This window comes from Podarcis muralis, chromosome 15, assembly GCF_964188315.1.
Source record: "Podarcis muralis chromosome 15, rPodMur119.hap1.1, whole genome shotgun sequence".
Taxonomy (NCBI): domain Eukaryota; kingdom Metazoa; phylum Chordata; class Lepidosauria; order Squamata; family Lacertidae; genus Podarcis; species Podarcis muralis.
This window is the reverse complement of record NC_135669.1, coordinates 40,245,147-40,306,094: the sequence shown is the minus strand read 5'-3', so window position 1 is coordinate 40,306,094 and position 60,948 is coordinate 40,245,147. Positions and strand designations below refer to the sequence as shown.

The window sequence follows — 60,948 nt, the reverse complement described above, 5'->3', positions numbered from 1 at the left end:
TTTTTGCTCTATAAGACTCACTTTTCCCCTCCTAAATAGTAAGGGGAAATGTGTGTGCGTCTTATGGGGTGAATGCAGGCTGTGCAGCTATCCCAGAAGCCAGAAGAACAGCAAGAGGGATTTCTGCTTTCACTGCACAGCAATCCCTCTTGCTGTTCTGGCTTCTGAGATTCAGAATATTTTTTTTCTGGTTTTCCTCCTCCAAAAACTAGGTGCGTCTTCTGGTCTGGTGCGTCTTATAGAGCGAAAAATACGGTATATCACTGAGTGTCAGTTGCCAGGCAGACAATGATGGGAAAGTGCTGAAACCTTTTGCCTCCTATACCTGAAGGCGCCTGGTTGGCCACCAAGAGAAATGGGACATTCTCTCAGTGGACCATTTGTCTGACCCAGATTCTGTCTAGATTCTCTGCGTGAAGAAGAGAGAGAGAGAGAGAGAGAGAGAGGAGAGAAAATCAGGGGAGGGGTTTGTTCTTTGAATATTTTTTATTGAAAGATGTGAGAGAACTCATCAAAAAAAATGAACAGATAGATACCCGAATAACCAGCACTTTTCTAATCATGTCATTTAAAAAAAAATTAAAACAATATATAGCACACTGTCCATGTGATATTTTAAATTTTAGTATAGTTTTAAAGGTTATTTTTTTTCCTTTTTTTGTTGTTCTGGAGTGAAAAATAAAAACCTGAGGTTTATTCCTGCATTTTTTTTTCAATACCCCACGCTTCAAAAGAGATTCCCGCTGCCCCATTCATTCAACATTAAAATTTCATTTTCAATGGTTATATACTGGGAGGGGACACTGTTCCCTGTAGAGTCCCTGTAAAAAGGATTTAACTCCCTCCCCCCATGTCTTCAGAGCAGTACTGATGGCACGATTGTCTTTGAATAGGCAGGGTAAGCCTTTTTTTTTTTAGACACAAAAGTCAAAAAGAAAACCCAATATTTTCTTCCATTCACAAAGAGCTAAATAGGTCTTCATTTACAATATGTATGCTCACGTAAAATGAAAAAAAACAAAACAATGAAATGTGACGAGTTAAACTCTAATTATGTACACTCCAATGTACAACTCTGAATAAATTAATACCAATTTTTGCATATTTTGGGATTCGTATAGCTTATTTACACAAATTACCATTTATTCCATAAATATTATGTTTCTTTTAATATTTTTTTCTGGTACACAGGTTGAGTTCAAGAAAAAAGAAAGAAAGAAAGTCAATCACACTGACTGCACCAGTTTCTAAAGATCACTGTGGATGATTTTTGATGGCCTCCCAGGAAAGTGGGGAGCTGGATGTCAACTTTTAGAAGTCTGCTGTCCTCTTATGTACTGCGCCCCAAATGAATGTCCAGTGTTCAGTCGGCCAGAGTTTGTAGATTTAAGAGGAAAGAAAATTCTCCCCCCATTGTTCCTGCTTGAAAACAATGTCCGCATTTCAGAAATTCCATCCTTATAGGTAGAAAGTAGCAAAATGCCTTTTCCAACAGTGCTGATTTTTTTATTTTATTTTTTAAAAAGCTATAGGAATAGGTGGCCTGAATCATAGCCTTCCATGACCATAGCTCTCTCTCTATATCCTGCTACAACAACCAGAACCAGGAGACAAGTGTGCATTTGGGGGCAGATGTGGTTGTGGGGCTGACCTCCAGAACCCAGGTCAGCACCAAAATTCTCCCATGCTTCTTACCAACGGGTGATGCTCAAATGTTGTAGTGTGCCTCCTTCCTCCCCTGTTCCATCTGGGTGCCTCTGTAGTGCATCACACCTGGGCTCCCTCATCCTTACTCTCCCTTATCTTAAATCCCCCCCTCCTCCTTTTCTTAAAATAAATATTTATACTGTGCTGTACACACCTTTTCCCCCAGCATCTCCTGATCCCTTTTGGAGGGGCTGCCTCTCCCAAGGGTTAAGTCACTTGGGGGATTCCCTTCCGGGAGAGACTTCCCTCTGGGTATCTAGACCACTGACCAGTCTCTGGATGTTCTGGAGCTCATTGATGGAATCCTTTAAGGACCCTTTAGGGGACAACGAGGCCCGTTGGCTGCTGGGTTTGTGAACGGGTAGATCCGAGAGTGGACTGGATTCCCTGCTGCTTCCGGGTTTTGAACCTTCTGAGCTGGCATTCAAGCTGGTAGGCAGGCCAGTGGTTAGGAGGTTGGTGCTTGGTGGGATGGTGACCGGGATCTGGTAGGGGCTGAAACGCAGGCGAGGACGGGCGCTGCTCAGAAAGGGGTTCCGGGATAGCGAGCTGGCAGTGGCGGCACTGGTCACCGGCATGGCGGATGCTGCGGCAGCTGCCGCCGCCATGTAAGTGTACGGGTAAGGGAAAAGTCCACCAAAAGTAGGCACCGGGATTCCCTGGGGACAAGGAAAGACAAAAAGGAGGTTACGGAATTTCACAGCTCAGAAAAACCACCGGTTGCAGAGTTGAAAGGAACAAGCAAAGGAATCGCGTTAAATTACAGCAAACAGATTTTTCATGTGTTTGTCTTGTTCTCTCCTTTCTTTTCTATTTTCATTGAGATCAATTTGGCTTTTATTGTATAGTATGTTGAAAACTTTCAATATTTATTTATTTTTAAAGAATTCATTGCCTCTGCCTGTGATTACCTCTGACCTTACCTATCATTGGCTCTGGGCTCTGCCGCCTGTTGAGCTCAATATGTCTGGGAAAGAAAGCGTGCATTAAGCTGAACAGATAAAGACTAGAAACATGATGGGTCCAGCTTGGGTTCCCCCACCTTTTGTCTAAATGACATAGTACAACTTCCCTTCCGCCCCGATCCAGGAAAATCTCCTGCCTAGATACTAAAGGCTGCCTAAATGCACTTTGAGTTGCAGTGACTCAGTATGATTAAAAGCACAACTAGATCCGCCAGCAGATAAAGCAGGCTTAAAAATTTATGGAGAAAGGATGAATGAATGAATGAATAAATAAATAAATAAATGCCTTGATTAACCAACTAATATCGAAAAAGAGGTTTAAAAAACAACAAGGAACTTGCTTTGGATAGATAAAGTCAGGCCAACAGTATTGTCTACACTGGCTGGCAGCATCTCTCCAGGGTTTCAGAGAGGGAACCTTTTAACCCCAGACCTACCCAGAAATGCTAGGGGATTGTACCTGGGACCTTCTGCATGCAGAACGGATGCTCTACCACTGAGCTAAAGTTCTTTCTGTAAGTCCAGCTGAGGATGACTGAATCTGTAAAATTCAGTTCCTCTCAGTCTTCTCATTTTTTTCAGATTACCCCATTCAGAGTGCACTGAAAATCAACAAGACGCCTGCATGAAGTTGTCAAGAGTGTTCTGCCTAATAGATGCATTTCTGTTGTTATTAATATATGTAGTTTTGAGAGTAATTCCCCTATTTCCATGCACCACTTTTGCACCCACTTTCCCTTATATACCCCACATGCATGCACATGCATATTTGTTTGGCTGGTAAACCGTGTTGCCAAATCTGGAGAATAATGGCAACCATCCTTAACTTGTGCTTCCTAACTGAGCTGCAGCTAATCTTAAAAATCTGCCAAATTCTCTAAAGGCTTGCAATGTAGTTCAACAGCCGCAACAAAATTTCATGCACCTTTTTTGTGTAAATTTTACCTAATTTGTGTGCCCAAGGTACACATTCGTGCAAGCTATTTCCTCCAATATGAATGCATTTTTGTACATTATTTTCACTAATAGAAGCATTTTGTCAGTTTTCAGTTTACAAAAAAAGTAGAACAATAAAACCATCAATAATAGGAATTAACAATAATTTAAAACTTTCCCCCCAAAATATATCGACAATAAACTAAAAACATATGAAAACTCTCATCAGCTTTGCTTTCTAAATATCTGCATCAGTCCTGTTTTTAGTAGGTGCTGAAAAGAGTGCAGTGAAGATGCCTGCCTGATATCAACAGGCAAGGAGTTCAACGTAAGCAGTTTATATTTTCCCCCCTATATAAATAAATACAATTTTCAGATGGGTTCTGCAAGGTTCGGTCTATTCATGAGTTAGGAGGGAATACATCTGAGTTATCTCAGGTTGGTTCCAATCTGATACAGCAATATAATGGCCCTTGTTTATAACATTTAGTGGACTCTTTTGTTGATTAAATTGTTAAATGAGCTTTCAGCCAGTTGGTTTTATCTAAATAAATTTGCACACTAACCACGATAGGTCCCTTTTATCTTAGATGTTAATCCTGGTTAGTGTGCAAATTTATTTTAATAAAATCAACTAGCTGAAAGCTCATTTAACAATTCTTCAAATCAGTTGACAGCTCTGTTGTTGTTGGGTTTTTTAAGGGATATGCATAGGGGGAATTCACACATGCAATTCTGAAATCACGTTCTCGAAATGGGGCACCCTCCAGCATATAAACAGCAGGCATGTCAGAACAGATTGCATGTTTTCAAGTGGGACTTGCAGCAAAAATGATAGTGTGGAGTGCACTTTTTCAGTGTTCTAGTCAGCCAGCCATTCCCTCCTGTACCACACTCCATTCCGCCTTCTCCCCGCCCCCAGCTTTCTAGTGCCCCACCAACACTCATTCTGCATTCTGTGGCTGCTGACCATGCTCAGTCCTCATTGGGTTCATCCATCATTATTCCCCGCCCCCCAATATTTTTGTAATTCTGCAGGCCTTGAGGCTTCCCTGTGCCTTCTGGTGTGTGTGTGGTGGGGGGGTTCCACTTTGACTCTATATGCAGCGGCACTCACAACCCGAACATTGGAAATAGAAGGAATAGTATCCCGGTAGCCATTCTGGATACTAAACTAGCACAAGCAAACAAGACAAAACTAAATGAGAGGAACCAATGGTCTGCCTTGTTATACTTCCGCTTCCTGTCCTCCTAAAGATGAGTGCAATTGCTACCTTTTTCGGAACTGCGGTCAAAATCCCCAGTAATCTGAGCATGCCAGTGCTGTTAGACTGGGGCAACTGTTCCAGCCCAGGGCCCATGTTCCTTTGGGGCAGTCTTCTGACGGCCACATGAGTCAACAGTTTGAATTTTACCTTTGTACAGTAGGAAACTATCTGCACACGCACACACATTCACACACCCGATCTCTCTATCCTTTGGCCCCACTAGCAAGAGGCATGGGTCTGAGTTCAAGGACACGTTTCAGTCAGGCAAAAACACCTCAGGATGCAAAGCAGGGTCGGTGAGAGGGTGTGGCTTGGGGAAGAAGGTGTGGCTTAGAGAGAAAGAGGGTGTGGCCTAGGGAGAGTCCTGAGGGCCAGGCAGAGTGGCCTGGAGGGCTGCATTTGCTCCCCAGGCCTGAATTTGTGCACCTTTGAGTCAGACCACCAGGTTCTGAAAAACGGGGTGTGGAGGAAGCCAAGATGGGTCTGCTATTTCCTTTTCTGTTTAATTATTATGTAGAGAGAGAGAGAGAGTGGGGCAGATAAGAGTACGAATGGTGGTGAGAATATAAGAGGAGGGTGAGAGAGAAGCGGAAATAAATACTCACATTGCAAAAATAAACTAAAAATGAAGTGTGCCACGTGCAGAGGCTAAATATGGGTTCTAGATCTGAGTCGGCTGGAGGCTAGGCCAGATGGTAGATCAAGGACCAATAGGACCAAGCTTGACCGCAGCTGAGAATGGCAAAGGCCCCAGATATGCACACCAGCCTTCAGCCTTTGCAAGCCAACAAAAGTAACATGACTAACGCAGCGCCTAGTTAGAACTCTGGCATGTGCCCCCACACGATCCAGTGGTGACTACCAGCTTTGAGGAATTCCTGGAGGAGAAGCCTGTTGATGGCTACCAGCCATGATGACTATGGGCTGCCTCCAATCTCAGATGCCTCTGAAGGCCGGCTGCTGGGAAATCAAAGTAGGGGGAGCCACAGTGGTGCTCAGTGAGGTTCCCGGAAGAGGCACCTGGTTGGCCACTGAGAAAGAGATGCTTGACGGGTCCTCCTTTGGCCTGACCCAACTGCAGGGCTTATGTTCTTGGCCCTACCTGTCTGCACGTTGCTGCGATAAGTAGTCTTTTGCGGCACATAAAAAAACCCACAACAACTCGTCATCTTCTAGTTTACAAAAGGTCCCCTGACTACAGCTAGCAGAAAAATTTGTATGCCACAGGTTACCAGGTGCAGAGCAGGCGACAAGCCAGAATTACTGAAGCGCATCCCAGCACTGGCAGGTTCACCTTCTGGCAAAAGTCTTATCCCCCTACATGTTTTAACACTGCAGTGTAATATACCCAGTAGGGCAAATGGGCCACTGCTCCACCAATCGCAGCCTGACCTCAGCCCACCCTTTCCTGCCTGCTACCAATCAGGGAGCGCGTCTTGCCTGTAATTGGCTCTGGCTTCATCTGCTGACCATCTTCCTGCCTTCTTCTCCAGCAGTCTTGACAGGGAAGCACCCTGCACCACCCAGTCCGGATGCAATTAAATGCATTCTGGACAAAAAAAAACCCCTTCCGATTTTCAAATCAAACCCAAACGGATAGATAAAACACCTCTTAGTTAGAGCCACAAGGCACTTATTTCCTGAAACGTCTTTTCTTCTTCCCGTAAGCAAAGAGCATTACAAAAGCAAGCACACCCTCCCTGCCCAACACACAGCCTTGTTTCAGCTCCTGCCGGGGAAAAGCCATAGCTTCTATGTTCCTATGATGTCCCAGTCTTGTGCTTCTAGGAAAGTCCCCCAAACAAGGGGGGCACCCTAATGGCAACAGTTGTGTACTGAAGTCCCAATAACTCCCTCAGAGGCTTATCCAAGGCTCCTTAATGAGACCAGTAATGGCGGCGATCAAGCCAGATGAGGAACAGTCGAAGGCACTGGGTGTCTTTAGCCCAGAGATTATTAAGAGGTGACTATGATAGCTGTCTCCAGGTATTTAAAGGGGTGTCATGTGGGTGATGGAACAAGCATGTTTCCTGTTGTTCCAGAGGGTAGGAAAAAAGCCAGTGGAACCAAATGAAAATTAAATGGATTGGGGATGAACGTTAGGAAGAATTTCCTGACCCGCTGCAGTGGCTGGTACCCACTGGAATAGGTGGGGCAGAACATAAGGCGTCAACACAGTAGGTGGAACCAGAGCAAATGAAGAGTGTGGCCAACTTAATTATAGTTTTGTCTCCATCCACCACCCGGCTGAGTTCCACAGAAGGCAAAAAGGAGGGAGATGTCAGGCAGGGTCACCTCCTGGTCTGGTTGTAAATAAGAAAGCAGGCAAGTGGGAGCTGGCAAAAGGCAGGTTGAGGTTGGTGTGGCAGTTCCCCCTTTGCCCTAAAGGATCAGCTTCCACAGCTGACTCCAGTAAAAGCTCATGGAACAGACCGCCTTGGAATTCCTGCGTCAGCATGCGGGTTGCCTGGACCAAACACTCAAAAGCTCTCATATCCTGCACAGAAACGATGTACACGTAGGTGGCAGCAAGGATGACACAGAGAAAGCTCATTTGCCCTCATGTGCTCATTCATTCCTATGCACCTTAAGAAGAGCCCTGCTGGATCAGGCCAAAGGCCCATCTGGCCCAGCATCCTGCCAAAGGCCTTTACAACCACTGCATATGGTCATTCATTATACCCATTTTGCAGATGCAGGAGTGAATACCAAGGCAGGAGGGCTGGCAAAGGGCCGGATTTGAACTGCAGAGACTTCCCCGGTTCACAAACTGAGCCTCGGTGCAGCCTGTCCTCGTGCATGTTTACTCAGGAGTAAACCCGTTGCTTGAGTTCAAAGGGGCTTGCCTAGGATTGTGGCCTTCACGCTTAGCCATGCTGCCCTAGAAAAAGACTGTAGAAACATAGGAACCTGCCTTATAGCAGGTGTGGCTGTTTGGCCATCCAGTCCAACACTGCCTTCTCTGGCTGGCAGTGACTCTCCAGTCTTCCCCATCACCTGCTACCTGGTTGCCACAGCAGCTGACAGTGCGGAGTGAACCTGGGGCCTCCTATAGGCAAAGCACATTCATCTACTTGGGTACCAGGCTGCCCAGGTTATTATACCGCAGCACCATTCCCCCCTCCCAAAACAGCTCCCCGCACCTTGCCGCCTTACCTGAGAAGCCAACATGTGCTGGGAGAGGTGGAAAGGGAAGGGGGAGGCTGTGCCAGCTGCCCCTTGCGAGGCAGAAAGACCTCCGTTCTCCAGGCTCCCTCCGCCTGCCACTGACGCCAGCAAGTGCCCCATGCCCATGGCAGAGAAGGCCCCGGGAGCCATGGCAAATTGTCCCGGGTGGATGAAGAAGGGCTGGCCGGTGCTCAGGGGGTTGAAGAACTGCTGGCCGTGGAGCCCCGAGAGCGCCAGGCTTTGCAGGTGCCCGGCACTCAGGTGCGGAGGGCTGTCTGTCTGCACCATCAGCGGGGCAAAGGACTCCTTGCTGCCTCCCAGGGTGGCGCAATCCGGAGCCTCTTTCTTGGATCCTTCCTGCTGCTGCTGCTGCTGAGACGGCTGGGGTGGCTCTTTCCTGCGCCCCTCCACCTTGTCTTTCTCCAAGCCCAGGGGGCTGAAAATGCCCCCTTCGGAGGCGCTCTCTTTGGAGAGATCGTTGGCTTTGCCGGCTCTCTCTTTACTCCGCTCTTCGCTGCCTTGCAAACGGGGGCTGCTATGGGGGCTGCAGTTCCCAGGGTCAGGGCTTGTTCTCTTCCCTTCGGGGAGCTTCTCCAGCTCTTGGTCGCTGCCCTTGTCTTCTGCAAAAGGAGAGGGGAAATAAAATTAAAATAGGGCTCTTGCACTGTTGGTTGTGTTTTTTTACACCTTTGGTTGCTTCCAAGATTCAATCACATACTAACATAAGAGGAGCCTGCAGGATCAGGCCAATGGCCCACCTAGACCAGAATCCTGTTCTCACAGTGGCCACCTCCAGTAATAATAATAATAATAATAATAATAATAATAATAATAATAATAATAATAATAATAATAATTTATTATTTATACCCTGCCCACCAGGCTGGGCTTCCCCAGCCACTCTGTGCGGCTTCCAACAAAACACTAAAATACAGTAATGCATCAAACATTAAAAGCTTCCCTAAACAGGACTGCCTTCAGATGTCTTCTAAAAGTCTGGTAGTAGTTGTTCTCTTTGACATCTGGTGGTAGGGCGTTCCACAGGGCGGGTGCCACTACCGAGAAGGCCCTCTGCCTGGTTCCCTGTAACTTAGCTTCTCGCAGTAAGGGAACCACCAGAAGGCCCTCGGCGCTGGACCTCAGTGTTCGGGCAGAACGATGGGGGTGGAGACGCTCCTTCAGGTATACTGGGCTGGGGCCGTTTAGGGCTTTAAAGGTCAGCACCAACACTTTGAATTGTGCTCGGAAATGTACTGGGAAACGTCTTTCAAGACCCGTGTTATGTGGTCATGGCGACCGCTCCCAGTAACCAGTCTAGCTGCCGCATTCTGGATTAATTGTAGTTTCCGGGTCACCTTCAAAGGTAGCCCCACCTTCAAGCATGACCTGTGTACATCCATGCTCTCCCCCGCTGCAGTTTCCAGCAACTGATATTATTCAGAAGCATTGCTGCTTCTGACAGTGGAGGCAGAACATAGTCATCAGGGCTAGTAGCCAAAGAGAGCCTCAACCTCTAGGAACCCGTATAATCCTCTTTTAAAGCCATCCTAGTTGGTGGCCATGACTGCCTCCTGTTCTGTAGTTTAACTCTGCGCTGCATGAAGAGGGACTTTCTTTATCTGTCCGGAATCTTCCAACATCCAGCTAAATTGGATTTCCATGATTTCAAGTGATGAGAGAGAGGGAAAGAAAACCTTTCTCTATCCACTTTCCCCATGACATATATAATTTTATAAACTGCTATCAAGCCACCTCTTGCTCGACTTTTCTCCAAACTAAAAAAGTCCCTAACTTTCTAATGTCAAATTCAGATTGCGCACTTGGAGGGTCTTACACAGTAAACCTCCTCCCCCAACAGATCAGCCTTTTTCTTTTGCAAGAAGGAAAGTGATGGGGAGGGGAATGCAGTGGAAAGTGTGTGACGAATGCAATGTTCTGTCTAACCTCCCTGTGAGCAAATCAGAATGAACCCTCATTAAATAGCAGGCATTGTCTCATTTCCCTGCAAACAAATCAAGATGGATACTCCATAAACGGGGTCATCTCGAAGTTCCCTTTGTCTATGAGTTGTCAAACAGAAGTGCACATTAACCAAATCTCTAGCAAGGGGATGTTGTTGTTGTATTCAAAGAAGTAAGAAAGCACTTAGGTAAAGGTAAAGGGACCCCTGACCATTAGGTCCAGTCATGGCCGACTCTGGGGTTGTGGCACTCATCTCGCTTTACTGGCTGAGGGAGCAGGCGTACAGCTTCTGGGTAATGTGGCCAGAATGACTAAGCCGCTTCTGGCGAACCAGAGCAGCGCACAGAAACGCCGTTTACCTTCCCGCCAGAGCGGTACCTATTTATCTACTTGCACTTTGATGTGCTTTAGAACTGCTAGGTTGGCAGGAGCAGGGACCGAGCAATGGGAGCTCACCCCGTGGCGGGGATTCAAACCGCCGACCTGATTGGCAAGTCCTAGGCTCTGTGGTTTAACCTACAGTGCCACCCGCGTCCCTACAAGAAACCACTTACAATGAAATAAATCAGGGGTTGGGGAGCTTCCACCCTGCGGGTCAAATATGGCCCCCAGACCCAATCTTTGGTCCAACTCCACAACCTGAGTGAGACAGGGCTGCATTTGACACCCAGCGGTTCCTCATCCTTGGAGCATAGGATGACAGCCCAAGTCAGTTTAAAATGGAATGGACTGTGAGAGACAGAGACCTTACAACATATATAACGGGAAGGGAAAGCCATATTGAGATGGGGATTCCTATTTGTTTATTCAATTCTTTTTAGATAGCCATCATTCTGCTATGGTCTTTGGACTGACACAACGAACACTCTTCTGCTCTGTAGTAAACGATCAATTAGCGGCGCAGCTGATTGACCTTCCAATTTGAGGTCGCTGCAGGAGACTGCAAAAAAACCACCAAAAACCAACCCTCAAAGGAGTGGAGAAATATATACAGGTGAAGAAGGAAATTAAGTGTGCTTAGATCCGCTGCCAGGGGGCGATAGAGAACAGGGTCATTCACCCCAGCGACTGACCATTCTCGCCAGCAAAGCGATGGGGATAAATTATATATACTGTGTATATCTACCGCTCGCTCTCCATTGCGTAGGCATAATAAAACTGGCCGTTTCAATCGCGTCAATACCTGGAGAGATCCACTTATCGTGCAACGTAAAAAAAGGAGGGGGGAAAGGTTTCTTACTCCACTTTATTTAAAATCCATAATTTTGCACAAACAAACAGTGAAGGGGCGCCTTCTCCTCACCCTCTTTCCTTCTCCCAACTGGAAGAGAAATTCGATCTGTTTTGATGGGGGAAATTGCCCTTGTTGAAATGGGTAATTGGAAGAAAAATAAGATGTCAGAAGGATCGTATCTGTTGCTGGGAGTGGAGAGCAAGCGAGTAAGATGCACTGAAGAGGGAAAATATATAAAAACATCCTGTATCTGTTTATGGAATTGGAAATACACCCAACCACCAGATTCAATGGGGCTAATCCTGAACCTAAATGATGTTTACTCGGAAAGTGCCGTGTTATCCATGAAAAATACTTCTAAATATGCATGCATATTATGCAGGCAACAAAGGAAAAGACTTCTTATTCGTCGTTGTGATCAGGCTGCAAATCCGTAACAAAAAATATTTATCTGAATCTTGAAGTCTGAGGCAGCGAAATCTTAAATTTACTTCCCTGAACGCATGCCCCATTTAACTCTGCGGGAGTTACTTCTGAGTAGACAGGTAAAGGATTGCGTTGTTGAGTCTCTTGCCTTTTAAATCCAGTGGGTTCTATTTTGCAAATTTGATTTACAGGTTGTAAAACGGGGGGGGGGGGAAGCAGGGGGGGATTGCAAGCTAAATCACTAAAAATGTAATGATGTTTTTCTTCTTTTCTTCCTCTCTCCTTTGAAAGCTCTCCAATTTTCTTTCTAAGCTAATATTTTTATTGGCTGGGAGTGAGGAAAGAGAGTTGAGTTGATGAGAAGCCCATCGAAGCAGACTCTTTCTTTCGACAGAAATAAAATCCAAAAATAAAAATAAAACCACTCTGGTTCTTAAATTAAGCTCAGCAATCTTGATAAGAAACTCCTCACTTTAGGATTTATATCTTAGATTAGATTGGTTGGGAAGGGGCAGGACAATGCCATACGTACTCTGTTCAAATGAGGTTTACCCCCAGGGAAATATATTCCTGGGTATAAAATATTGATAGATGATTCCAATTAGATTTCAATATGCACCTTCCTGTGTTCCTAAATTATCATAGAATTGTAGGGTTGGAAGGGATCCCGAGGGTCATCTAGCCCAACCCCCTGCGATACAGGAATCTCACCAAATCCTACAGAGGTTTCAAGGGTTTAGCCCTAGGGAATGTTATTTCAGGTGCCTATTCCACACTGCAATTCTAAGCACACTTTCCTGAGGTGTAGCAAACCAGAGCCACTGGTTTGTATCCAGCTAAAAGTGAATCATTTCAATGGGTCTCCTCTGAGCATGCCTGACGCTAGACAGGTAGATTTTCAAGGCCTTGGCACGGCTTGGTGCTGAATTAACGCACACCCATGTATGTGCTGGTTAAAATGAGGCATTGCTCAGTGCGATCTGAACCCCCAGTTCTGTTGCTGATTAAAAGAAAAATCATTCGATCTTTCGGATCGCAAGTACAAGAAGGTAAAATAGCTGCCCTAACGCCGCTCAGCAATGTGGGAATGATATTCACACTGGCAGTCTCACAAGCCTGTTGTGAAAAGATGTGTTAAGTGCTTTGAACTCGCTCAAGGGGAAAATATTAATTTTGTTGTTAATCAATAGATACAACCCCATGGACACAAGGGCATGCCTTCCAGTCCTGCACCTGTTTACTCAGAAGTAAACTTCTCATTGCATCCAACCTGGAGAAAAATATAGCACTTTGAAAAGGATCATTTGGGGGAAGCCCCATTGAAGCCAGCAGGATTTACTTCTGAGTAAATCATGCCTAGGATCAGCCCACAGAAAGCAACAACAAAGTCTTTTGTAGTTTCAGAAGGGGAAAAGAGCCCCCACGAAGTTCAACAGGACCACACCACACATTTAAAGCACATTGTTTCTCCCCCCCAAAAAAGACCAATCCTGGGAACTGTAGTTTCCCCCTGGCAGAGCAACAGCTCCTAGCACCCTGAGCAAACTATGGTTTCCACTCAAGATTATTATTTTTTGAAGTGAGGTATTCAGAAGCATTTTACCTCTGCTGTTCCGGTGGAGCCTCAGGGGACTGGGAGTTGTGCCCAATGGGGAGTGGAGCGACTCCCGGACGGGGGCCGGTTCACACGAAGACGCATCCGATTCGCCCCCATCCCGGTCTGCCTTGCACTGATCTTCGTACATCCGCAAAGAGGGGAGAGTGAGCTGTTTCCTTTCAGGGACAAAAAGCAGGCTTTAGTCTTAAGTTTGAAACAGATGGTCAGTGAGGTAGGTGCTCAGAGCCTCCTTCTCTGTCTCTGCCTTTTCGGTTTCCAGAGGAACAGCCGGAGAAAGGGATCATTGGCTATTCACTGGTAACTGCAGATATATATATATATATATATATATATATATATATATATATATACCTGTAACCAAACCTAAACCCATGGAACTGAGACAGCCACATATTTCTGCCCTGATTAACCCTGCCTCTACTTTCCCTGGGTCACATTTTAGATTATTACGCTTTTTGGGCAGAGACCTGGGCTCTGAGAAGTGGCAGGAATGCTGATGGCACTAGCCATCATACTGTAATAATATATTTTTTTAAAAAAACACACCCATTCATTGTTGCACCATCAATGCGCCTGTGTTTATTAATGGCTGTTTCTGTTAACTGGACCATCAGTGTAACAACGAGCATACTGACGGTGCAGTTTTTATTAGTATGGTTATTAATAATATTCTGATTATTATTGTGGCTTTGATAAATTATTATTTAATAACAGTAGTAGCAATGGTAATCGATAAATGGGCACCCTGGTGGAACAACACATAAAATGCTACTGCTACTGCTATTAATAACTATCATGTAAACATTTGTAGGTTAAGGTGCAGGTCACAATCCCACAGCTGTTTGCTTGGAAGTAAGTCCAGTGTGCTTAGTGGGGTTCCTTCCCAGCAAGGGCTTTTCAGACTGCAGCCGCAACAGGCAACTCAAAGGCAGGCAAACTTGGTGCCCTACAGAAGTTGCAGCCAGCATGACCAATGAATGGTCAGGAGTTAAGGGTGTTCCAAAACATCTGCCGGACAACACCTAAGAGGGGAGTTGGAGGAGGAGTAGGAGGAACGAAAAGGGGTGGGTGGGTGTCCTGCTTTTTAAAGAAATCCCCAGATTTTATTACTTTTCATACATACCTTTTTTCTCTCCTGCCATTCCCGGTATCTCGAAATCCTTTTGCAAAGGGGTTGTTATCGATTTTCAGTTGGGTGATCTGAAAAATTAAAGGACAAACCTTTTTTAATTCAAGCATGGCACCTGATGGACACTCTCCCCTCCCCAAACAAAGCTGTATCACTTTAGCTCCTGGAAATTCCCTGGCCACCCTTATCTCTCCCCGCTCCCCGCGGCGCTAGGTGCTGGACACCCATTCTTAATACGGTACACTTTATATCCCTCCCCCTCCGTTTAAGGGAAGAAAATTTGGAAGTCGGATTTTAAAAACAATAACCAAAAGCACTCAGATGATTCCTCCAGATATTAGCAATTTAAAAATCACTTGGAACAAATCGGGATGAGGGAGAGAGGGGAGGGGAAATGGAAAACATCACCATATCCTTTGTGCCAGAACTCCCATCTTGTTCCTTTACTAAAAAGCCAGCCCCGTAAAATTCAGTGGGGTTTACTTCCAAGTAACCGCTTGCATGCCGTGGCAGCTTCATAGCGCAATGCTAGCCAAGCTCCCGCAGAAGTAAATAGGGACACTTGGAGGGCCTGAATGTCACGCTACTCCAGAGTAGCCATGGATAGGAAAATCGGGGGGGGGGGGGGACTCCAACTGTCCTTGGACTACAACTCCCATCATCCATAGCCAGTGGATGATGGGAGTTGTAGTTCAGCATCTGGAGGGACACAGAGTCCCCCTCCCTGATTCTGGATAATCAGTTTTTAGTTGCGTCTGCACCCCCCCCCCAAAAAAAAACCCCAAAATAAAACCACATGCACACACACTCCCCCTTTCCAATTCAACCCAGAAAGCATCTCATCCGCTCACTTTTATAGATCAGCTCCGAATCCCCTCCGGTTTAAAACACACCGCAGGCTTTATTAAAAACGATGTTGAGGTTTTGCCTGAATTATTCATCGGGGTTTAATGATAGGAAGCTGCTCGGCTCCCCGGCCCCAGTTTCTCACGGCCCCCAAGAGGGAAGGTGGCGACGAAAACACGGCCAGGCTGTTTAAACGCTATTCTTATCTGGTCTCGGGGAGAGGAGCGCACGCCAGGAGTATTTTTTTTTATGGGCTCTGGCGACTGGCTACAGGAGACCCCTCAATTATTCATGGCTTGGTAATATGTCCCGCAGATACCGCATTTTAAAAATGGATGCGCAATTTTCTTGTATTTTCCCCTCCCGATACACACACAGACATCTCTCACTCTTTCCACCGTTTCACAGGAGATTATTGTTTACATTTTTATATATTAGCCTGCTGATTACTTTTAGATCCCTACACACACACACACACACACACACATCCCAGAAAAATTGCCGGATCAGACGCCCATCTTATTTTTCCATTATTTCCATTATTTGCTTTCTTTCTTTCTCCTCTAATTTTTATTATTATCATTTATTAAATTTATTAGTCACCTTTTTGCCATAGCAACTCAAAGCGACTTACAATATTTTTTAGCAAAAAAACACATCCATACATTAAAACTAGTATGCTTTACACCCACACCCACACACACCATCCCAACTGTGCCAAAGGCTGTAGATATTTAAAAGCCAAAGTCCTGGTTAAAAAGGAACATATTTTTTTCCTGGTACCTAAAGAGATGCAATGAGGGCACCAGGCAAGCTTCCCCGGGGAGAGCATTTCACAAGCATGGAGCCACCACTGAAAAGGCCACAGAAGTAGTAATACAAAAAAAATGTTCTCAAGGCCAGGAATGGGGAATATTTGCATATTCTGGTGGACTCCAGCTCCCGTCAGGCCCTGCTGCCAGCATGACCAATGGTCAGGGGATAATGGGAGCTGGAGCCCACAAACATCTGGAATGCTACAGGTTCCCTATCCTGTGGGGGCACATGATATTTGAATCTAGAGTCTGGGGATTATCTCAATGCACCCCTCATTTTTCCTCAGAGGAAAGGCGCTCCAGTCCCATGTTCCATTTGCATTGATCTGTTTCTCCCCCTTTCTCCAGCCTGAGTCTCCACCCTTCCAAAGTGCTCCTTAGATTTATATGTTATATGCTTCAGCCAGGACTCCAAGCAGCAACGCCAACCAGAAATCCATCTTTCTAGGACTCAGGGAAGGTCTGAGAACATCGTTCAGCAACTTTCCTCTGTCCTGATATTAAGCCCTACCCATTTCGATCATAATTTACTTTGAGGTAAGGGGCACAATCACCGCATCTGCAGTATGGGAAACTGAGGCAGAACAAATGAGTCCACATCTCTTCAGTCTTGTCTACCCTGACTGGCAGCAGCTCTCCCTCCAGGGTTTCAGACAGTGAGTCTTTGCCCCTGCCCTACCTTGCTATTTTTGCAGTTTTGGGGTGGGAGTCATTTGCACACCAGCAAATTAAGGTTGTGCAATTATGGGTGAGGTGAAGCTCTTGTCCAACAAACATGTTCCCTTCTCCATTTGCTTTAACAGCAATCATTTTGCCCCTCATGTGACCCCCCTTGCTTAACATCCCTCTGATGAAGAGCTCTGGTGGACTCCAAAGCTTGCTCGCTGCTTCGCACCATTTTGGTTGCTCATCGTAAAGGAAACTTTGGGAGTTTAACCCAGGGGTCAGCAAACTTTTTCAGCAGGGGGCCGGTCCACTGTCTCTCAGACCTTGTGGGAGGCTGGACTGTATTTTTTTTGGGGGGGGAAGGGGGGAATAAACGAATTCCTATGCCCCACAAATAACCCAGAGATACATTTTAAATAAAAGCACACATTCTACTCATGTAAAAACACCAGGCGGGCCCCACAAATAACCCAGAGATGCCTTTTAAATAAAAGGACACATTCTACTCATCTAAAAACACGCTGATTCCCAGACCATCCGTGGGTCGGATTTAGAAGGCGATTGGGCCAGATCCGGCCCCCGGGGCCTTAGTTTGCCTAACCATGCGTAACCTGACCCCTTCCCTCTGTTTAAGTTTATGTGGTGGGGTTTTTCTTTCCATGCAGAGACCATTGGCAGAGACATCATCCCTGCAGTGAGGTAAATGTTGTGAGGTAGGTGAGGAACTACATGCAAACCTCAGGGTGGTTTTGAAAGAGATCAATGAAGATTTCAGACTCCCCTGCTCCCAGCCTAAATTATATTCCTAAAATGAAGGGAAAGGGCTGTGGGTCAGTGGTAGGTTCATTCCCCAATGGCATCTTCAGGTAAGGCTACAAGAGGCTTCCTGCTTGAAATCCTGGAAAGCCATTGCCAGTCACTGAGCTACAGGGTCCAGTGGTTTGATTCACTATAAGGCAGCTCCTATGTGCCTAGGTGGGAGAGAGCTGCCTGAGGAGTTTAACCAGGAACACATTATTGTATGGGAGGACCATTAGCTCTAGTACATAAAACAAATGTCCTTGGCTCGGAATTATTTAACTTTCAAGCGCTTTCCTTTCTCAACCCGGCTCTGGACGGTGGATCTCAGGGTTGTAATAAAAACACAAAGTAGATCCCGCAAGCCTGACATCTGCTATACCTCTAAACATCAAATGCTAGGCGTTTTTTTATTTCTCCGGCGCGCTCTCTCTCTCTCTCTCTCTCTCTCTCTCTCTCTCTCTCTCTCTCTCTCTCACACACACACACACACACACACACACACAACTGGTCCCACCCACTGCCTTGCAGGATTAATTGACAGCCAGCACAGAGCACCCTGGTGGGCCTGTTTGCCTCGTAAAGTTTATGGCAAAGTTCGTAATCGATTAACGATTGCTCAAAAGCAGGCCCCCATTGAGGAGAGCGACCTGAGGCGAAATAACAGGCCCAGGCTCTCTCTAGCAAGGGGCTGAGCTGGGAAGTAAGAGGCGGGAAGAAGAAGCTCTATCTCGCCACAAGAACTGGTGTCCTCGCCTCCATTCCGAATAAAGACACCAAACCAGTTAAGCAGAAATGGGCCTGTTTGCTTGTTCCCTGCTAGGGCCCTAGCTCAGGGATGGAGCATCTGCTTTTCATGCAGAAAGCCTGTCCAGGTAGGCCTGGACTTGTCCCCCTACCTAAAACTGTGGTGAAGGTACTTAGAAAAAGTTGCCAGTGCTCTGACTCAGTTTAAGGGACATTCCTAAATCTAGTTTCTGCGATTCGGTTTTAGAACTGCAGTTTGAGAAGCTGACTGAGGAACTGAAGTGGCTTAAGAAGAGACTGCACAGAGAGAGAGTCTCACGCCCCCCTCCCTCCACATACAACCCCCACCCCACATATATGTAGACTAAAGATGCAATGCTTAGCTGCAAAGCCTACGCATTTTCCTGCGAGGAAACCTTGAGGAACACAACTGGGCTTCCTTCCAAGTAAACGCAGGTGGGATCAGGCTGTGCACATCCGCCCTGTCATCAGATCCTATGTGTGTTTACTCAGGAGTATGTCCTACAGGTTGCAATGGGGCCTCCTTTTTGGACGGGTGGCGAGTAAGGTGGAATATCACCATCAGAGTAATGTGTGGCTATGTAATTCTTTGACTTAAAAAAGGGGGTCTATCCAGGCACGTACAGAAGAGATATGGGAGTTGCAACATTTCCTCCTTTGTTTTGGACCAGTTATTCCCCCTGCCCCCACTCCCACCCAAAAAAGAATAAATGTGTAATCCTACAATCTTATTAGCCACTTAGTGAATTAGTGCAATGTTTCAAACACAGAATCATAGAATTGTAGAGTTGGAAGGTATAAAGAAGAAATAAATTAACTTATGGAAAGCAGGGGAGGTGCGTTATCTTTATAATTCATGTGAATTTGAACTGTAAGCTCCTAGAGGGCAGAGAGCTGTCTTCTTCTTTTTTAAGCTTGTGCATCTGCTGAATAATTGAATGCATCAATGGAGTTTTAAACCCAGCTTTTTCTCTGGGGAAATGTGACTGACATATGTGATTCTTCCCTCCCTGCCCCACACGTGTTATTGTCCCTGTGTGGTAGACTTTGAGGCTGATAGAGATTGCTCCAAGTTCGCTCAGCTCACTAGCTATGAGGCTAAGAGGAAATTTAATCCCTGCTCTCCAGCTTCAGATCATGAAGCAATAACTGGATCGCCATAAATTGTAAGGGTCCGAATGGGGTCCGTTAGGTGGTGGCAGCATAGGAGCATGTCATGAATTATTTTGACTTTAAAAGAATGGGAGGGGGACAAATTAATGGAAGGCAAGTCTATTCAGAATGCTAGCAAAACAAAACCTCCAGATGCAATGGCAGTCTATCTGTGTCGCTTACCTTGTCATTTTGATAAGCAGTCACTGCTATGAAGTCTGTTTCGGGAAACACGTAAGTTCGAAAAGTGCTGTAGGGTAACTTGAGAATGTCATTGGCCCGAACTATATGGAATCTCGGTTGATATTTATGCATCGAATTGAGGATGGTCTATATTTCAGAGAAAGGCAGGGGAGAGAGAGAAAGAAGAGGCGGTTAAAATCAAGGCAACAAACAAAACAAATATATTTGGCAAATTTACTCTTTTTTTAATATATATAGTAGGGTTGTTGTTGTTTTTTAAAAATCACCCTTTTCCTCTTCCCAATTGATATTTATACTTATATTTATATAGAAAATCACATTTGGAGGCAAGTTAAAAGGGTGATGGTAATGGAAAGGGCGGGCAGGCTGCAGTCCTATAACAAAGGAGCAAAAAAAGCAGCCTCGGTCCATTTAGCTCAGTATTGTCCACACTGACGGGCAGCAGCTCTCCAGAGTTTCAGGTAGGAAACTCTCCCATCCCCAGTGGCGTAGCGTGGGGGGTGCAGGGGGGGCCGGCCGCACCGGGCGCAACATTTGGGGTTAGGGCAAATCCACGGGTTAGGGGGCGCAAATCCACGGGTTAGGGGGTGCAAATCCACGGATTAGGGGGCGCAAATTACTTGCCTTGCCCCGGGTGCTGACAACCCACGCTACGCCACTGCCCATCCCTATCTGGGGAGGCCGATAGTTGAACCCGAGATCTTTTACATGCAATGCAGATGCTCTAGCACTTAGCCAAGGCCTTCACTCTGGAACCCCCAGCTTGGAAAATGAAACCTGCATTCTGAGCCCACTTACTCCTGCAAGTAAGGCCTATTGAACTCAAGGCTTCCCTTCCACGTAAACGCTCACAGGCTCAGGCAAGCAATCCCAGTAAAACAAAAAGCAGTGAATTAGGTTACCTAGATTTTATACCATAATCTTATCCTGGATTTTTGTTGTTCTCCCTTTTTTTGCAGGAGGTGGGGAGGTATAACAACAACACTGTAGCAACAACAACAACAACACAATCAATTCACAGAAAGGCTTCAGATTTTGACTGCTGGTGCACTTTAAAACCAAGGTGCCTAAGGTTCAGGAGAAAGAACTGGTCATATTTTAAAAGACAAAGTGTGTTTTGTATATGCCATTTTACACTTTGTGGGTTTGTAAATGCTGCATACTTTCAGAAGTTGCTATGGCCTGATGCAAGACAAAAGAGCAAAGGTGTTGAATGTAATGGGTCTTCATAAACGTAAAATATACTCCTGTGCATTTGATCCGGAAATAAATATTCCAGGCTTCAGCAGCATTTACACCCAAAGCGAAGGCTGCAATCCTATTCACAGTTACCTGGGAATATGCCCCTCTGAACTCAATGGGGCTTACTTCTGAGTATACATTTATATGACTGTGGTATAAAAGTGTGCAGACTCTCAAACCCGTTTACGTTTGTATATGTGTGTGTGTGTGTTTTGCTTTAAGTCCAGCAAAAGAGACATAATTATTTGCAACACTATTCTACAGCTGTTTTTAAATAGAGTTTGATACCAGATGAAACACACATACACACACTTAATTGTAAGGCAAATTTGTTTCCCCCACTAAAAGTCCAATTCAGTCACTTGACAAATAGATAATATTATTGGAAGGAAATATAGGTTATTTTAGCAGGACATTCAAAGGGAGTCAGTTGGGTTTGCCTTTTGTCCACACACAGAAATGTCCAGCAGTCCCACAAATAAAACAAAGGGGGGAAATTAAAAAAGAAAGCTGTTTTTCTTTCTGCACGAATAATGGTAACAATAATAAGATAATAATAAAGGGCAGGTAAACTAATGAAGGAAACCATTTCAGACCCCATTTAATTCAATGAGAGAATTTTAAGCACAAACGTCATACTGACCCCATGAAACTCAATGGTGGGACATAGAAATGTTTTGTTATCTCTGGATCGTGTCTGAAGGGGGGAAGTATTCAAAGAGCAAGTGCCAAGCACGTCCATTTTTCCTGACACCCCCAGCATCTGGGTGGTATACATATTTACTCGGAAGTAAGTCCCAGGAAACTAAACAAAATAAAATAACTTAAGAGTATTCCTACATCCGTGTGACAACTTCAGCTCCATTGTATTCGGTGACCTAACTCCCATGGCAGTGAGTATAGGGTGCTGTCTTTACTCCTGAGTAAACTGATTGCCTCTCTAGTTTTAAACGAAGTTTACTTCCAGGTAAGGGTGTAACTCTTTCAGCAAAAGGAGTAGATCCTATTTTGCTCTTTGGACGCCTAGAAGCACGGTACTGCGTCCAACTAAATGCTGCCGGAGCTTATAATGTCCATTAATTCCAATGGGTCTACTCTGAGAATGACTAACGTTGGCTGTTACAACCTTTGGTTAGGAACCTACTTAACGGTGACAGGTGACTAACCCCTCTCCCCACACACACCTCAAACGAATTGCCAAAAGTACTGCCATAAATATCCTCTCCTTTTCAATTCATTTAAACTCGGAACAAGTTTGGAAATCCGACAGGAAATTCTATAATTTTCATAAACAAATTCATCTGGAATTATCCGGGCAGATTTCGTGACTGGGTTGCAGCTGAAATGAGTCGCTTCACTTGGAAATCACAAACCATCGCGTTGAGCTGGGGGGCGGGAAGTACCTCGGTTTCCGAGTAAAGGACTTCCCCAGGACACGTGCCCAGAATCAGGCCCTGTGTCCAAAGCCCAGTCTGGGTTCTTTGCAATGGAACGTTCGGGATGGGGAATAACTTGGAATTCCGGTCAATGGGAAATAAACCCAGAAGACACGTTTCTCGACTCGGTTGTGTATGTGAAGGGGAACAAATCGAACTCTAACGATCCTTTTCTCCCATGGATTGGGGGGGGGGGGCTTAGAAGCAAGTACGCTGACGCTTTCAGCAGGTACATTTACACTCTCCTGCTGTCTACACCCCCTAAGGCACACCCTTATTCCCAGAAGATCCTGGGAATTGTAGTTCACCGCACACACAGCTACCAGCACCCTTAAAAAACTACAGCTCCCAAGTTTCTTTGGCGGTGTGCCTTTAGATGTGTGGTGTGGGTTTTTTATTCTTTTCTTTTTCTACAAAAATACTACTTTCAACACTCTTACTTGGGAGTAAGCTCCATTTTACTCATTGGGGCTTGTTTCCGAATAAACCACATGGGTTGCCAAATAGTGAAGAGCCTCATGGTCGAATATTTGGGTGGACTTCAAAACTAATAGACGATATATATATTGTATATATATTATATATATGGAAAAACCATTAAGAGAAATTCAGCCAGTCTCAACTAATTACCGTCCAAATTACATTGACCAGGTCGCTTTATATCAATTGCTCCTTCCTCGGCGTCCATATATTAAAATATTTAACGACAAGGGGAAATAGGAATTCTTGGAAGGATTATAGACTCATCCCAATTCCCAAGCACGTTTCCAACGCCCCATTTATCCGAGAAGGGAATGCGCTCCCCTTTTGGATATGCCAGGCTTTCCAATAGGATTACTCAGAAGGAAGACCCCGCTGCCGTGAAGGCAGCTTCTGCCTCTGCTGGGACGTGCTTTTACTTGGAAGTAAACATCGTTGATTAGGATGGACCTACTTCCAAACGATCTCTATCATCCAAGGGCCCAAGGCACATTTAATTTACACCCGCGGGACTTAATTCGGAGGAAAGACTCGCGCTGTTCGAGTGTATGAGGCTGAAGATGCCCAACGCCCCGATCCAAACAACAGCAAATTATCTCTCAAGGGAGTAGGATACATTATTGCCGCCAATGGGACCAAAGCGCTTTGTCAGGAAGGCAGAAGCCAAGCCTAACTCGAGGGACACGCTCCACGCAAAGGGCGCAAGCCCACCTAGGGCATGTTTCCTCGGAAGTAAGTGGGCCCATGAGTCCAGCAGAAACCTTTTTGAATCTCGAGAAGACCCCAAGAGAGAGTGAGAGACCGCTCAGGGTGGTTCTAACTACCACTACTCAGAAGTAAGTCCTATTGAATTCATTGGGGCTTGCTCCCAGGAAGCAGGCGTTAGGATAGCAGCCTACAAACTGCGTAGCCTTGGACCCACTTCCTTGGAAGTAAGCGCCATTGGAGATCCCACACTGGGACTTACTTCGCAGCAGGCAGGGAACTGCACAGAGTTGCGTTTGCCCTTGAAATTAAGGGAGACCTCCGATGTCTTCGACGTTGCGTCTGGAACCCCCTAATCACACGCACACATGTTCAGGATCGGAAGGGATGGATGCCACTTCCATGTGCATCCTTACTCGGAAGTAAGCCCTGATGAATTAATCGTGGCTTATTCCACCCCCCCCAAAAAGTCAGGTTATACATAACCGCCGCCTTAAAACGGCCAGTTCTCCAGCGCGGGATGGAGGAGGTTGGTAATTCGGATTAAATGGTGTGCGGAACGAACCTTAAACGAACCCGTCTATTCCTTGGAGGAATGATAATGGCATGCAGCTTTCTTACATGAAGATATTCTCGTACACACCCACACACCAATATTTTGACTGATACAGCACTTAAAATGGGGACGCCGGTTATTCGCTTGATCTGAGCATTCCTCATCGGAGGCGTCTCTTGCAAATGGGATTTCTTTTTTTTTATAATTCTCTGGCCCCCACTCCCAGTCTGGAGTTCTGGCGTTGGGGCTGATTTACCTGGCCTTCTAATGTTCTCCAGACAACACTTATAACCCCAGCAAAGCGCAAGCCAACTCGGGAGTCAATCCTGCTGAGAGAATTGGGGGCTTTTTGTTTCGTTTTTGTTTCGTTTATTTCTGAGTAAACGGGATGGGGATTTGGTGGAGCGTCTGAATTACAAACAGCACAAATCCGGGGATCAAATTGGAGGTACCTGAAGGCCAAGTATACGGCCTGATCCAGAAACTGGTGACCCGGGAGAGTTGGGAATCATGCGGAATCAAGCAGCTATATCCATAAGGCTTATAGGACTTTACAGAGTTAGGCACCCCTTAAACCCACTCATTCTGGGGACCCTAATAATCCATAGTTACATTAAGCAGAGTTAGGCACCTCTAAAACCCACTGCTTTTGGGGGGGACTGGTAAACTGGAGCTGTTACATACTGAAAAAATAGTATCTGCATTAAATTCGAGGAGCCTCTCTATCTTAGCAGTGCACAGACTCCTAGGCAAGCAGCCCCGGTGCGTTCAGTGCGTTTACTCCCAGGTAAGCGTGCACAGGACTGCGCCCTAAATAAACTGCTTACGTGGTATTATATCCTAAGCTATAATAAGGGAAAATCTGCCCCCTCCTTTAAGCATCCTAAACACGTTAGCCATAAATCCTAGTTGATGTCCGTGGTTATTTGGGAGCGGGGGTGTATGTCCCACCTCCTTGTGGGCTTGCAAACCTTACTTGGAAGTAAATCCCGCCACAACCGAAGCCGGTGGGATCGGATTCACTCCGGAATCAAAGCGGTTGGAAGCAAGGTGTGTGAACGTGCTGGGAACGGATATAAGTAAAAAACCCTTTTAGAAAAAAATCCTAGGAAGTCCCACTGTGTCTTACTCCTGAGTAAATATGCACGGCGTTGCTTCCCAAGGTAACGATGCTGGAGAGGGCACAGCTCCCTTATTTGGGTCTAAGTCACTTTAAATTAACCGCCGCCCCCCCCCTCCCAGGACTGGGCTGCGATCCTTGACATTATCAGCTTGAAATCGAATTCAACAAGAGGAAACTGGATTAGCGTCCGAACAAAAACAGAATGCAGGATCCATCGGTTCGTTTATTTTTTAATCGTCATCATCATTATTATTAAGAGAGGAATTATTATGCTAGTTGGAAGTGGTCTTTCCTTTACATTTTAGAGCTGGCGTCGTGAACCTTTAGGTTTCAATGCTAAAAGCAGAGTTGTGCTTGAAATTAAATAATTTCTAACCTCCCCCTTCCTCTTAAAAAGTAGCTGTATGTCCGTCCGTCCCCCATTAAAACAAAGATCCTTGGCTTAGTTATTTAAGGTAATTCTGCCCATTCTTAGTTTCCACTAATGGACTTTTTTTACTTAAGGCGTTTTAAGAAAGACCCCTCCGCGTCCTTCTCCCACCCCCCACAAAGTGCCAATAATATTTGGGCACAATTCAGCCCGGAGAAGCACCTTAAAACCTGCAGTCCTACTAGGCGCAGTTGCCTGGGAGTCGTGCCCATTTTAACGAGCGGCCTTTCCTTCCGAGTAAGCCCACCTAGGCTCGATCTGCACACCCCATTAATTTCGCGGGGAGGGGCACGGAAGAAGAGAGGTCTTAAATATGGGCTTAAAACTTTCCCGCTGGTGAAGTTAACCCCTGGGCTTTAAACACACACAAACGCTTCACTTCGGTTAGATCGGGGCCTTCTCTCTATCTTAGCTGGGCTCAAGGTCTTTTTTCTACAATTAAAGGTGAAATTGACCACCTCTGCTCTGCAGATCATTATATTTGTTACTTAAAAAAAAAAACTTTCCCTTTCGTGCCTGCTAAGCGCGCCTCCCGCCCCCTTTGTTCAATGCAAAGAGCGCAGCTTATTGGATTCCGCAATGCTGGCTCGCAATGCTGCACAAAACTGCAGCGCGCTTTTTCAATATGCGATGGTGGGGTGGTTGCGTTTATATTTAACAGGCGTGTGCCAGCAAATCATTGAGAAACACACACACACACACACACACACACTAGATCCGCAAATTCTGCTGCGGAAATGGCGTGACCCACAGCTAAGACTACTGCGAAATAAATAGAAGGCACAAAATCTATCAACAACTATTATTAAATATATAAAAGCACCACGCTCATTCGGACTGTGGGCTCTGAATTGTTCCTGTAGGAACCATGGCAGCGTACTAAAATTGTGCCAAGATTATAGGGGGCGGACAACCACATCAGTGCAAGTTAAGCTCGCCTTTTTAAGACATCCTGGTCTTTAGCAAGGGATATTTAAGAAGGCGCTGAGTTCTCCAAACCTAGAAAGGCATGGAAAGTGCGTGTGTATAACGCAGAGACTAGGGCCCACTGAAGGCTGGGGGGCTGCGGAGGAAACTATCCCTCTCTCTTTTTTTTAAGGCAGCAGAATTGTTTGTTCATCCCACACCGCACGTATACGCAGCATCGTGTACATTATCGATTATAGCGTTTGTTTTCCTGGGGGTGGTGATTGGGGGAGAACAGCGCAGCCCCCACAATTCCTTCCCTAAGGCTCTGTTGAAGACCAGGGCAGTTACTTCCGAATCAATAGGGAAAGGAATCGAACTAGCCTGTTGATCCCCCTATTTTCCGGATCCTGAAGGAGAACGAACTAGCCTGTTCATCTAAGAACACACCTGTAAAAACTAAACATGCCTCCCCCACACCACACAAAAAACCCCTTCTAAGTAACCTTTTAATTTGACTTTAAAGAAAGGTCATTCATCACCCAACAAATGACCTCAAGATTTATTGAAATAATCCCCGCATTTCTTCTTTTGTGTTTCCTCCACTCACACGCCAGAGTTAAGGGATCTTAATTTTATATATGACACTCAAACACACACAAAACATACAGATATATATAAATTACAATTATCTCCTTTGCACTTTTTGCGAAATTATGGAGAAGTGATGAAAAGTACTATATTCTGCTCAACGGGGGGAAAATAATTACTGGCGTACATTTTTTTTTAGTAATCCAGGATCAAACCCTATTTTCCAGTTTTGAAAAGATCTACTGGAATCCATTCACACAGGCGCTCGCACACCCCCAAGCATTTTAAGTAAAAGGGTTTTTTCCAGCCCCGTCTGCCAATTTTAAGGCAAATAAAAGAAGCGGAGTTTAAATTGCCTTAAAAATAAAGGTGATTATTTTATAGGATAAAAATATTTCCTGTTAATTCACTTTAGCTGTCTTGCCAAAAAATAAAATAAAATAAAAGACTTTATAGGTTTTAATAAATAACAAGCAAACCAGCCCCTGCGGTGAAAAAAATGATCAGAAATGTGAATGGTAGCTCACAGCATAATCCTATGCGTGCCTTCTCAAAAGTAAACCCCGTTGAATTCAATGGTATTTACCTCCATGAATTATTGCCTCAGCCTTCGCTGAACTAAAGGCACTAACTAACCGCTCACCCTGGAATAAATGTTGCTTATGCAGGCCATTGTTTTCTTCTGGCTTACCTGGGAGTAAGCTCCACTGAACACACCAGAATTCCTTCCCAGTAAACCGACCTGCCACCGCACTGTTAGCAAGCAAGCAAGCCCATCTCCCCTCCCGACGTTACTTGTGTTTACTCTAAATTAAGCCCGGTTGATCTCAGTTAAGCTTACTTCCCTGGCAAATCTGGATAGGATTGCAACGTTGACTGGAGGTCCCGTTGGGAAGGCGAGCGGGGAAATCAATGGGATTTCCTTCCCAAGTTAACATATCTCTTCGCATACGCGATGCGGCTGTAAATCCGCAAGGCTATGATGCGCATTTAAATCCGCATTGCAATCGATGAGAATTTACTTCCAAGTCAACCGTGTACAAGCGTGTAGGATACGCTCTCCAGCGAGGATTTTCCGCCCATTATCCACCCCACCCCTGACCCCAGAAGGAGACAACCTCTGGCAGGGGTGTAGGTTGTTACGAATTTTAAACTCCTGATAAGGAGGCATGATTTATTAGCTTTGGGTAATAATAAAGCCCCCTTCATTAGCATCAGGTGTGGGGGGGAAGCACCCTACAGATTTATATCGGATAAATTTATTTTAAAGTGTACGGTCTTTCAGGTTAGAGGTTGCAAATTCTTAAGACGGGGACCAAGAACGTGCACATCCATTCTCACACACACACACACACAGACGAGATATTGTACGAATTATATATGGAACACACACTATTATACGTGTTATATACGGAATAGTTCTACGAAGTTGACTAAATACAGGCTCCAAAAGGAGAGCTTTAACGAGGAGGTTTGCAAAAGGGAGTTGTAAACAGGAGCTCAGGCATTTCGGATTGAGGACTACTCACTTTAATGCGGATCTAAAGAGCCACAGATGTACAGTGCCTGGCGCCCTAGAAAATCCCAGTCTCAAAGAGTAAGGAAAAGATCTGCCTGTTGCGGGAATGGGGAGAGATAAACTGTGCTGATCAACGGCAGCCCCATAGCGCCAGTTCTTGCGGTGGTTTACTCAGGAGTAAAGCCCCCAACTCCACCATTTCAACCAGGACTTGAACTCTTTAATAAATCCTGCGCTCCAGCTCGCAGCTTTTCTTTAAAAGAAGGGTACGGTATGCCTGCCTGATCTCTCATTCTCTCTCCACTCCCCCCCCCCACAAAAAAAACTCTAGTTCCCAGCGGAGAGATTATCTGAAGATAGAGACACGTGTCAATTGTGTGACAGGAGCCGGGCATCCCCGAGGCACAGAGGAGGTGGCAGGCTGGGCGGATGTTTCAAAGCCTTGGAAATTAAATGAAAGAAAAACAGCAGCTCCTCTCCTGACCCCCCACCCCCCCACCCCAGCTTTTTACCCCACAGAAAGAAGGAAAGGGGGCACGGGAGGGACTTACGAAGCCGTGCTTATCCGAGATGTTGTTGGTGAGCTTGAGTTTGTGGAAGGCGACCGGCTTGGCCATCCACTGCTCCCCGGTGGCGGGGCTGTCCGGGTGGATGTACATGCGTTTGGGCATCTCCGGGTCCGCTTTCCCGGCCACCATCCAGCGCGAGTTGTGGAACTTGTAGCGACAGTCGTCGGCAGCCACGATATCCATTAACAAAATGTACTTCGCCTTCTTGTCCAAGCCGCTGACGCGAACTTTGAAAGGGGGGAACATTCGCCTGAATAAACACCAGGGAATTTTTAAAAAGAAGAAAACAAGGTTTTAAGGGAAACGCTCATTCCACCCACCTCTTCGCAAAGACAAGAATTCAACTCGGAAACACCGCAATCTATTTAAAACACACGTGCCCGTTATTAAACATTATGGATCACTGTGAATCGCTGGTTTTTATTTCAAGAGATGGCCTTATGTTTTTGTTTTGAATTGCGTCCCTTTCTTTTTCGAAAGAGAGAAGCGTGACAATCTAAGGCTTTGTTTTGAAGGCGAGCTGGACTTTAAGGTACAGGGCTTCCTCGGCGGGCGATTTCCACGCATGTTTACTCAGAAGTAAGTGCCACTCTGTTCAGCAGGCTTTCCAAAGAGGCTGCAGAGACTGCGGTCTTTGGCACCTGCGATCCCAGAGCACAGTTCAAGGGGGAAAGGTTCAGTCGCGCACCGTGGGAATGGTCTCCGAGTAAACATGCACTCCAACTGGACTGAAACTCTTTCTCAGACGCGGGGGGGGGGGGGCTAAACGCGTTTACTCCAGAGTAAAGCCGGTTTTGTGCAAGGAAAGTCTTTACGAGGTTGCAGTTTCAAATGCAGGCCCAGGGCACATCCTTTGAAATTAGGCCACCTTTTCAGGGCCAGGGTTCTAGGAAAACAAAGACCCCCCAGAAAATAATTCACCAATCCAAATTCTGCTTTTATAAAAAGGTGTGCATTTCGAGGGTTTGAAAGAAAGCTCCCCCCCCCCTCAAAAAACCCTGTCTTTCCCCCTGCATTCGAAAACCCCATTCTAGCAAACAGGTTTACTCTGAAGTTCTAAATCCCATCCATTTCGCTGGGATTTACTTCAAGGTAAGGGTGAATGGGATTTGCAGCGTGCATAGGACAGACTTTTTTAAAATTTATTTTAGGAGCAGATTAATGAGAAAACGATTCCTTGTTCCGGATTAAAAATCCAGGTTCAAAAGGAAGTTGAAATCCGGATTGCCAGGGGCAGGGGAGCCGAATGACCTAGTTGTGCGCCTGCACGGCAGATCTTTTCTCTCTCTCTCTTTAAAAAATGTGGTGCAAATTCTACATGTCGAATGGGGGTGAGGGGTCGTGTCGAAGCCCAAGCGGGCGCCCCTTGTTTTACCATTCCAAATTTCCCTTGACCTAACCTGAAAAGAGACAAAATGCAAACCTCAAACTTCTCTTAACAGACCGAAGGCATTGCTGGCAAAGGGAGGGGGGAGAGAATAGATAAAACAACAGGAAACCCCCCTCCCTGGAAGTTCGAGAAATTTGTCCGCTCATTATATTTGGGGTGGGGAGGGCAGGGGGCCCAGCGAGGACGGAGGGCTTCCCTGCAGGCAACATGAAACGGAAAATGAAAAGAAATTTAGCAGATCCAAACCGCAGTACCCAAATTTTCAGGAATCTGGGTGGAAGGGAGCGTTTCAAATCCATTTCCAAACCTCCAAAACCCATCCCTCCTTCATTCAGCAGCGTGTGTTGCTCGTAAGGAAGACCCTCAGTTTTGAAGGGGGGATTTCTGGCATCACTTATGCCTCTTTGGCCTGATCCTAGTGCCTGTTTTACCCTTTGTAGTCAAGTCAACCGTGTTTGACATAGGGGCTTACTCCTATGTAAAGCGTGCCCTGCGGTTGCAATCTGCACTCCTAGGCTCCTTTAGGATATTTTAAGGTAAAGTGCAATTATTCAGCTTTTAAAAAATACATACATACATATGAACTTTAAAAATAAAACAACAATATTAGCTAAAACCACACAACTCTGGGGTGTTTCGAGGCTATCAGCCAGAAACATTTAACCCGGAAACAAGTTTTCTTTTAATCGTGTAAACAAATACAATATGGAAATTATAGGGTTTAAATAATTAACCATGAATTGGGGAGGTGGGGGAGAAGAGACCTAGTTTCAGCGTGGAAAAGACGACTTCCACACAAACGCGCGCGCGCACACAGCAAGAACCCTTTACCAAAAATCAGATATATCTGCTTAGCATTTAAGCACACTAACCCAACCTTGAACGCGTTGGCTTGGGAATAAAACCCCAGGATTGCAGGAAAAGTTTACTTCCAGTTTATGTGGCTGGGAAGGGCTTTAGGGGTAGGAAGGCGTTTTAAGAGAGATGACAGATACATTTAAATTAAAGTCATAGGTGGGGGAGCGTGCCGTGAGAAACAACGCAGAAGGTTGTTTCTTCCCCCTACCTAGCAAAAATCAGTGCTTAATAATGCTCATATCATGCTATCACGCAAAACATGAATTATTATCCTGCTATCATGCAAAACATGAATCATTATCCTGCTATCATGCAAAACATGAATTATTATCCTAACATTAAAAAATATGAATTATTATCATTATCAATTATTACTTTTGCTATTCCCAATTGCAACGTGGTTGGCGCCCGCAACTGCTCACCTTCCAGATTTGGTGATCACCATCTCGGTCCCTAGTTTGTGAAACTGATCCCAGAGATCTTTGGCTTCCAGGGTCACTTTGGGGTCGTCCTCGACCTCCTCCTCGGGCTCCAGGCTTTTAAGCGACCTCAGATGGGCGGCTTGGTGGTGGTGTCCCAGCGCCGAGACGTGCAAACTGGCCTCGGCGGCTCCGGCCAGGCTAGGATCCTGCAAAGGTTTCGTCAGGGCGGCCGGAGGCAGAGCCAAAGCCGGGAAGAAGGAGGGCTGAGCGGCCGCCAGGAAAGCTGACATAGGGAAGTCGGACGGCCTGGGCGCGTGGAAAGGGTGGTAAGCCATCGCAGTCCCCGGGAAGGCTGGATCTCTCATCAGTACATCCACAAATCCGGGAGGAAAGCCCGATCCCTCCAGCAAGGGAGGGGTTGGGAGTTGATGGCGGGGGGGAGAAGAAGAGGCGCCTGCTTTGCTTGTCAATTTCAATCCCCCCCACCCCGTGCACACACACACAACACACACACACACAAGCACACCTCCCCCCTGCGAGCTCAGGCAGGAGAGCTAGTGAATTTCAACCCGTTTTCTGTTCGCGGTTCTCAGAAGCGCCCCCGGGCTGGTGGGTTTCAACCCACCTCAACTCTGGCAAAACTGCCTTCGGGTTCCTGTGCAGGGGGCCAGAAATTGGGGAGAAGGGAGGGAAGCCCGAGCAGAGAGGGGGGAAAGCCCACACAAACAGGCGCACACAGACTCACATACAAACACCACACTACCAAAACAGTCCCGGTGATTTGAGTTCTTCTGGACGTCTCCAAGGGGCCGGTAAGTCCTTATATGTTTTTTTCCTCTTGCAGGCAGGAGGGAGGGCGAATCAGAGCCCCTTCTCCCGGATCAAATTGGAGGGGGGACCCCCCAAAAAAGTGCAGCCGACAAGGGCGAGTCTTGACGCCTTCAAAAAAAAAAAATCAAGTCCTTAAAATAAAATTTTAAAGAACAGCTCAAGATGATCTTGCAATCGGAAAGGTTTGGGGAGGGGGAGTCGGCGGAGAAGCGCGTCCCCCTCCCTCCCAGTCCTACAAGAACTCCTGACCCCCCTCCCCGAGAGAGGAAGAGAAAGCCAAGCTGGATCTGGCGGCCGTAGGGTGGGGAGGGGAGGGGGATCTTGCTGCCGGCCCCCCCTTTTCTTCTCTGGCGCTCGCGCGCTCTCTTTCCCCCCTCGCCGTTTGCGAGCGAGCGAGCGGGCAGCAGCCGGGGGAGCTTCCTTCTTTCCTTCCTTCGCCTTTCCGACCCAAAGCGAAACCAACCCCCGCCCCCTCTTCTCCGGTCGCTCAAGGATCGCGAGGCTCCGGAGTTGGATCGACGCCGGAATCCGAGCCGGGAGCCAGGCGCTTCATAGCTCCGAAGGAGAGCGAGCCCCAGGGCAGACTGGCTTGCGTCTCTTCTGGATCCCTCTCTTTTAAAAAATAAAGGAGCAGAAAGCGCTGGGACGATCTCTCGTGCGCCCTTCCTCGCTCGGATTCCTCCACCTCTCCTCTCTCCTCCTCTCTCTCTTTCCTCCTCTCTCTCTCTCCCTCCCTCCCTCTTCTTCTTCCTTCCTTCCTCCCCACCCCCCTCGCTCCGCTCCGCGCGTTTCCACCTCTCGGGCCAACCCTTAATGAGCCGAGCCCCCCTTGATTGTGGATTTTACGCGGTTCAGACCAATTGTGGATGTCCATAGGCGTGGTTTTGACAGGTCCGGCCAAGATCTGGGGTGAGAGAGGGAGCTGGGAAGGGGTGGGGGGTGGAGAGAAGGAGGGAATAGAAAGGGGTTTGTGATGGGCGGGTGGAGAGAAAGAGAGAAGAGGGAGGAGAAAGAGAAGAAGAGAGGAACGGAGGGGGGGGTGAAAGGTGTCGGAGGCATCACCCGAAAGAAAACATGTCAACAGAATAAAATATTAACCAATGACAGAGGCAAGGCCTCGGGAGCCCTCCCCTCTCCAGGCCCGGCTCCTAGCTGATGGGGAGGGAGGGGGAGAGGGAGGGGGCACGTTCCCCCAGCGCAGGAACTGTTGGCAGAGGCACCCGGAGTGAGTCCGGCCAGGCAGCCAGGAGAGAAGGCGCCCCACGGAATGCGCCAGCGCGCGAGCGACCAGGGCGCAGGCCGGGCGAGGGATGGAGATCAGAGAGAGGGCGGAGGCCTGCGGACCAGGATCCGGATGGGGGGGCACTACCCTGGTTCTCCAGAAAGCCCTTGAATACACCCACGGAGAGGATCTATCACCTAGTGGAAAAGGAAGCGGCAGGAACCATTCCTAGGACTGGAGAAGAGACGCCGGCAACGAGCCATCTTTGCTCGGAGTGGGGGTTTTTTGGGTTGTGGGGATGAGTGTTTGGCCTTGAACAGGTGCTTGGAAAGGGTCCCTCTCCCCAGAGCGCACCCCACCCCCACTCGGTGTATATTTTGAACGCTAGTGCAGGTGTCTCTTTCCACACGTGTTTTCTCTCCCCCCCCCATCACTTTATTCTCAGGTGAAGTTTTTAGAAATTTCATCCCTTCACACAGGCCTCGGGACTTTGGAGCTACTCCCGAGGAGACCCGTTGTAAGCTTATTGGGCCTTGGTGCCCAAAAGGCCTGCGAACAAAAGGCCAGCCGGTGGGTGTCACGTGTCTAAAGACTGGCGAGTCCTCTGCACGTGAGAACTCTGTTATCTTGTTCGGAGGCCTACCAGTGTGTTCTTTCTGCGGGTGTACATAGTGGATGCTTCCCAGCACAACACCACATTCGAATTAGTATTTATTATTTGCTGAAACCAGTACAGCATGGTGTGGCTTTTCTGCATAGCACAAGCGACTGACAGGTCACCGCCCCGATGAGCTTACAATAAACATATTAAGGAGCTCAAATATGCTAACCTATTCCAGGTCTATTCTGCATCTATAGTGCGGCATTCTTGGGGAAAGCTTCCATTAGAATCGCACTGTTCTGGGAGTAGTTTACTTCCCAGAAAATGCAATTCAGGTGTTAGTAAATGTCACAGCTTCGTCGCGAAAGAAACTGGCGAAGGAATTCCGCTATAGGCTGAAATCCCCTTGGATTTGGGTGCAAATCCCCTTGGAGCGCAACGCGTTAGTCCTACACAGAGTAGACCAATTGCAAAATAAAAGGCATAAATTTTATCGGGTCTACACGGAGTATATAACCCGATAGAATGTATTTCTGAGGAGACCATGCGTGGACGCGTTCTGTGGATCAGGCCACTCGCTGGGGACAATCCTGGGCTTCGGGAAGACCCAGTTTATCACGCTTACCCTGGGGTAAATCGCAGTGAGAGCAAGGTGACTTACTTCTGAGTAAATATCATTGAAGACAGCAGGCTTACACCTTCCGTTAGCTGACTAGGCGCGAGCCGGTTTCAGAAGTTCACCCCTCAAGTGGTCTAGGGCCAAAACTGTTCCCCTTTCCCGCCCGCCCCCTACAAAGAGGGATATTTTGAAAGTGGGGCTGAACAGGGACACCGTGAATATAATTATTCCATTTAATCCATCAAAGGGCTGCTCCTTTCCTCTTTTTTCCCTTTCCTGCCCCCCAAATTATAGTTTCTTATGACATCCATTCCTTTTCCAAAACCCCGAGCGCGATGTTCCACCCCCCCCCCGCGATTTAATTTCAGGGAGGAAGAAGGGAGGGGGGAAGGGAGAGCCAGAGAGAGGGAGGGAGAGAAACCCTTTGAAGAGATTCGGGTAGGGCCCACCCAGAGAATGGAGAGAGGGCCATGCGCTCCCCCCCCCTCTCCAGCGGATCCGGGCAGGGGCTGCCTGGACCACGAGCAGATCTCGCGGCTTCCCAATCTTTGGGGTAGGGGTGGGGCGCACAGATAACGCGGAGGAGGCAATGGGGGGGGGGTCTGAGAAAAATGGAGGCAAGCCGGTGCGCATCGCCGCTTTAAGACTTCGCTTCCTAGCCCAGTCTCGGCCTCCGGGACCGCGCGGAGATGGAAAGATTCAGCCCGGGCAATGGAAGTAATAGCGGAGCGAATCGGACCCTCTTGCAAAACGCGGCCAAAGCAGCCTCGGGTGAGTAGCGAGCAGCGGGGCGCGCGTTCAGAGATACCTCGGGGTAGGTTTCGCGCGAGCGCCGATCCGTAGTATTTTTATTTTTAAAAAAGCTTTTGGGAAAAGGTCGCAGAGGCGAGGAGGGTGCCTAAAACGCGGAACACTTTTTGTGCGCGTGTGAACGCAGCTGCGTTTCACACCGGATGTGTTATTAATTATTAAATCATTCTTACTATTCTGCAACTCCCATACTATTAATACTCCCACCGCCAACCTAAAGATTTTGAACTAGATGGTCTCCAACAGCGCATTCGTGCCATGTCTACTCAGAAGCAAGTCCGATTGGACCCCACTGGAACTTGCTCCCAGCTGCAATCCCCTATGAAGCTCACCTGGAAGCAAGCCTCCTTGAGCTCAGCGGGACTTACTTCTGAGTAGACATGCACAGGATTGCGCTCTGAATGAACAGCTCCCAGTTTTACTCGGGGCCTTTATTGTTTTTTAAAATGGGTTTCTACATCCCAGACTCCCACGCTTAACTTTTTGATGGATCGCAGCCCTGGAAGTACTGTAGCGGTTCTCCCCGCCTCCCCTCCCCGCAATCCCCTGGGCTGACATCCACAAACCACTTGTCTACCCCTAAACACCAACGCTACCCACACCGTCCTTAGGAACACAACTTTGCCGTCCGGTTCTCCGCATCTTTATTTGGAAGAAAGTCCCACTTCGCTTGCATAGAACACACTACACCCAAGTTAGAGTGCGTAAGGATCGTAGCCCTGACCTCTTGACAGCCACATCAGCTCGTCAGCGTATCCCATAATACAGGCGCGGGGGGTGGTTAAATGGTCCCCCCCCCCACCTATTAAAAGCACCCAACGAATTGTCACCGGCGCCCGGCCGCTCGCATGTAATGCGTAAAGTTGGCTGGCGAACTTCCTTTCTTCTATTGCGCCCCCCAAAAAAATGGTTCCAAATGAGAAATGGATAGCAATGAAATTAGTTTTGGCTCTTCCGTGATCAATTGATCGGCATTATTTGCCCACCGTCTTTCCTAGTCTTTTCCTGGAGGGAGAGAATTTACTTAGGGGGTTGGAGAAAACAGAGCCAAGAGGGCGATCGCTTGCAAAGGCTACTTTGTTTGGAAATGGATTTTTTTGGGGGAGAGGCGCACCTCTTTCTCTCTCGCCACCTCCTCAAGATCCCACCCAGCCACCCTGCCCCAGCCAAATCTTCCCACTCCATAGACAGTTGACAAGGAGAGCTATCTGTCTGGCTGTGTGTCTACTTTCAGATTTCCCCCTGATTGAGCCGGGGGGGGGGAGAGAAGAGAGTTGGGTCAAGAGTCTCTTGGCGCCAGGAGTTTGAAGTGTCCACAATTAAAAAGCGACAAGACAAAGGAGTTTTTTTAAAAAAACAAATAGAGAGAAGCATTTATGTTCCCCAAATTCTGGGAAGTTATTCCGCCCCCCCTCTTTTCCCCCCTTCAAGTGGGAGAGGACCCATAAGCCCGCGATGGGAGCAGCAGCCGCGCTTGCCCAGGCTGCGGAATCATGTGCTCGCCTGACCCCTAGATGGCCGCATCTAATCAGCTTCTGAGAGACTCAGCAAGGCCAGCTAGTCTTTCGCAGCTCCTCGGCGGCGTGGAGAGAAGGGGGAGGGGAGCAACTCCGCACAGACACGCACAGGGTCCCCCCAGCCCAGTCCCCAACTGGGGCAGCATCCCTACTGGGCGGGTCGAGATCTATGGAGCAACAGGCGCCTTAGGTCGCCTCTCCATCGTTCACGCAAAGCACGCGACTTTTCTCAAAGAATCCCGAGGACGATACTATAGTTTACACGGCACAGAGCTACAGTTCCCAGCTCTTCTTAACAAGCCAGGGCTCCCGAGATTATTTATGGGGGAGAGGGAGCCGCGCGCCTCGCGTGTGTGGCGTGGCCTTAGCTCTCGCCCCGAGGAGCTTACAGTTAACGCTGAGCATTTTGGAGGGAATGAACTGAATTGGGGGGGGGGGGAGGGAATTAATAATAAATAGGATGCGGATAATGAATATGAGCAAAAAATGAAAACGACAACGGGAAGTGAAAAGGCATTGGCCCCACCCACCCACCAGATACAACCCTTAATTCACAGCAGAGAAATTGGGGGGGGGGGTGCGCGCTGTTTGCAGCAGCCAGATAACCCCACTTTTTCGTTCTTTCTTTTTTGAGCGCCTAATATCCAGTTTGAGTCTGATGAGGCTACGATCCTAAACACACTTACTGGGGAGTAAGTCTCATTGAACTGAACAGGGCTTTCTCTGAAATAGACACGCATAGGATCGCTCTGTGGCGAACTCTTTGCCTGCCCCCTCCCACCCGTCAGCCAGTAAACATTTCTGTTTACAGTGCCTTTGACTTAGTTGCGCCAGTGCAGAGGCTTCCTGAGCCCTGGGATCTGTCTGAAAAAGCCAGACCTCATCCCCACAAGATGTTGAGCACCGAGGCAACGGGTCCATGTTGCCAGCACTGACTGGCAGCAGCTCTCTAGGGCTTCGGGCAGAGGGGGCATTCCCTCTCCTACGGGGAGATGCCTGGGATCGAATCTGGGACCTCCTGCAGGCAAAGCAGCTTCTCTACCCCTGACCTACAACCTTTCCTTTCCGGAGAACAGAGAGAAAGCCATATATATAGATGGGGTGCAAGTAGGTGAAGGTACTAGTCAGAACAGGGTCCAGACGGCGCTTCTGCAGATTTTTCATCCACTCATTTCCCCCATCCATATTATCCTGTCACTAATTCAAAACAACCACCCTGCAAAGTAGGGCGCCATTACTACCCTGTTGCTGATGGGGTGAGACAGAGAAGGGCCAAAAGCCAATTCAGAAGCCAGATTTGACCCCTGGTGGGCTGGGGGGGGGGGGAGCTCACTACCTCAAAGCCAATTCAGTCACTGTTTGGTAAAATTCAGATTCTGCAAGGGGCTTATGACAGCCAGGTAAAGGTGTTCAATTTAAGGCTCTGCTCCTCCAGCCCAGTTACCAAGCTGGGGCTCCTACACCTTTAGTAGCAAGCTGCAGCTGCCGAAAGTCCATTTTCTACCCAGCTATTGAAGGTGCAGGAGTCCCGGCCTCCTTGCTGATATTCCTGCTGCCTCTTCCTGAATTAAACCCCATCACCCCAACTTCCTTCTCAGCTCTCTTGCTCCCAATAGTGCAGAAGAGGAGGTGGACCTCAGCTATAAAGAGTGGAAGAAAATACTCTTCCCAAATACCAAGCGACGGTCCATGACAGCAACAGGCAAATTGATATTATTATTAATAATTAGTGCTAAGGAATGATTTGAGGAAGTGCAAAAAGGAGTAGTTTTAAAACTGGGAGCAAGGTTGATGTTCTTTTTAGTGGTAGCGATGGCACCTGCTTGCTCAAGGTAGCCCTTGATTTGAAAATGATAGATCCCAATATTCCCCCTCCCGCGCGCATTTTAAACCCACGTGTAAATAAGCGACTGATTACGTGGCTTTTTGCTACGCGATTTCTGGCTTTGCTGTTTATGGGCGGGGAAGAGAAGGTTTACTCGAGGATGGGGCAGTTTGAGCGAGATGTTAGTCTTGTTATCTTTCTGTTTTGTTTTCACCAAAGAGAGGAGAAGGAGGAGTCCCTTATTAAACGTGGACAAAGTCAACCAGCATCTAGAGAAGCGTCAGACCCTGTAGGAGCCAGCCCACCCCTTCCAAAATACACCCCTTTCCTTACAATTTTATCCCTATTCCAGGCTGTTACGGAGAAAGGGAGAACCTACAAACGAGCCCGATTCTAGCTTCGCTTCCCCGGAAATAAGCGCCACAACACACAGAGGTCAGGGGTTCCTATTCGCAAGGAAAGCACGCTCAGGATCACAGCCTGAAAAAAAGGGGGGAAACAGTTTTTGCCGATAATTCATTTTTAACTTTCAGGAAAGGGTTTGTCGGGTGCCGGTGAGAAATAAAGAAGATACAGACTCGGTACCTGTTCGTGCTCAAAGCATACCTGCGACACGATCCAGCCAAACAACTCTAATAAATACCTCACTTGTTTCAACAGCAGAACTGTAAAGGCTCGCTTGCTTCTTTTGCCCGGCAAAATCCATGGGTGTTAGCGGCTCGTTTGGCGCAGGATCTTGCACTTAGGATAATATCCTTCCCAGTTGTCATTTACCGGAAGTAGATCCCACCCGTCTCTCTTCCCACCCCCCACCACGCAAATAGGACTTGCTTAACTGCGCAGAGGATCACGGTGGGGGAGGAGGGCGAGGGAATCCCACCAAACTCTCTGGTAAGCGCAGGCGACGGACCAACTACAGAAAATGTCCTCAGTGGGTTATGAAAGAAAAATGAAGCAATTTAGACAACAACAGCCACACACACACACACACACACACACACACACACACATCTCCCAAGGATGCTAAACTTGGTTTTGAAACCCAGGCAGGGAGAATCACCTGCAACCATATCAAACATGACAGGAACTGAATTAATGCATCTGCTTTCTACTTCATTTCATCCATGAACTGAATGGAGTGGGGAGGTGGACGTAGAAGAGGAAAATTGGACCCCTGATCTGATAACATTTGGAGTTTAAGCTCACCAGTGGAAGTTTGAACCAACATCTACGCCTTTACGCTCCATGGATATAAAGGAACCCAAAAGTTCACTTTTCACGTCTTAAAATAATTTGCCATTCCCCCCCCTTGATTATTTTTTAAAATATAAAAAATAAGCTGCTTTTTTCCTCTTTCGTGATTGGTATACAAAATTAAATGTTATGCTCCATGTTTTTGGAACGTTCGTGCTTTCCCCAATATTACATTACACACACACCCCGCACAAATACACAAACACATATATATTTTCCCTTCGTGTGTGTGTAGAGATCAACAAACCTAAATCTAACAAGCCAATCTAATCGGCCCAGGAATTGTATTCTCTTGCTGCAGGTTAAGCTTGCAGTCCAATACTGCACCCACTTGCCTGAGGGTAAGCCCCATTGAACTCAGTGCGGCTTGCTTTGAGTAGACCCGTAGAGGAGTGATCTTCGTGCGTGTATATGCTTTGGAGCTGCCCCCCCCCCAACTTGGTGAATTTTAAACAAGCATTGTATTATGCATAGAATATATGCGGATTTATTTGTAGATTCCTCGTATCCCGCACGTACATCTGCGTCCGTGTGCACGACGGACACAACGCGCACCATGTTTAAATACGAAGTGGGGGCTAGCCTGGAAATGAAGGGAGAGAGTTCGCTTTAAGCCTCAGGTCGATTCCGGTTATCAGGGCAGTGGGGTGGAGTTTAAATGGGGGGAAGTTCTGGAGACATGGATCTCTCCCCCCCCCCCCAACCCCAGCGAATATACAAAGTTCAGTTTCCAGCCATTTTCTATATTAAGCTTCCCTTAATCCCCCAACAAGCTGGAACATCCCACTTTGCCCCCCCCCCCTTTTCCCAAGTGCATTTTGATCTAATAATTTCCTTGCTATTCCTTTCTCTCTCCCCCCCCCCCCTTCTGCAACCTTCTGGGACTGGTTATCTTTTAAATAACTTATCTTGTCGACTTCCTTCCCCGATCCCCTCTCCATTCCCCGCCCCCCCCGCCGCAATTCTCCTAGTAAAGACTGAAAAAGAGAAAGGGGGGGGAGAGAATTGGCACAGATTTATTTCCACTTGCTTCGCTTATGCCTTTAACCCCTGTATTTTCCAGGCGGGATAAGTGCTGCGAGGCGGGGGGGGGGGACGACGACACACTCTTCCTATCGGGAAGCTGAGACCCCCCATTTCCCCCCAAAAAAGGTTTGCAATGGATTTCTCAGTCCTCTTTCACAGCGAAGAATAATTACATTCAGATAAAACATCCAGGCTGAAAATCAAGACCACTCTACATCTGTGTGAGTGAGGGAGGGGGTGAAAAACACGGTAGAAAAAGAGGGAAAGATAAATATTATAGATGGGAAATCCTGCTTGGGTTTCAAAGCAAAATTTAGCATCCTTGGATAGATCCATAATCACACCTTTATAAGATCCTAACATCGTTTCCAGGTTTTGTTATGTTTTAGTTGTGTGGAAATAAACAGCAGCAGCTAAGGGTGTATGAATTAACGAGGGAGAAGGAGCGATCGCGGGGGAAATGGAAAAACACACGCCAATATTCCCTTCGCAATGAGAAGAAAATGAACGTGAAGACGCGGGTGTGTGAAATTATGAGTAGGACGCATTAATTTGAAAGGAAGAAATCCACGGCTGGATGAATGAGGGAAAGAGGTGTTTTTAAAATATATATATATATAATCATTCTTTCAAAGGAAGAGATGGGGAGCGGAGTGAAATGGATCCCTAAAACGTTACGGAAGGAGATGCGTAACAAGCAAAACGAGGATTTATTATTATTTTCCCACAGACAATTAAAAACGCTGCTTGAACTTTGGGAGAAAGCTGCTCTGGCTAAACATCTGCCCACCCCCCAGCAGGTCCCTGTCCTGTCCCCCCCCGTTTTCTCCCCCTCCCCCCTACCATGCGCCCCCTTTCATCTCGACCCATCTCCTCTCTCCATCCCTCGTCTATTTTTAGCCACGCAGACTCCGGCCCTGGCGCCAGGCCGTTTAAGACCTGTCAAAGTCCTTCATATTTCCCTCATGTCACATGGCGGACCTTCCCGGGCCCCCCTCCTAGTCTGCCCCTCCTTATCCCCCCCCCCAATTTCTGCCTGCAACTACACACACACACACGCAGGCAGCCAGGCAGCCATTGGGGACCTTGGCGCTTTTGCAAAAGGGTTGCCGGGTCCTCAATTTGCTCTTCTCCGCGGCTCCCTCGTCTCTCTGACCTCAGCCAGCGGGACTGCTGGTATTCTGTCCGGGCCACTTAGCCAAATTGCGGGTGATTGATGAAAATAACATTTCTCACAAGAATCAATGCCCCTCCCTGCCTCCTAACCCACCCCGGCCCCCCTTCTGCAGGCACCATAGGAAATGAATGGAAAATTGTCCCCAGGAACAGATCAACCGGGAAAGCAAAATATCGTCAGACCTCCAAGTTAACACAACCACAAAACTCTAGGCTGGGGGGCGGGCGGGTGTAGTTTGAGGAGGATCATAGGGACCAGCGCCTCGCTGCTTAAGTTGTTCACTGGAGTTCTTGGAACGCCATTGCATCTGGCGCAACCTTCTGCGCATCGCGATCCTCCGCATGTTTCCTCGAGGGTAAGCCTCGCTGAGTTCAGATGGGCTTATTCCCGGGGGAAGCTGCAGCCCTAACCCCACCTGCGTGGGAGTAAGCCCCGCTGAAGATAATAGGACCGGCCTTTGGAGGAGACATTATTAGGATCGCGCTCCCAGCGCGCATTGGATTGTCACCGAGCCAGGCAGAGTTGCCTGCTTTTAATCAGAAATAAGTCTTACCGCGTTCAAGGTGCTTGCCATTCCTGTTATGTTTTCAGAATAAACAGTTAAACAAGATCTCGATGCATTACCTTAGACACTGGGAAAGGAGGGCGTTGCAAAACTACCCCCAGCAACCCCCCTCCGGTTCCCACTTTAGTTTGTGGTCATTTTTTTTTAATGCTGTTTATTGTATGTATATTCTCAATTCTTACGTGTGTGTTTTAAGGAAAGGGTCAAAGTTTGTTCTAAGGAAAAAGCGCAGTCTTGTTTAGAAAAATAAAATGTTTTTAAAAATGACAATTGATATTATTCTGGCTATGTGGTTTCACTCGCCCTTCGTTCCTCCCCAACAATAAAAATCCCCCACGCGCGCACACAGCTCGCTACTTGACCCCACGCAAATCTGCAAAGTCCAGAAAACGGGCACCCTTCTGACATTAATAGTGCGTCCGGACCTTCACTCCAGGCTGCTCTGCCTCGGGGGAGGGGGCTGGGACATAAAGTCTACAGGAGACAGGAATCCCAAAATTACACGCTGTGGGTTTTTTTTTTTTTGGGGGGGGGTGTCTTTCTCGCGATGAAACCCCGCTGAGTTTCCATAGGAATAATTTCCAGGTATGCTGCACGGAGTTCAATGGGATAAACGGAAGCACGTGGCCAGCCGTGGATTGGGAAGTGGGCAATGGCTTTCATGGATCATCGACACACACAAGAACACGAGCAAAAAAGAAAACTGTAACATTCAAAAAGGTGTGTTCCACCTTGGTAGAATTTATTCCAAGAATGAAGATTTTTAAAAAAATATAAATATATGGTTGACCGTGGGAGCCCAATTTTGGAGAATCGGGGAGGGAGGTCTTGAGATATGACATACACATACACACATACAAGCAGAATACACGTTACAATCCCAGGAACTGACACCTCCCTGCAAACTGGACCGGAAAACGATGGCGGCGGCGGTGGGGGGGGGGGGAGATTCGGACATCAGTGTCTTCAATATTATAACCGAGTTATCCAAGAGTCGCAGCCTGTTGGTTTTAACTGCATTTTTAAAAAAATAAATAAATATAAAAGTAATAAAATGCAGATTTAGATCCGGGAGGATATTCAGATCAGTTCGGAAAAGTTAGCTGGGTTCTTTTGTGTTTTCAATGTGGCGCCCCACCCACAAAACCTTGGATTTCTAATCAGCCCGCTTCATACAGCGTTGAAGGCACAATCCATCACCTTATTAAGGAAGGCAGGTTTTTTTTGGGGGGGGTTGCGGTGGGATATTTTTGGAGAGGATTCAGAGGTCATATACAATATTAAGGACCACCGCCACCCCGCCAAAAAAAGTACTGGTGATACGTTTAATTTTTTTATATACCTAATGATCATCAGTGCTGGATGTGTTCCTAAGGAGGAGTAACCCTTTACTGTCTGGGTGGGAAAGGTGGGTGGTCTCCCTAAACAGCACCCCTAAACCGTGCCGCTGAGTCTCCCCTTTTCCTCTCCCACTCAGTCCTACCTTAAAAGATATATGGAAGAAGCTCTTGTCTCAATTATGCTGCCCGCAAAACAGACCAACCTAATTCAAGCCCCTTTCGGCCAGCCCCAGAACCTCCCCTTTCTCTACAGCAAGGGCTTATTCTCCCCAAATTCAAGGAGCCAGGTTCAAAATTCTGTGGAGCCTCTGAGCTTGCTTAGAGTATGTTTTCCCCTACGTCACTGCTGAATTGTCCCCCAGGCCAGAGACTCGGCCCCGGAGCGATTCCATCCAAAATAGGTCCCTTTGTCAGGCAAATCTGAAAGTCAGCATCGAACACCACCAGCTTCCCGAACAACTCAGGCTTCCAGAACTTTAGTCCGAGGATGGGGCCCAATTTCTTTAAAAGGGTGAGGGGGTTACTCGGAAACAAGGCCGGTTGGTTTCAGAAAGTACACGGATTTATAAATCAGTTATGCAGGGTAATAGAATCTAGTTCTTCAACGCTATCAGGCACAATTGCAACATTATACGAGTACACGCACGAAAACATTCTTATCTATTACACGCACGCAGACACACTAACATCAGTCATGTATATGTGCAATAAATATTTGTGTTAATGAGCAGACACACACACATTTCTGGTTTCAAAGGATCTGTGGGAGGAAGCTGCACAGCGTGGACAGATTTCAAGGGATAAGAAAAATTCATAATATCTGCCTGGCGTCTGCTCTCCGCCTTTCAAGTTATACTCTGGACTCCCAATTTATCAATGAATTTTACAAGGCAATAAACAGACGGAGGGAGAAGCCACGAGTATTATCAAAAGTATTTAAAATATAATAAGCAGAGCGAGGGAACAGCCAAGGCGATCTACGCCCCTTGTAAGTTTATGGTCGCTTATCGAAGGGAATAAGCAAAACAAGGACGGGAAAGAGTGGGGTCTCTGCCCCGATAAGCTTACAATATGTTTTTTCTCCCAGTGGGAGAGCCAAGAAAGAGGGTGACCAAAGGTTATATGGGGAATGCATATTAGAGAGTGCATTCACACGTACTTCGCTCCTTTCTCAAACAAATGAAATGAATATTAAATCGAGAGAGAAGGTTGTTGGCTGCTTGGGAATAAAGATTCAAAACCAGGGAAGACTGAATTGTTTTAAAATGGGGGGAAGGGCACTGGGTACTTTCAAGGGTTAGGACATTTCAACACCGACCATCATCGCTTTATTCGAGGGACAATATGGATTGATGAAAACAATTTTTTGTTTTTTGGAGATTCGGTTTTTTAAATCCAGGTGTGCGTGTGTGCCTCACCTCAAACTGGATTTAGTTCTCTCTGGTTTCTATTTTGCAGGAGGGGAGGCGGTCGGCCCGCCGGTCCTGTAGAACCTCCTCATCCACCCACATCCCAGGGAACCGGTTTAGTCTCGCGTTCCTACCTCCCCGCCCCCACAAAGGACCTAGTAAGAGGAGTTTAACAAGAACCTCGAAATGGGTAAGGAAATCCAGATCTGTTCTGAGAATTCGATATCATTCCCTTTGGAATCATTGCTGTTATGAAGGATGGCAGAGACTTCATGTTGTTTTGCAGGCCGATCCTAAGCACGTTTCCTCCTCCGGAGTCGATCCTAAGTATGTTTCCTCCGGAGTCAGTCGGTCTCTCCACCGAAATCAATGGGCCTTCCTTTCCAGAAGGGGCGGATGGAGAAACACAGCGCCAAGTCTGCGCTCCTGAAACGCCCCTTCCCGGGGGTTTGCGCCCCCCCACACTGAAGTTGCTGCCTGTGCAGCACCTTAAAGAAGAGCGGGGAGATCCTTAATAGTACAAAATGCCCAATTTTTCAATAGCAATAGGGGAGTGAAAAAAGAGAGACTTGTTTCTCTTAGTCCTTGCAAACTCCACGTGCCCTTATCCTTATCCTGTAATTCCGCCTCCCCCGACTGGTGTGAAACTGGGGGCGGGACGCCGTCCTAAGAGAGGGGGGGGGGGAGACACGAATTCAAATCCACCCAAGAGGAACCCCAGAGACAGGTGAAAAGAAGTTTGCACGCGATCCACATTGGGTTTTACACGGACCTCCGGAACGAATTAAGTACGTAACCAGAGGTACCACTGTATTCCCCTCCTCTCTCCAAATTTACTGCCGCAGAAAGGCGAGGAAGATGGGAAATGCTCGTGGATTCAGAACAAGGAAGGGGGTCTTCTCGTCTCCCCCCACCCCCGCGCGGCCGCAAAGAAAGCGAAGAGGAGGAGAAGGGGCGCAGCGTGCAGCCGGGCTGGGTCTCGGATCAACAGGTGCACGACCGTTTCTGATCGCGGCCAAGCAAGCAAGGCAGCGAGGAGAAATTGACAATGTCTTTGTTTTCCTAAGGAAGATCAAGACTTGGGAGCGACTTCAGTCAAGTTTCGGATTATTATTTTACCGCCCCTTGTTTTGGGGGAAAGGTCCGGGGTGGGAGATTAATTTTACCCTGGAATCTTAAACCTGTTAACTCAGATATCGCGTCGATTCCCGGGAGAGACATGTAGCCCCTATTCTGTGCGCAGAATTTATTGGAAGTAACACCTGCCGACTTCAGTGGGACCTACTCCGGAGTAAGAACGTGTATTCAGTTCGCAGCCTTACTCTTAGGACAGCCTGCGATAGTCACCTGGAAGTAAATCCCATTCCCACTGAACTCAGCGGGGCTTCTTTCCCGAGAAGACATGGGTCGAATTGTTAGGCTCCAATCCCATACGCGCTTATCTACTCGAAAGTAAACCCGGCTCAGCTTGTTTCCTAGTCTAAGATGCAAAAATAGGACTAGGCTGTTTGTTTCAGATTTTCTGGGCTGTTTGCAGAATGAATTATTTCGGAGTGAATGGGTGGGTTATATGATAATAATACCCTTGACTAGTTTTTTAATTGAAGAGTTTCTAGTTTCTGCAGACAGACACGAGAAATGCGAGATTTACTGTATATTACTCTCTCAGCGGGGAAAAATTAAATATATGGAAAGGCATTGCTTGTTGAAGAAATGACTTGTGAAAATATAAAAGGGTTCAAGAATACATAAATCAGTTTGTAAACACGAAAAGGGGTGCCTGGAAAGCTTGGCATCCCTATCTCAGCGCAATCCTGAACGTGCCTACTCAGAAGTAAGCCCTGCTGTGTTTTTAGGCCTCACTTAGGACTCTGGTCCGACTGAACACAGAGTGTCTTTCTAGCGGTGAAGTGCAGCGCCTATAAATATGACTACACAAAAGTAAATCCCTCTGACTTTTCTGGGACTTCATCCCAGGTGTGTGCATGTGAGTTTTCTAGCTTTCCTGCCAGCCAGGTAAGTGGAGTTAAGGGTTGGCATCGATGCCACCTTCCGGGTCCATTCACACGCATAGCTGCCGCTCGCCAGGTATACGAGGAACTAGTAAACTCATGTGCATGAAGGGTGCACAGCAGCTTAAGAACACGGGCATTTGCACGTGTGAATCTCACTCACCCTTAAGGCGTTTCACACGTGCCCTGCAGCCTAGAAGAGAGAATAAGCATGTCAGAACAAATGTGGCAAAGGCTTTTGGCAGGGAACACAGCCAGCTTATTGTGTCCCATTGCTGTCGATTACATTAATAGCGATTTATTATTATTATTATCGAATAAAATTGTAAGCAAGACACACAGAAAGACAGAAAGACAGACCGCTCTCCCCATCTACAGTTACAGGGAATTTGTCCCGGCTCACTTAGCGAGTCCTGTTGGCAGAGAAGCGGGCTGTTGAGCTCCCGTCCGATATCTGTAGAAATAATATGTTCACGCTTCTAAAGATCTATGTGGATCAGTCGATGTGCCCTGGGGCCATCTGAGATGAACAGGTCACAAGCAGAACGTGGGGTGGGGCGCTCCATTATGGCACCCCAGAGGCGGAAAACAGTCCCAAAGGAGTTTCTCTTGGAGCCCACTGTCTAATTGTCACTGAGTACCCTGGGACTAGTCACAGTCTGCCAGACTAACCTACCTCACAGGGTTGTTGTGGAGAAGAGGAAAGCCGTGTTCGTCACCCTGAGCTCTCTGGAGGAAGAGTGGGGTAAAAATGTAGGCTTCTGCCATACACTTAAAAAAAAGAAGAAGTATTTTCCAGAGTGTTTTCAGATGCATTTATAATCCTACTGTTTTATGCTATGATGATGATGGTGATGAGGAGGAGGAGGAGGCCTATTCAAGCAAAGTTCTCCAGGCGGGTCACCTAAACGATAACATGCGGAACTAAGAGCCCCCCCCCCCAAAAAAAAATTCCTGACTTTTAGCATATAGGTTTTACATTTTATTTTAAATGTAGACTTTAATTGTTCTGTCCTTTTGTAAACAGCCCCGGGAATACGAATGAAAGGTGTTATAAAAAAACACACCTCCATACTTCTGAATAAACAAGTGAAACATGTGCATTGACGATGCTGTATAAATAAAGGATTATTGATTGCAGAGCAAATAGTCTGGGCAGCCTCCTCCCTTTAAAAACCCTCAAATAAACGCTGGAATTTGGATGGGGGGCGGGAACGGACACCAACAACTCTGAAATTATTTCAAGACATCAGGATGGGCTACTGCGCATCAGAACCACACCAACTGAGAACACCACCTTGTCTACTCAGAAGGAAACCCACATGAATTCAATGGTGCTTACTCGCAGGTAAGTGGGGTTATCTGGGAGTCAGTCCCACGGAATTCCAGCAGGTAGGACTTAGTTCTGCATAGACAGGGATGGGGAAAGCCTTCTCATCTTCACCCCCCATGTCGATGAACTCCAATTCCCATCAGCCCCTTTGGCCAAGGATTATGGGAGTTGCAGTTTTGCATCATCTGGCGGGTCACAGGTTGTCCCATGGCTGGTTCCGAAGATACGTACGTACTTTTTGTAGGACCTTGGACTAGGGGCTAGGCGATCCTCGTGGTCCTTTCTAACTGTACAATTCTATGATTCTATGAAAGGAGCCGGGAAGCAGACACAGGCCCCATCTGCATGGGATATTTAAAGTGGCATAATATGATTTTAAACAGCCAGGGCTCCCCCAGAATGCTGCGAACTATAGTTTGTTAAGGGTGCTGAGAGTTGTTAGGAGACTCCTGTTCGCCTCAACCAGCTACAATTCCCAGGGTGATTTATCAGTCAGTCCCTCTTCCCAGCAAACTTTGGGAATTGTAGCTATGTATCCTGGGCACATAAGGGACGCGGGTAGTGCTGTGGGTTAAACCACAGAGCCTAGGACTTGCCGATCAGAAGATCAGTGGTTCGAATCCCCATGAGGGGGTGAGCTCCTGTTGCTCGGTCCCAGCTCCTGCCAACCTAGCAGTTCGAAAGCACGTCAAAGTGCAAGTAGATAAATAGGTACCGCTCTGGCGGGAAGGTAAACAGCGTTTCCGTGCGCTGCTCTGGTTCGCCAGAAGCGGCTCAGTCATGCTGGCCACATGACCCGGAAGCTGTATGCCGGCTCCCTCGGCCAATAAAGCGAGATGAGCGCCAACCCCAGAGTCGGCCACGACTGGACCTAATGGTCATTGGTCCCTTTACCTTTATCCTGGGCACATGGGTCTCCTAAGAACTGCCAGTGGCATGATATCTCTTTGACTGTCTACTGCAGATGGGGTCTGAAGAGCATCTAGGCTCCTTTGGGGCTATAAGTGGCAAATCACTTCGAGGCAAAGTAAATAAACCGCAAGATTTCAGGGTGGCCATTGCGCAAGTAAGTGGCTTGTGGACATGAATGACTAAAACAAGAAGAAGATGAAGAAAAAGAAAGCAGGCGTTTTTAGCTCTGCGCACCGAGAATTATAAGCGTCAATTACATTAAATGGGAGGAGCCTAACATACTTTCTAAAAACACAACCCCCTCCCTCTGCAACACACACACGTAAAAATAGCCTGTAGTTATATTTACCACGTTGGGAAAATATTCCAAGAGTCAGCAGGGAGGGGAAGAGAAGAGGAAGAAGAGTTAAAAGAAGGGGGGGGAGAGATGAAAGAGAAAGGGAGAGTTTAAACAAGAGTTCAAATAATTAAGGCTCTGATCTCAGGCAGAATCGCTTGGATTCAATGGGGCTTCCGAGGAAATATGCGCATCGTTTTGTGCAAAAGGCTTGCGGCATAAAAAAGTTCAATCCGACGGGCATGTGAGTTTATTTCTCCGCCAGTTTGTTCTCCAGTGCGTGAAGGCCGCTCGAGCCAGCCTTTGCGGATATTTTCTCTCCTCCTCGTTTCAATTTCCCAAGTTTCTCACTCTCTTTCCCCTCCCTCCCACCTTTTAAAGACTGTTTAGATTTCTTTCCGTCTTTAAAAGAAAAATATTTCCAGTAATCCAGCTTTCTGGAAAATAACAACACGCCAAGAAAAAGAGACGGGTCCTCCGCCCCCCATCAAACTTCCCCTGAAGTTTATCCAGAGTTTAACAACTTTATAAACACATTTCCCCTGATTGTCAAGGGAAAATTGCATGTAAACCTCATAGGGAAAGTTGGAGATAAACGTCCCCTGCCCGCGTCCTTTCCAATCTCCTTTAGCAGCCAGTTGCTAGAGGCTGGAGCTGTCATTCTGAGTGGGGAGGCGGCTCTGGTTGGAGACTCTAGTCGGTGACCCCCTTGGGGCAGAGAGCTAATTTCGCAGGGCGGCGAGAACTTGAGCCGCGAAGAGGCCTGCGTCTCCCTCTCTGAGAGGAGCTCCCTGCCTTTTATGAATTGTTGGCACACAATTCTAAGGTGTGCGAAATAAATACTGATTGCATTTATTATTATTATTATTTATTAATTAAGGCAGGAAACAACCCAGCCAAACTCTAAGCACACTTTTCACAGTCCTGTCCTATGCGCCTTTACGCAGCCACTGACTTTAATGGCACTTATTCCCAATCAAGTGGCACAGGATTGTAGCTTTAGAGTTGCTTCAGACTTAAAAGTTCTGCTTACCCCCTTGAAATGTAATGGACGCGACGAACTTGGATCCACTCATTTCAGTGGGTTTGCTCTCAGTAAAGCTTAGTTGGATAAAACCCATATATTTTAAATGAAACATGCACACACCACTCCATGAAATGTCCTACTTAGAGCAGACCCATTGAAAACAATGGGCACGATGACCTTGGACTCATTAAAACGCTCATTGGCGCGGGAGGATTTACGCATGCGCGCAACATCCCATTGAAATAAACCGGATGCCAAAAGTGTTAAAAGGCGCACGGTGGGGGGCAGGGAGTGTCGTGGCCCAAATGTGGTTGATAAAAGGGTTTTCAAACGCTTCCTTTTTTCCACAATGATCCTCCCAAGAACCCTTTAAGGGAGGCCAGTTTGATTATCGACACAAAGGGGAGCCTGATGATGTGTGATGTATTTAAACATTTATTGCTATATTTGAATGACTTTTTGGTCCTAGAGAAGAGGAGAGAAAGTGCAGATAAAGGCGAGATAAACACCTTGGCCTCTCATATACAGTAGAACCTCTCGCCTTCTGTTGTAAAGGTGATTGGAAGCTTCCTCGGGGCGGAGATCTCCTTCCTGTTTGCTCACCTATAGCGCAGCCCAGCTCCTCGAACCGTCAGGACTTGTAATAACTCCAAAACACATGGAGCAGATAATGTCTTTACAACGTATAGCATTCCTTTAAGGGTTTGGGACACCGCCATGCGGGACACGTGTGTTAAAAGGCGGCGTAACACGAAGGCAATATAATGATTTTAATAGGATAATAACCGGGGAAAGATGGGGAAAATAAAGCATTGCCTGCTCGTGGGGGTCTATTTTTTTTTAAATAAATCATAGGAAACAAACAGGGGGAAAGGGTGGGTCAAATATTTATATGATTTCTCCTGCCTGTCCGCGATGAATACTGAAGCCCAGAAAGTCCTCCCAGCAAAAAGATAGAAATAAATCAGTTTCTGGGCACTTTTGCGCCAGAACCTATAATACATTTAAAGCACACTCCGACCAAATAATGCTGGGAACTGTAGTTTGTTATGGGCGCTGGGAATTGTAGCTCAGGGGGAAAACCACTACAGTTCCCAGGATTATTTGGCGGGGGGGGGTGTAAATGTATTTTAAACGTATGGTATGTACGCAGCCTGTCCCTAGCCTTGAGAAGATACCTATTCTGTGTGAATTTTTAACGCTGGTGTATTTTAGACACCCACGTGCGTGTGAGCATTTCACACACAATCGGGAATCGTCGCCGCTTCTCTTCCTCTCTCCATCGCCTTGATCTCTGAAGTGGAGTTTACATAGAGTCGAATAAATGGTTTGATTTCCTGTTACCATTAGAATAATTCTGAAATTTAAACTTTTTTTTTTTAAATGTGACTCCTCCCTTCGGTTATCCAGGCTGGATTTCCGATGTATGCTTGCTGGAAAAGAAAGCTCTGTGTAGAGGGGCTTTACTCCCAGGTAAGTTTGCAAACACTTTCAAAACCCGTGTCTCCTTTTCTTTAAAAAACAAAAAAGGCCCCCGGCCCCAAGTATGAACTGTTCGTTCGAACTGTTTTCACGGCTCTAGGAGAAGTGAAAGTATTTTTTTTTTAAATAGGGAGTACCATCCCTTCGTTTCCAGAGGCTTATCTCACAACTTGTCAAAGACGGATTTCAGCTCAAAAATAGGAGTCCTTAATTCGAAGGACAGCTCGGTTGCCTTCCTGTTCAGGTTTTCTTCTTCTTTAAAATCAGGCTTTAGAACTGAGGTTTTTAAAAGCACGAATTATATCCCTAAGTGTAAGTGACAGAACTGGAGATTCGAACTCTTGTTTTCCGCTTCCTGGTCCATGGCACCGCGCTAGTCCTCAGTAACTTCCTATCCCAGGCTGTTTTCGATTGCTTTAGTCCCGTCTTCTCTTCAATTCCACACGCTACATAAACATATTTTACTCCCCGCCTGTCCCCCCATCGTACTACAGAGTTCTCCCAATGAGTATCTCCTGCTCCGGGTAACGATGTTTACTCACAACCCCATTCCTCATCACCTCTTCAATTCCCCAGTTCATTTCTTCCTTTCTCAAACGGTGTGTTTTAGATTGGCAGCAGGGATCTATTTTTTGAATTATCAGGTTGGCTTTCTTAGGGTACCTGTCTTTAGGGCACCCGCCTATAATATCTTTGTACAGCAGGACTCTCCTTCTTTGAAGGTCTTTATGCAAAGGTTAGATGTCCATCCATCATGCCTTGCAGAGGGTTGGGCTGGATGACCCTTAGGGATCCCAGCCAGCTCCACAATTCTAGGATTCTAGGTTACATTCCAGCTGTGCAAAAGTCAGAGGTTTCTATAAACAAATATACATAGACGCCTCTTCGCCCTCCTTCTAGGAATCCCCTTGGTTTGACACAAAAGCACTTCAGGGGGTGTGGCTTGTGGGAGGGGTGTGGCCTAGAAAGTGTTCCAAGGGCCAGACAGAGAGGCATTTGGCCCCTGGTCGTTGGGGATGGGGGAAGAAATTTGTTTGGGTTCGCATTTAAAGGTGAAACCACCTAATTTCCAAAATAATGTGAGACCAGAAACGCAACCATCGTTTGAAATTCACAAATCCTCTGAATTTTGCAATGCAGTTCTCCAGCCAAATAACGTGCAGACATATGCACATGGCAGGGGACAGTGTTCACAAAAATGCAGCTGTTGAAACAGCATTTTAAAATTGCATTATATTTGATGTGCGAAAATGTGTATATTGGGCTAAATCGCATACAGAAATTTACACTGGAACTCTGACTGATGAATTTTCTTGAAGGGCTTTTAAAAAGTCAATGTGGTATGGTGGGTGCCATGCCGGGAGACCAGGGTTCAAATCCCCACTCAGCCAAAAAGCTCGGTTGGGTGATTTGGGCCCTGTCACTGCCTGACCTACCTCACAGGGTTGGTGTGGGGAGTAAATGATGAAATGGCATGGAAAAGTCAGGATATAAATGCGACAAGTGAATAAAAGGTAAATAAAAATCACATGTGTAGAGGTGAATTGAAGAGCGCCAAAAGAAGAAATGGAGATAACCCAAAATCGATGGATTTGCCTTTCCCCAGCCGGAAGGGTCAATCTGGTCCCAGAAGAGCCTCCTTCCCATTGTACTGCCCTGGTTATATTTCCAGTGCCGGCTCTCCTTGTGACAGAATTCCTTCTCCCGGTGCTTCAAAGTGTGCCACACTTTACAGGGGTGACCCTCAAGTACACAGGGCCAAGCCGAGGCCTGCTTGCCTCTTCATCCCTATCTCGGAGTCTGAAGTGGAGGCAAGTGTCGGCCGGGCCTTGTGTTGGCCTTCTGACCAGGGGTGAATTTCGCACTCCACCAAGATGCCTTGGCTGCCATCCTTGGTGCTCTTACATGGCTGGTCAAGTATCAGAGAGGCCCCTTCATGAGGAGCCAGGGAAGCGGGGGGGGGGGGAGGGACCTGATAGCGGGGAGCCCCTTGACACCGAGAAGCTGACATCTTGAATAGTCAAGAGAATGCGGCAGAGGAGACGCAGATGAAGTGAACTTGGGAGGGAGGCCTCACAGCCAGCGCTCTGATGCCTACAAAGGGAAGAGAGATAGCCATGGTCTCCAAGAGTCAACTTTGGGTCAGAGGTCCCGAATCGCACTCAGCAGACATCCCCCACCAGAGACACTCCCCCCCCCCCAGCACTAGTCTTAAGCAGCAGAGTTGGCTTACTACATTTTGAAATAATACCAGAGGTGGATTTAAGGGAGTGTGACTGCTTCGGTTGCACTGGGCATGGAGCCTCGGCGTGCCTCAACTGTGATGTGGAATGGAAGGTGGGAGGTGTGGGGTGGTGCCGAAATTAGGCATTGCATGGGGCGCTGCTGAAATTGCAGACTTGCAAGTTCTGCCACCAGTAATACCCTTAAGCATTTGAAAAGAACCCTCTCCCCAACAAGGCCATTACATAGGAACAGAGGGAGATGACTTTGAGTGAGTCAGACCATTTGTCGAGCTCAGTATTGTCTACACTGGCCGGCAGCAGCTATCCAAGGTTTCAGACAGGGAGTATTCCTGGTCTTACCTAGAGATGCTGGGGATTGAATTTGGACCCTTCTGCATGCAAGGCATGAGATAAGACTGGGATGGGGCCTCTAGCGCATTTGCCGCTGTTTAGCATGCAAAGTAGGGCCTCCCTTCTCCTGGGAGAAGATTGGCACCTGATGCACACAGATGGCTAAATGCAGACGAGCCAAACTTTTTGCAAAGCACGGGTGGTTACGATGAGCCGCGCTGGGCCTGTCTTGAGGCATCCAACTCCAAACTTGGCCTGCTGTATCAAAAGCGCTGAGAGGTCCGCGGGCGACTCTCCAAGCCGCTTGCAGGGGAAATGTATTTGAAACGGAGCCTGGAAGCCAGCCGCCTCGCTTTCCACTCTCCCTCTGCATGTGTGTGTCATCGCAGAGAAATCTTGAAGCCACCCACCAGTAGTCAAGCGAAGGAGTGGACGCAGCATCTGGACCAGGTTTCCAGGCCAAACCTAGGCATGAATCAAGGAGATCAAAGGAAGGCCCTCAGCTGCATTTACGAAAACACCAAGCTCACCCCAGAGTCCGGAAAGTACATGTGTTCACAGCCTCCAACTCCTTGTCTCAGTGTTCCAGGAAAACACACACACACACACACACACACACACACACACACACACACACCAGCAAACACAAAGACATTTCAGTTCACAGAGGGGAGATCAGGTACAATAATCAGTTTTCCCTCCCCACCCCATGCTACAGTTACATGGCATAGTAGGCTGCCTGGGTGGCATCTGATTGTTCCTGTAGTTCAAAGCCTCTTAAAACCAGGTTGGCCGCTTATGCATCACCGAAAAGGAGGAAATTTATTTTATTTTGTTTATTTAGAGCATTCGTACCCCATTCTTCAGCCACAAAGGCTCATAGAGTCACTCACATACAATAAATTAAAAGAAGGCAGTTCCTGCCCAGAGGCTTACAATACACACACACAGAGTATTTTTCGCTCTATAAGACGCACTTCCCCCTCCTAAAAAGTAAGGGGAAATGTGTGTGCGTCTTATGGAGCGAATGCAGGCGGGAGGCTTTGCTCAGCGCCCTTTAAAGAGCTGCATGGAGCGTGTGCGCTGCCCTTCTCCCTCCTCGGGGAAAAGCCCCCAAGAGCCGCACACACACTCCGCGCGCTCTTTAAAGGGAGTGCGGCTCTTGGGGAAGGCTTACCCGCACGCAGCCTCTCCCAGGCAGGGATCCCGCTGGCTGTCCTGGCTTCTTGCTTAGCCGCACGCAGCCTCTCCCGGACAAGGGGAGCCTTCATCCCGCTGCCCGGGAGAGGCTGTGCGTGGCTATCCCATAAGCCAGGACAGCAAGCGGGATCACTGCGCAGTGATCCCGCTTGCTGTCGTGGCTTCTGGGATTCAGATTTTTTTTTATTGTTTTCCTCTTCCAAAAACTAGGTGCGCCTTATGGTCTGGTGCGTCTTATAGAGCACAAAATACGGTACACACACACACAGCACACAAGGAAAAAGGGACAGGGAGGGAAGAGGAAATGCATCACTAAAAAAGAAGGCACAGATCATGAAATGTGCATGTGCTAATCTATATGTATAGATCAGGGGTAGGGAATCTCAGGCCCGGGGTCAAAATGTGATTCTCCAAACCTCTTCATCGAGCTTTCGGGACTCTCCTCACCACCCCACCCCTCCTTCCCATGATCAGTTCTGCTAGAAATATAGTGCATCTCACCATAATAAGGAAGACTGTTATGGTGTTCACACATTATGTTAAACGAGTGTACAATCTGTATATACAGATAGTTGAGCTGCACAAACTTGCAACCATTCACGTGGAACATTCAACAAATGTACAGTCAATGCTCCTGGGCACACAACAGTTGAGTCTGCACAAATCAACACATGGGTACCCTTTCTCATAAATGCTTGTACATGTGTGGAAACAGCTTGTACTTGTGTTCAGTGTAACAGGTGAACATGCCTTATGTGTGCAGATGACCTGTTTATGCCCATGATCTTCCTCACAATACAAATGAAAAATTTAAAACTATCTAACACTACCCATTTATATGCCATTTAGCAGCAACAACACTACCACGAATTTACATTTACCTGGCAACCTAGGAATTAAAAAAAATAACAGCTCTAACCAGAATGCTTACCATATTTTATTTTCAGTATCAATTTAAAACTGCTCACATTAAAAACCACTACTCAACACTTACTACTAGTAGTATCTGTACTGCTACCACTTAACATTAATTTTCCCACCAAATCTTTATTTGAAGTTTTCTCTAACCTCTATGCTTGCAGTCTAGGAGCCCCATCCTTGACCTGCTCTCATAATGAAGAAGGCTGTTATTGTGATCTTCAGGGTAGGGTGGCGGTGGAGGCGGAGAGGGGCCTAAGCCCTTGCAAATCTCTTGAGTATTGGACATACATGTATGAGGAGCATTTTGTCTCCTTGATAAGCTTCTCCAGAGGAGTCTGAAGAGCCTTCCGGAGCTAGGGTTATCATGCACCTTTAGGCCAAGAGCTGGCTAATCAAAGGAGGAGGAATTGCAATCTCATGCCTTTGTAATCAGTGGACCTCTGATAGACAAGTGCGGAGAGGTGGAGGATGCTATTATCCATTGAATCATAGCTGGGGGAGGACCGATAAGGCCACTCAACAGCCCTTTGCCAATGACCCCTTTGTTCTCATCAAAGGCCACAGGGCTCTCCCTATCTTCCAGTTGCCAGAGAGCTTCATTCCCAAAGCTTCATTCCCTGTCATTCATTCATTCCCTGTCAGTCATGCAGTGGGCGCCAGCGCCCAGCAAGCTTGTCAGCAAATTTGGGCGCTTTCGGTGAATGTGGCCAAATCTTTCTCCTTTCCAACAGCACCTCGGGGGCCACCAACTCCCTGAAACAAAGCCAAACGGTGCAATATTAAGAGATTTCTATTCAATGATGTTGCTTAAAATGTAGAATTGTGATGATGTGGATTAGTCGCAGCAGGAATATTGTCTTGGTATGAATCTATCTTGTGTTTCTTATATTTGACTTATTTTTGTTGGGATTTGTAAACCGCTTGGCTTTTTGAAGCAATGAAATACAAAGCGGTCTGCAAAACAAACCTTACACTTGCTGCCTTGGGAACAAGCCCCTCTGTGTTATATCAGTGGGGCTTCTCAATGGGACCTCTGGACTGGATTCATATGGGCCTCATGTGGCCTGCCAGCACTCAGTATCATGGGTTGGGAAGCAGGTGGTTGGTTGTTCATATACACTCGCACATTACAGCCATAGATCATCTGCACATATAGATTAAAAGGCTATTGACTGCCCTCAGTGAGGACATGGTTGGGCTCGAGGAAGAAGCAGCAGCTCTAGAAGCCTGATATATTTATTTCAGACCCTTGCAGCCCACCTTGAAGGTTGCAGGTTCAACACTCAGTATCTCCAGGTAGGAGTAGGAAAAGAACTCTGTCTGAAACCATGGGGAGACCTGCTGCCAGTCAGAGTAGACAGTACTGAGCTAGATGGATGAGGAGCAGTTCCCAAGGGAGAAAAACGTTTTATTTCATTATTTCCCCCCAAAAAAAATCATATAATGCTTGATAGAAATTAAACCCCAACAGAGTTTACAAAAGCAACATTATTGCTTGGACAAGCTGCTTAGGAAACTGAGGTAATTTTAGTCCGGTTTTAGTGTTTTAACTTTTAAAGTGTTTTAAAGTATGGTTGTTATTGATTTCACTGTTTTATCTTTTGTAAACCACTTCAAGGGTGTGTGTGTGTGTGTGTGTGTGTGTGTGTGTGTGTGTTTTTTTAACTATCAAGTTGTGTATACAATTTTATTAAAGAAATAAATAGGCAGGAGAATGTCAAGTAAGGCCGGAGGGCTCCTTTGTTTCCTATTAATCCTTTGCTGCCCTACTGTTGCCTCATGAGCAGTATCCAATCAGAGGAGCTCCTTAAGAATTTGGGCGGCAGTTCTGTCCAGTCAGGTGCATTGTGCCTTCCATTTCATTTGCCTCGACCAATGAGAGGCTCACTTTCATTCCGTGGGGGTGGTGGTGGTGGTTTTGGGCCTACCTTTTATTTTTCAGCAGTCAAGCTCAGCAGCAGCCAGGCTTCTTCTTAGTCTTCTCAGTAAGTGGAAGTTAGAGAGAATATTATACTGCTAGGTGTTGTTTATTATTCTGCTAAAATAAAAGGGGGGGGGGGTAAGGGCTGGAGGCAAAGGGTATGAAAAGTGCTAGACTTGCATTATGTCTTTCCTGGATTTTTACACACACATACACATAAGATTGTTCCCAACCCTAACCCTGTGGAAAGCCATCTAATTAGACTTTAATTTGATTTTGACCTGTTTTTAGGAGGTAATTTAATTATTGTTTTATTTTATACTAATGTTGTATATTTGATGTTAGCCACCCTGAGCCCGGCTTCGGCCGAGGAGGTTGTTTTTTTTATTATTATTAAGCAAACCTTGTTAGATAGATAGATAGATAAATAAATACATAAATAAATAAATATATTATATATTATTCTTTAGTCATTTACTAGCAGCCTCATACCTGGTGCTGCTTGGGAATTAAAAAAACAAACAAATTCAGCATGGTTTTGAAATGGGTGGTTAAAATCAGTGCATTTCCTATATTTTTTATTACTTTTCATTGAACCATATTAAATCTCAAGTACATAATGCAATTGCACCAAGTAATTAACACACACACGTTGGAATGACCTGTAATATGCATATGTTAATATTTTGCCACATAGGAAAACTATCGGTGCAGTTTCAAAGAGGTACAGATTCAAAATGACACCCAGTTGTATCCAAACATCGATGAAAACCTGCTCCTTGATCTCAGGAACCAACATGCAGAATTTGGTTACCGGTAAGTCCAGCACATAGGGTTTGTGGGGTTCTTTTTCTGGGGGGACAGGGGGATGGACAAAGTTGTTGACTTTTTTTAGTTTTGCCCAAAATTGTTGACTTTTTGAGCTATTTTTAATGAAATCTACACTACCAACATGGACTGCCCTACGTCCAGATTTTCATGGACGTTCCAGCGATTTTCGGGAAGTTCCGGACGTATGGCAACCCTACTAGCACAATTTTGAAAGGTTCAGCCCACCATCTTGATTCCACATAGCCTCCCGCCTCTCTGCTTCTTCAGAGCACCCAGTTTTCTGCTTCCCATTCTTGCACAGTTTATATTCC

The 60,948-nt window shown here is 46.9% G+C and overlaps 1 protein-coding gene and 2 long non-coding RNA genes across 7 annotated transcripts in view; 2 read left to right on the top strand and 1 right to left on the bottom strand.

Moving 5' to 3' along the window:
* Nucleotides 1-467: 467 nt before the first annotated feature.
* On the bottom strand, nucleotides 468-33,456 carry TBX2 (T-box transcription factor 2). Its single transcript, XM_028707499.2, has 7 exons — nucleotides 31,890-33,456; nucleotides 29,202-29,469; nucleotides 19,642-19,788; nucleotides 14,408-14,484; nucleotides 13,270-13,439; nucleotides 8,033-8,664; nucleotides 468-2,366 (listed from the first exon to the last, which is right to left on the bottom strand). The coding sequence occupies exons 1-7, from the start codon at nucleotides 32,252-32,254 to the stop codon at nucleotides 1,920-1,922; spliced, it is 2,106 nt and encodes a 701-aa protein (XP_028563332.2). The 5' UTR covers nucleotides 32,255-33,456; the 3' UTR covers nucleotides 468-1,919.
* Nucleotides 33,457-33,749: 293 nt separating this feature from the next.
* LOC114585151 (uncharacterized) lies at nucleotides 33,750-47,783 on the top strand. Its single transcript, XR_013390922.1, has 3 exons — nucleotides 33,750-35,933; nucleotides 46,135-46,275; nucleotides 46,931-47,783. It is a non-coding gene; the product is annotated as an uncharacterized LOC114585151 (long non-coding RNA).
* An 11,992-nt stretch (nucleotides 47,784-59,775) lies between these two features.
* The window catches only part of LOC114585308 (uncharacterized), a 24,713-nt gene continuing 23,540 nt past the window's right edge, over nucleotides 59,776-60,948 (top strand). For all 5 annotated transcript variants that reach the window (XR_013390852.1, XR_013390855.1, XR_013390854.1 and 2 more), the window contains exons 1-2: nucleotides 59,776-59,870; nucleotides 60,504-60,622. This is a non-coding gene — a long non-coding RNA (uncharacterized LOC114585308). The remainder of the gene's footprint in view (nucleotides 59,871-60,503; nucleotides 60,623-60,948) is intronic.

Bases quoted from the DNA above. Each gene is read 5' to 3' on its own strand.
- TBX2 (XM_028707499.2), bottom strand. From the start codon at position 32,254: ATGAGAGATCCAGCCTTCCCGGGGACTGCGATGGCTTACCACCCTTTC. The intron at 29,470-31,889 runs GTGAGCAGTTGC...GTGTTTATTCAG, and splicing joins GTGATCACCAAATCTGGAAG to GCGAATGTTCCCCCCTTTCA. The intron at 13,440-14,407 runs GTATGTATGAAA...TGTCCCTGAAAG, and splicing joins AATGGCAGGAGAGAAAAAAG to GAAACAGCTCACTCTCCCCT.